The sequence below is a fragment of the Magnolia sinica genome, chromosome 10 (assembly GCF_029962835.1).
Source record: "Magnolia sinica isolate HGM2019 chromosome 10, MsV1, whole genome shotgun sequence".
NCBI classification, from domain to species: Eukaryota; Viridiplantae; Streptophyta; class Magnoliopsida; order Magnoliales; family Magnoliaceae; genus Magnolia; species Magnolia sinica.
In genome coordinates, this window is record NC_080582.1 from 55,983,653 (window position 1) to 56,055,741 (window position 72,089).

A 72,089-nucleotide genomic window follows, 5' to 3' on the forward strand; every position below is an offset into this window, starting at 1 on the left:
TGATGTTGATTGGGCGGTTTATGCTCTTACCCATCGATCCATGACAAGTTATTGTATATTTCTTGGTATATCACTTCTCTTGAAGTACAAGAAACAAATAACTCTCTCAAGTCCAGCACAAAAACTAAGTATCATGCTGTCTTCAGCCTATAGTGAAATCATTTGGCTTCGTGGACTTCTTTCAAATTTTCGAATTGCTCTTTCTAACCCGAATCTTCTTCATGTAGATAATATCAGTGTCATCTAGATTGCTTCTAATCTTGTATTTCACAAGGGGATAAAACGCATTGAGGCAGATTGTCACTTTATTCGAGAAAAGTTTTAATCGGGGATCATTTCACTTCCACACGTGGCCTCATAGGATCAAATTATAGATAATTTCATGATGACTATGATGACTCGCTACGTCAAAATCGCAAGGGAGGAATTTTTTGTTTAGAAACGGTTTTAAGCCGTTCCAAATTTGGAACAGTTATCAACCACCCTAAATGTAATCACACATTCACTCCACGTGAATCGCGTCCTAAAATGATCTTTCAAAATGGATGGATGGTGTGGATTTCTCACAAACATCACGGTGGGCCATAGAAGGGTTTCCAGGGTGGAAATCATTATTCCCACTATTTCCTGTCGTATGGGCCACTTAATCTTTGGATATGTTTCAAATTTGGTTTCAACCATTAAAATGAGATTTTAAAAAATGGATGAACGGCGTGGATAAACAATATGAATTCTTTACACAATAGGTTAAAAGCATACTAACTCAATATGCAATCCGATTTCCAAACCCTTCTCTCTCGTTCCCATTTAGATGCGCCCCAAACCCTCGTCTCTCTCTCAGATCTCTCGATCCCTCTCGATCTTTTTCGCATTTCAGAGCTCCGTATTTTTTAGGGTTCTCTCCCTCAGCTTCAGAAGCTCTTTCGATCCTGATACCTTTGACTCGATTATGAAAATTATTTCTTTTCGACATTGGTTCCAGTATTTCGAGATCCTAGGTGTTCAATCGCAGGAGATACTGTGGAAATTCATTCAATTCGAACGAGCTGTTGTTCACAACCCCAAGTGTAGGGTCGCAATGTAGTAATAATCTCGGTAAGACTGAGGTCAAATCCACAGTCATTGAACCTTGTACATATTCTGAAAGTAATCAGAACTAGAACTAGAAGAAGATGTAATCTAAATTTGATATATTTGAGAGAATAATTGTGAATTATTTAACTAAAACTTGTAAAATTCAAAGGTGGAAAACTAGGGTTTCCAAGGATCCACTTGTAGAGATCAGAGAGATATATGCTTGATTCATAAACACAACTGGATTCAGAGTCTCATCTTCATCCAATTGGAAGATATTCCATTAAAAATCAAATCTGAACTTCCTTTGATCTAGTTTTCAATGAATGATAGGTAAGAGAACTAGAAGTGATTTCATCACAAAACCATGCCCATGAGACAAAGCAAACAACAGAATTTAACCAATCCACAACCAATCTAAAAGAGTTATGAACATTAGGAAGGATTCCATCATCCAACCATGCCCGTGAGATGATGGTGAACAACAGGGCTTCCCAACTTCACAATCTCACTAATGCAAAGCACATACCCGAAGCTATCACAAATCCATTGTAATTTTAAGTCACAATAAACCATTAAAAACTACGAGGATACCTTATACTCAACTAGAATCAAAGGGAGTTCAATAACATGAATCAAACCATGGAAAAACACCCCATCACACTACAAGCTTCTCCTCTTAGCCCTAGCTAAGAGGTTTAGCCAGACATGATCAAGCTAAAGGCTCTTAAAACATCAAAGGAAAGAATATAAACAAAGAAAACCACAGAAAGGAGAGAAGAACTCCAGCCGGCCGTCCACTCTCTCTCCTTCTCTTGCTTTCACTCCACGTCCCCAGATATCCTTCTCCCTCTCCTCTTCTCCTTTTATAGTCAGCATGGAGAGTCGGTGGAGGCGTGAGTGCAAGAGGCGGTGGCTGGGAGAGCTTTCGCAGCAAGCAGTGTGCGGAGCAGGAAAAACGCAAACAACTTGCGTTTGGCTCGAATTTCCGGGACGGTGAATGTCCCACAACCCGATTTTTCTCCACGGTTAGGGTAAAAAAAAAAAAAAAAAAAACCTTTTCAGACTTCTGAACGGTTTGGATCAAAGATCCGATCGTGATCTGGGCCATACAACTCCCCGCAACGTCCGGTTTTCCCAGACGTGCGTAAGTTGCGAAAAAAACCTGCGCTAACGTGTTCGGTGGGCCTCACAGTGATGTTTTCGGAGAAATTCACCCCATTCATTAGATTCCTGGCGAAATTTCGGTTGGAAAGGAGTGGTTTTTGTCAAGTTTTGGTGCGGCCCACTGTATCAAATTACTCCACCGTTCATCTTGCGTTTGATGATAATCTGCGTGTGTACACGTGCATGGGACCAAACAGTCACCATGGGTACGGTCGTGGACACCCCCTGAGCACGTTGGACGGTTCAGATTGTCCAATGGAACGATCACGGTGGCCCACTGAGCGTCGCAGCGTCCAACAGCGAAAACAAAAACGAATTTTTCGTTTTTAAAGAAGAAGATCGGGTCAGCACACGCTAACCCATTTCTTGATTTTCGGTGCACGGCTAGTGCACTTATGCACAGTGCACACACCACTCAAGATGAGGTCCATTGTAATGTTTATGATAAATCCGCTCCGCCCATCCTCCTCATCTAGTTTAAGGGGTTGAGACCAAAATTGAAGCATATCCAGATATCAGGTGGGCCCCAAATCGATGATTTATGGGCTGATCTGTCCGTTGGGCCACTTCCACAGAGATCCAAGGGCTAAATTTCGACGTGTACAGTTAATTTAGGGTCTTCAAGTCAGATATAAAGTTTCGAGCCAAACGAATAGTGGGAACCCTGTGATCTTGCATTCTGGACGATTTTCAGGCCCCTTTAACTCTAATTACTTGATTTTCTCGGATTTTTGGCATGTAAATTCTTCGATCTCAGTCCCTTAAGATCCGTCCCTTGCCTTGGTGATTTGTGAGCATTAAATTCATGTCTTTAGTACCTTTTTTTAGTACAAACTCCTAAATTTACCTTGCAACATAAACACGATTAAAATATGACATTAAACATTATCATGTTTATAAAATCAAGTAATAACTAGGGTCTAATATGCAATATTTAACCCTCAACAGCTGCGATTTCCCTCTCTTTCCGTGCAATTTCTTCAACATCTTGCTCAAAATGCCAACGGATTGAAGCTTGTTGGCCCTTTGCAGGGTTTTCAGCTAGCTCTACTACTCCCGATGCAAGATCTCGTGCAAGAACGGAGGAAAATGATGGATTCTAGAGATCTCTAAGGTTTTGGCAAGTTTCATGTTGGGATAATCGAGAAAATCCGATCTCTTGGAGGTTTCCTTTTAAGATATGCTGAACGGCAGTGACATTACTAGAAAATCGAAGCTCTGTATGAGATTCTAGGGTTTCTGTTGAAAGTCCTGATTCAGGTATTTTGAAGAAATTGTGGTTTTTATTATTTAATTTCTGGTTCATATTATTTCCGTTGGGACAAAGATGTAACAATTCGATGGCATTTCAATAAACAATGCCGAAATTACAGTGCTCCGATTTTTCAGTCCATGGATATCTGAGCTAAGTTCTTTTGAGATTTCTATGTAAAAATGTTGAGGGAAAGGTTTACTCACCGAATGATCTCTTTTCCTTGAAGAAAGATTAGATCTTTTGAATATCCGTTTGTTTTGAAGCATAGATCAATGGAGTTTATATACTGTTTCTCGGTGCATCTTGTATTCGTCATGTGGATTGTTTTTTCGTTGCCAGAAGTTACAACTCAGTCATTGTCAAGTGTCAAATATTGCATATTTTCCCCTATTTATATCTTGGTTTTATGAACATGATAAGACTTAATGGTATATTTTATACATGTTTGTGTTGTAAGGTAAATCTGAGGGCTTGGATTGAAAAGAATGCTAAAAGCATATATTTAATGCTCAAGAATCACCAAGGCAAAAGATAGATCTTATGAGACCAAGAATGAAGAATTCATATGCCAAAGATCCATAGAAATCAAGTACAAAGGATGAAGAAAGGTCATGCAAGAATACAAAATCCACAGCAGAAAACAGGACATTTCGGTCCGACCTGAGCCAATTTCAGTCCGACTGAAATCGCAGAAAACTGTCCAGCAAGAAATCAGGATAATTCGGTCCGACCTAAGCCAACTTCGGTCCGACCGAAGTACTTCGGTTGAAGACTTCAGTTGGAGTCGGTTCGACCTAAATTTGACAGATTTTCTGCACAAGAATTTTCAGCATCAACTTTAGTCCGACCGAAGTCAACTTCGGTCCGACCGAAATCGCGCAAAATTCTCCATTGAGAAAGTGCGATTTTCAATCTTAATTTGGTCTGACCGAAGCGTAACGCGGAAAAGCTGTGGACTACGTAAATTGAGGCGGTTTCGCAATGGATTGCGAAAATTCCAAGTCGGTGCGTAAGGTGGAGCTTCACAACTATAAATAGGAGTCCCTAGGATGTTCTTAGGCATCTTCTAGGGTTCACGGAGTGAAGCAAAATGGTGGAGCCGCCATTCGGGAGTTTTTCTTCTTCTTCCTTAGTTGGTCCTTTTGTTTTCTTTAAGAAATTATAATAATGGTGCCTCTCGTATACTAACAAGAACCAATTTCACCAAGAGATGAATGATATAGTTCTAGAAAAAGGCATTAAGTTACATGAAAAATGTTGAGAAAAGAGATGAGCCCTTGAGATGAGATTTAAGCAAGATCTCACTGTTGAATTAGCTCTTTTAATTCTTCCTACATCTGGACAACAAAAGGTCAAGTCATCTATGTTTTTAGGTCATAGAAACTTTGGCTCTCTAATCGCCCGACAATTTTGAATCCAAAAAAACAAAAATTGGATTTGGGTTTTGAATTTCTGCAGTTGAGGCCCTAGGAATTTAAAAACCTAAAATGAAAGTTACCGTTTTCTAGCATTGGAGAGCCAAATTCAAAGAAACAGAACAACCAAATGCCATTTCAGAGTCTTCCAAAAGAAAGGTTTTAAAAAAGAAAAAGGAAAAGAAAAGAAAAACCCACTTGAGTTGTTTGGAATCCATACCATAAAGCTTGAGTTGTGTTTCAAGATCATGGCTCCCACTCGAATCACCTCCACTACTGCCATCGGGCTGTTTATCAATCAACAGCCTCCTTTTCTTGGTCATCGCTTCTTCAAGAATTCAACTTCACAAATATCAAAATACTATCAAACAGATCCCAAACCAATTTCCAAAGAAACGCAACTTTAATTCAATGAAATCATCAATGAAAATAGAGAATTCTGCATGAAAAAACACAAAAAATAAAAATAAATAAATAAATAACAAAAAAAAAAAAAAAAAAAAACGAACCTTTTTATGTGGCACTCTTTCTTTGCACCAAGGCCACAGCTCTACCGGTAAGCTTTCACGTCAAATTAATGTGTATGATAACCATCAGTAATTTTTCAGCAATGATCCAGAATAAGAAAGAAAGAACAACCAACATACAGAGGTGAAAGAGAAGGAATAAACATGCAAAGTTGTAGGGTCTCTCCAATTACAGCTAGAAAATGTCTTCTTTGCACACACAACACAATTAGATAATGATATTCAGACAATCACTGTAAGAGTCTCTCCAATTACAGCTACAAGAACATTTGTGTCTAGGTCCCATAAAGTGACAATATCTTCTGCAGCAATAGCTAGAACAGAGCCATCACCAGAAAATACAGCAGTTGTCATTGACCATTTCTTGCATGGAAATCAAGTTCTCAATCAGAACGTGGACTAGAACTGTAATGGCAAAAAAATTCTTAAGCGGGATAAGAAAACCAAAGAACTTTTATTCTGATTCAAGACGAGAAATGAGAATGTAAATGCAAGACTAGAAAATATAAATTTATACAGTAAACTATGGATTCTGAAATAGTTTAGAAATCAAACTGGTTTATTTGGCACCAAAAAGTATTATCTACACACAACTACACTTACCAAAATTGAAGAGTATTTTTTTGAAAGAAGTAGAGCACTCGGTAAGGGGAGCAATGACTCACAAATGGAGCAAGGATTGCATCAGAACAATTCTTGAATCCTGACTCAGCCCAATAATAAATTTCTGCACAGACAGTAAAGAATTGAGTGTTAATCTTGAAATCATAACAAGCCTGAAATTTCTTCAATGGTTATATTTGACAATAAAATAATGCAATCAGCTATAAATTCTAAACTAAATAAAATAGAAGCAAATTTAAGAAATGGAAAACAGGATAATATCGGTCTAGATAAACTAAAGCATGTCCCGCATCAATTTGGGGGGAAAAAATATAAGGAAAATAGAGAAAATGCTCAGGCGTGTATGGTGGGCTCACATAATCTGGGTTCAATTGAAACTAGTTTTATAGTGAAAACAAGGCCTTGAGAATCTGATGGAGATCCCAATCATCAGTATGATATCTCTTCCGCAAAGATAACTGTAATTTATTAAGGATTTCACTAAGCAAACTGGAAGTTTAAAACAGCTTGCCTCCCAAATCAAACCAAGAATTTAGCTTTCCACCTGAACATGCCAATCTAGACCTTACCTCTCATAAAAGTGCCAGTTGGTGGAAATCATCAGCAAATACATAATGAAAAGAAAGCTTAGGGCCAACTGGAAAATGATTTCTATTTCAAAAAGAAAAATAATCTGGTATAGATAAATTCTGAAGCCACTTTTCTATGACAAGATCACAACACCTGTACAATATCAAGATCCCGATCTTGAAGACGTTGGCAGGTCACCTTTAACAGATTAGTTATCTGCCTCTCATTTAACCGCTTGGAATATCTCTGGCCTTCCATATTCTTACAAACTGTAACAATTCGTAGCAGACCTGTCAAGAAGATTCATACATAGAAAATGAGGGAAGAGAGCCCAACTCATCCAAATGCAAGCATACGTGCCAATATGGCACACGGGTGTGAGATCCAAGCTTTCAATAGGTGGCCACACTGTTTTGATCCTCTGCCATAACAATATCAAGAACAATCCTAGATGGTGCAGGTCGGCACGTGCAGCAAGCTTGATGACAACCCTGAATTGCCTCTCGCCTGCATTACATAAGCACATATCAGCGAACATTGTTATGAAAGAGAGATTGATGCATAGATATGCCAAATTATATAATCTATATATGGAAATGCTTGTAAAAGGACCTAGGACCACCTTGATCATCATCCTCATCAACAATAGTAATCAGAAAAATCATTACTGATTAAGGGCCCGTTTGGACGGGTGGATTCGAACGGTAACGGACGGCTTAGGATGGATTGCGGAGTCGAATCCCGCCCCATACGAAAGACGACGCGTTTGGGATCGCGATAGGATAGGAATGCAGCCACAGGCGAGGGATTTTTCGTGGGATTAGGTAATCCCTTCGGATTGGCGACTCTGGAGGTGGATTGCGTCTCGAGGCCATCCCAATCCCTCCGCATGCAGTCGGTCGTTGGGACTATGGGATGGGATTGGAGAGCCAGGGCGGGAGTAATGGCGGGAGATAGGGCGGGAGGTGATTTTTCGCGGCCAAACGGGGCTATAAATTCAGGTATAGTGTGGATCGCGATGGCCATGAGTTCCTCCATCATCGTTGCCATCGCTGTCTGATGGTTGGGCTGAGGGCAGAGGTACAGCTTCTTCCTCCCTCTCGAAACCCTCATGTATGTCAAACCCTCATGTGCAGCCCGTAAGATTGCCCTTTGAGATGCATGGCTATTGTCTGCTTTCTGCCATGGCTTCCGGTTAGGGGATTTTTATTGTGCATGTTTGATTTCAGCCAGGGATCTGATAAATACACTATTATATTTACTCTTTTTCTCCTTTAATCTTCCTTTGGTCACTGAATAAATTGGATTATCTCAAATTTCGCTGCTAATATGACTGGATTTTGGGGGTTTTTAACATGTTGCTTTCTCAATCCATTTACTCCCCCAAAAAATGGGGTTGTTGGGTAATTTGCAATCGTTTTCCTGTGTTTACACCGATTCTGCGTTAATCCTGCTATGGTTAGCGCAGAATTTTTGAAAATTTCATTTTGACGCTGCTCATGGCTTAGGGATTTTGGGGGTTTTGGACAATCGATGTCTCAAACCATGAATTACCATGAAAATGGGGGTATTTGGATTTTGGGAGTCTTGTGTTATTTTTTATGTAAAACTTATAGATTTCAACTGAAGCATGGGTAAAGATGATCAACTTCGGATTGCACAGATTTTTCAGTCCATGGAGTCTACGTTATCCTCCATGTCCATCAATGAATTTATCTATAGCCTGTAGTGTTTTCAGTTCTTCAATACTATTGGATTCCAACTACATATACACAGTTGGATTCATTCAACTACATAGTGTCTTTCGACGCCTTATGTTTTCAGTTTTTTTTTTTTTTTTTTTTGTAAATTTGTTGCTAACTTGCAGCCTGGTTTTACTGAATAGAAGGTCATTGATCTCGAACCTTGCATTTGATAAGGATATCTGGTATGTTCCTTTCAACTATCTTACTTTATTTCTGTCCGATTAATTGCATTTGCTATTCATGTCTGATTTTGTCAATGGATATTAATGTAATGGTATTGAGCTGAGCTTTCTATTTAATTTCATTCTGGACTTGTTTGCAATAGTTGGGCTTTGCATATATGTTGGCTATGATCATATATTACCGGTAAAGCCTGTTTTAAATTCTTGAGTAAAGATTCTTCTCTTACATCATGAAATCCACTATTACCTGTGGTAAGAAGTGAAGGACCAATGAAATAGGCCACCGTGTCTTTTACTAGAAGAAATGAAGAATTTCAAGGGATCAATTTACTTGAACAATATAGTTGCAGTCCTTGAAATATTTACTTGAACAATCCAGGGATCAATTTCAAGGACCACTTCCATCATGCACCCTAGAATCATGCTCAAGTGTGTGTGACATTGACGGGGTGGTGGAAACAACCGCTTATAAGAAATTTATGAAAAGACTTACTGATTTGCTTGTTTACAATGGGATATAGGTGCCTGCCATGAATAATTTTGATTTTATTTAATTGTACAAACCAAGGATCTAGTTGAGGACCACTTCCATCATGCACCCTAGAACCATGCTCAAGTGTGTATGTCACAAACAATTTAACAAGCAACATTTGGAAACTTATTATTTCATGGATGGTTGTGTGGAGTTTCATTGACAGTTAATGTACGTAGCAGATATTACACAGAAATCTTCCAAGTATAAAAGCAGATAAATCCTGTATGCAAACCATGCATTTTAGGTTTGCAGATGGGTTCGACACTTGGTACTGTTTGGGTTCCTTGTATGTGGCAAAATCCTATCCATGATCTGGTAAGCTTCTTCACGCAACAAAAAGCAGCTTGGTAATGTGGATTTTTGATGAACGAAAGGGGTTTGGGTCTGTTTGGATGCTTGGAATTTGTTGTTCATCCCATCAATGTTAATTTGAATGGGGGCTTCTAATCACGCGGAGAGAATCTGCATGACCATTGATTTGTTCAGATACAGATTATAGCTATACACAGATGGCCAATAATTGAAGAGTTTGGATGACAATCTCATTTTATTAGGACTGCTCTAGCATAGCTCAATACAATATATTGGGCTAAAATATAGATTAAGTTATTCCTATTTTTAATATAATATACCAGAATTAATCTAAAACAATACAATATATCATAACTATTAGAATTCAAAAACTCAAACCTCACTGGAAAGTCTGTCGAATTGAGTCAATTCGAGTAAACTTGGCTGAGTTTTTCCAAGTCATGAACACTATAACTGGTAATATTTAATCTTAGAAAATGGAGAATCATCCCTAAAAAGCACCTAACCTTTTTTTCATTTGTTCATAGCCTGTATCCTTACCTGATCTAGATGATTGAAGTCTGAAAATGCTTTCAGAAGCCCCAAATTGAGCACCCGTGCAGTCATGAAGAAACATTCACAAATAAATGGGTACTTATTCTTTACACCACAACTAGAAAGTGGCTTGGCTTTAGAAAGAACAGAACTTGTACTATTGCCAGAGCTTGTAGCTTCTTGAGACTGTAATAATCGATTCTCTTCATCACTTCTATGACTAAGTCCATCAATTTTCTCACAATTATCTTTGCCAATCCATGCTGCAACCTCCTCGGATGATGCATGGAGAGCTGTCAACCCTCTAATATACATACATATACATATGAACACTAATCAGGAGGATGCACCTACTTATAATACCAAGGAGAAATGTGAATAGAATATGAACAAAATTGGCAAAAACCTATTTCAGCTAAGAACCCTCACCTTAAATCCAACCGGCTATTATAAAACACATACTTTGGGTCAATTTTGTCTCTTTTTGTTAGATTTGCATCAAGAAAGGGCTCACACAGCTGAAGCATGACTGCACTAAAATTGAAAAACATGCCAGAACTTGCACAAGATAGTGGATCCACCTGTGAATTACATCCTAATCCAAGGTTAAAAAAGCTTGAAAACTTTTATTTCCCACAGAAAAAAAGATTTTGTGCAATATAAAATGTTCATTGCAGTGTATATGGATTTTAACTTGAAAATAGCAAGCTCTGAAAGCAGTCACCTGTATATGAGACCTCGATGCATTCCTCTTGATCAACTCTGCAAGATACTCAAGAACACATTCTCGGGTATCTGTATTTTTCAGAAGAGCAAGCAGGACTTCCCTAAGGCCATCATATAAGTTGTTCATCACAGTCCTTGTATGTGGCAAAATCCTATCCATGATCTGGTAAGCTTCTTCACGCAACAAAAAGCAGCTTGGTAATGTGGATTTTTGATGAACGAATGGGGTTTGGGTCCGTTTGGATGCTTGGAATTTGTTGTTCATCCCATCAATGTTAATTTGAATGGGGGCTTCTAATCACGCAGAAAGAATCTGCATGACCATTGATTTGTTCAGATACAGATTATAGCTATACACAGATGGCCAATAATTGAAGAGTTTGGATGACAATCTCATTTTATTAGGACTGCTCTAGCATAGCTCACATGTGGAAAAATTTCTTGCATGGTTGATTAGGCAGAAAGAGTGCTTTTGACTTTTAATTTTCTTTTTGGTTTTGGTTTGCTTTGCTTTTTGGTTGTTTGAATTCTCTTTCACAGGCACAAATTCATCAACTCAATATTTGCCAATGCATTCATTTTTTTTTTCTTTTGATAGTAGTATGACCAATTAATTAGCAGATCTTGGTTTACACGACTATAACAATGATGTAACCGTTCTATCTATCTAGCTACCTATCTACCTAACTTCAGCAGCAAAACTATTTATGATGACTGCTATTAATGAAATTAGAACTATCTCCTTCATGACACACAAGTCAGGATTTTTCTCATGTTATGGTATTTGTTCCCATAACTATCATCCAAAACTATTTGCTAAGGCTGCATGTGCCTCTGTATGTGGCCATACATACCACCTGGCCTATGGGATATATGAGCTGTTGATCAGGTGAGCTTCACCATGCAGTTGATCGGGCCCATAAATCAGGATAGTCCAGTCATCTGGAGAGCCACATGTGTGCATTCAATGTGGGTCTTTGGCAATTTTCACTAAACCATCCATTGTGTTCCAGCATGTGTGGCCTGCCTGATTTTCAAACCAAATCATCTGAAGGGTAGAACCCTCTTGCATGGCTGAGTTGAGAATGCATTTTCAGATAGAATGTAATTAGTTTTCATGATATCTCTGTTGGTCAATACAGAGTAAATACATCACTAAAATGTTGCTACTTAGTGGGAGAGGTTGTCACATGTATGTGGCTGTTCTATCCTACATGTCTGTAAGTTGCCACTCATGTTTTACTTTAGGATAACTTCACGGCTGTTGAATTACTCATGCTGTACCATGTTAAGCTCTATTGAATTCTATTCATATTTTCATGTAAATGTAGGAAAAAAATATGAGATATGCTAACCTGACATGCAGCATTAAGGTGATTCATGATGTACATGCACACACAACCAGTTGGCAGGTCTGATTTTTGGGCTAGGACTGCTACTGAACGTGATTCATGATGTACATGCACACACACATGTAGGGTTTCAGAACATCATAAAAATCTGTTTACATCTTGGGATGAATACTTGACAGGAGAAATGATCACCTACAACCAGTTACTGCTATCCACCATTTTCTCCTTATTCGAACAGTACTGCAATGCAAGCAGACTTAGTACAAATTTATAAATAAGACAGGTAATGATCACACACTGAAAGGGAAGAAATGGAGATGGATGTAAAAGTAAAATGGGTGTAGGTGAAGTGGGGGCAGTGGTCTAAAGTTTTTATTTTTGGCCTGTTTGATTGTTGTTATGTGAATCTTGCTTGAGATATCTACTTGATATCTTGGAATTTATAGACTTGTGTTTGAATGGTTTCATTGTTTTTATTTTCATTTGCTATAGTCCTCACTTATCCTATAACAATATTTCTCATGTCCTTTTACTTTGATTAACACCAATCTCATGTCCTTTTATATTGCATATTTTAATCATCTCATGCTCTTTTATATTGCATATTTTTATAATCTTCAATAACTATATGCCCGCACTTGTGGCTGGGTGTGGCTGTGGGTGTCTATTGGAAATGCTTACTTCCCATCACAGCCAATCATTGATCAGGACTGTTCATTCCATTTGTTTGTGCCATTATGTGCATGCCATGTCTAAAAAATCATACTGGCTAGAGCGCTTCTTTGATGGTTAGCATCACAAGCTAGAGCGCTTCTTTGACATCATAAGCAATCCATGATGGGGCCTATGGTAGATGTTTCAGATAATGATTGGACCTGTTCCCACTTTGTTTCTCCATCAATCTTGACTCTTCATTTTCAAACCATTGATCTGATGATTAGGATCATTCCTGTATTTGTATACTTGAATGGATGGTCCAAATTGACGATTGGCCATCCCATATATCAGTTTAATGTTTTGGGGGCATTGCTAATGTCCCTGTGAAGGTGGGGATGCTAGCATTCCTATGTATATATATGGGAAATACCAATGTCCCCAGTTTGGCCAGTTGTCAATCCAGAACATCAAAATGTGGGTCAACCATTCTGCTCTGGTTGGCATTTTGTTACAAATGTCCATTTTTTATGAGCAATATACATACATACAAATAGTGGGAGGGGTTTGCTAGGCCCACACACCTGTATAGTGTTGCTCATCATCTACACGCTACAAGTAGGTGCAACATGGTACTGTACCAGATCTGAGCTTTTCATCAGAAGTGACCTTTATGTTTTTCCATGGAAATCACATATGCTAAAACAAAAAGGTTATTTATGATTCTGTTCCACAAATTTGCTCCAACGTGACATTTTTCTTTCCAGATCTACTTTTTGGGATTCCTTCCACTAGTCCAAACAGACTTGACATTTTGAGAACCACCATTACCCATCTTATGCTATGTGCATGTAAGTTCCAAATATTAGTTGTATGATCCTTGTAACTAGGTGGCACTTCCACTCCAAATCATGCTTTAGACTCATGCCCCATTCCTGCTTTCTAACTGTTGATACTTGCTAACATTTTTAAACAGATGTTTCCTCACCTCCAAACCTAAATTTGCACGGACACATATATATAGGAACGGACACCTTGATACTAAATCGCATCAAGCTGGGGATCTTCTTGGAAATAGGAAGATCTAGGATAGGCAGCTGGCTGCTTTGAATTGTGCTTCGTACAATTGCATTCCAAACATATTGGAATTCTCCCTACAAAATATAGGCATCAAACATATGGATTCTTCAGATGAGGATGAGATGAAGAGGGTAATTATGTCTCAAGCGGTGTCAGCTTGTGTACAGGCTGTTGGGGAATATTGTTGCTACTACATGTTCAAACAACCGGCACGTCATAGGGATGATGAGCGAGCGAAGTTCATCAATTCTATTATTCGGGCTAGCGATGGAGATTGTTTAGATCAACTTCGGATGAATCGAGATTCATTTTTTGAACTATGTACGCTGATACGCGAGAAGACAAAACTCCGTGATACTCGTAATGTTAGTCTTGAAGAACAAGTAGTTATTTTTCTACACACATTGGGACACAATGTTCGCAACCGGGTTTTAGGTCACAGATTTATTCGATCAGGAGAGACTGTCAGTCGGCACTTTCACCGTGTTCTAACGGCAATTGTATCACTATACCCCGATTCAGTTAAATCAGCCGGAACAGAGACGCCGTTGGAGATCCAAACAAATCTAAATTGGTCTGCTTACTTTCAGGTAATTTTCCAATAGGTCTGTCATCCAAGTTAGTAATTTTCACTTTAATTCAATGTGTGGTCCTTTCATGATAATTGGTTCGCATGGTTTAGGATTGCCTTGGTGCAATTGATGGAACACACATTCCTGCACATGTTCTAGCGGTTGACCAGGCGAGTTTTCGCAATCGTAAAGGGGTCCTCTCTTAGAATGTCCTGGCAGCGTGTTCATTCGATATGAAATTTACATATGTATTGGCCGGTTGGGAGGGTTCTGCTTCGGATGCGAGGGTGCTACACAACGCAATGACTCGATCAGATGATCTCTTGATTGTCCCAAACGGTACTGCTTATATGTTAAAACAGTGTCACTCTAATTTATAACTATGATTGTATCCGATTTTTCACTTAAGGGAACTATGATTCGAATGTGTAGGAAAATATTACGTTGTCGACGCTGGATACGCTCATTCACCTGGTTTCATGGCTCCATACCGGGGCGTTCGATATCACTTACAGGAGTATCGAACCGGGAGAGCGCCTGCAAACATGAAGGAGCTGTTTAATTATCGACATGCACAATTGCGCAATGCAATCGAGCGTTGTTTTGGTGTTTTGAAAGGCAGATTTCTCATATTGAAGAGCGCTATGCAGTATGAATTTCAAACACAAGTCCAAATTGTGATAGCATGTTGTGTCCTACACAATTATATACGTACCGAAAATGAGTCTCGATTGGACAGCGATTTCGTTGGTATATCTGCAGCCGATGGGGTGGCTATCCCGACACCTGTAGAGGTATCAACTAATGATGAGCGTCAATGGTCCATTCGAGTAACTCGGCGTGAAAAAGATGCTTGGAATCGAGTACGCGATGACATTGTAGCTAGAATGTGGGCAGATGCTCAGCACAATAGTAGGAGTTGATAGTCGATACTTCATGTGTCATTTACATTACATTAGTTGGATGATAGTATATTTCAAGTTTACTTAACTTTAAATTTTCTATAATATAGTCACCCAGTTACGTTAGTTGGATGATAGTATATCGATAATGATCAATGAATTTATCCCTTTTTGGCGTATATGTTAATAGATGTTGTTTTGACGATTATGATTGACATTGGTAAAATATCATACATACTCCGTATTCAGGTGAAATGACAGACTCCTTTAATGTTACATCAACACCGACCCAATCACCCATAAGAACACCGCCGGTTCCCACTCGAAGTTCTCCGCGTGGGAAGACGGTGAAATCTCTAACGAAGCCTCTATCCCAAGCTGTGAAGATCAAATGGACTACTGCTATGGATCAGATTCTGTTCGACACATTTATCGAACAGGTTGCATTAGGGCGTAGAGCTGATAATGGTTTCAAGCGGGAGGCATACCAAATTGCGGCTGAAGAAGTTACGAAGCATACTGACGTAGCCGTCCAGTGGCAAAACGTGTCGAATCGATTGAGATATTATAAAAGAGAGTATAATGCAATGAAAGACATGCTAGCAGCGAGTGGGTTTGGTTGGGACAATGAGAGGATGGTGGTCACGGCTCCAGATGAAGTCTGGGAGGAGTATCTTAGGGTAAGTTTTACTGATTTTTAAAATCCCATCATATATCTCTACGTTGTTTTAGCCCTTAATTACAACTGACTTATTCATATGGCAGTCTCACCCACATGCCGAACGACTCCGAGGGAAACGCATGGAAAGGATGGATGACCTTGCAGTAATTTGCGGATCTGACCAGGCCACCGGACGCTATGTGCAAGGCAGTAGGAGTATGGCTGCATCAGCATCATCTTCTCATCTTCAGCGAGATCTTAATGAATCATGGAGAGAGGTTGATGATATGGATGATACTATTGACCTATCAGAGGATTATGTAACAGACTCCACAGGGACCATTCCATTACCATCGGACAGTCCTGTGATGGGACATCATGACTCCCGCAGTACTCCCACTCACACTTCTGATTTTGATGTTAACCGAGGAGGGACAGGTACACGGAAACGTTCGCGTTTTCCTCGTCCCTGTGATGTATTGGGGACCTCTCTGCAGACCGTAGCCGACTCGATGATGAAATTTGGGCTTGGCGAAGAGGTCAATCGCACAAGCAAGGTTCTTGATGTGCTAGAAGAGGTGAAAGGCCTGACCAGCTCTGAATTTCTTGAAGTTGGTCGGATCCTGAGTAAGGACAAGTCACTTGCGTCGTTCTTTGTCAGTCTCCGACCCGAGCGCCGAATGGAGTGGTTAAAGAAAACACTCCGTGATCACTTTGGTGATGGAGGTGTTGGACCTATCTGACATTGAATGAATGGTTGTCTTAATCTGTTTTTAAAACTGGGCATGTAATAACTTTCTACTGTTGGTGTGTTTGGTTTGTTTTTTTTTTTTTTTTTTTTAACTGCTACTTTGGACTTTGATGTGCTGATTTTCTGGGATTATCATTACCACTATGAATTTTGTGATTATGACTATATCAGATTATTTGTTACTTGTCTTTTCGTATATCTACCAAAATGCATGCATTATGCACGTTAAGCCGGAACGGAGCACACACTTGATTTACTGGAGGATGGTACGTATAACGACCTTTTCAATTCTTGTTCAGGGTAAATAATTCGTATTTGGATTTCTTATGTTTCTCCATAGCATCAAGTTGCTACCATAATCAACAATTTGAAACATTTGTCATCACTAACCCTCACATTTCAATGCAGATGGGTAAAGAGAAGTATTATGTTGTCCTCGTTAGACGTCATCCTGGTATATACGTCACATGGGACGATGCACGAGTAGAAGTGGAGGGATTCAGTGGGGGCAGACACAGGGCCTTCAAGAATTGGAAAGAGGCTGTGGCATGCTGGGAAAGTTATTTCGGAAAGGCTAGGGAACCGTCTAGACCTGTTACAGATTATCCTATTCATCAGGTTGCTGCTTCATCTGCTGAGGTGGACATCCCTCACACGACCACCTCCTCTATTCGACAGACGACACAACCAACCATGGTTGTGGTGGAGGGGGCAACGTCGACTGACGATCTTGGGCTATCGGACAGCGAGAAACTCGTGGCCCTTTTGGTTGGCGTGTTGGTTGTTTTCTTTTCGTTGCTTATAATTTTCAAATTTTAGAAATTATTGGTGTTGTACTATTGAGTATCGCACTTTATGGATTTTTTAGGTTCTACTGGATTTTTTTTAGCATACTGACTTACTCAGTATGCTACCGTACTGAGTTAACTCTGTTTAGACTTACCAACAAATTTTTTGCATCTTATTTTTTGGATGGAAACCATCAAATAGGCGAATCGATGGAATAATGATTTGCACCACTGAAATTTTGATCATATGGACCATAACTTAGTCCGCAACACAGAATAATGATCTCCACCGTTGAAACCATTAATCAGGACTATTCTGATAATTATTTTACTGCCCACAGTGGGGAGGCCGTACGGAATCCCTGCAGGAGTAACAAGGCATGAGGTGATCTTTAACAACTTACTATTATTTTCCGGATCACGGGTCATAATCTCCAGCAAGTAATGGTTTTCTGTTTTCACTTCTGTAGTAGCAAATTGCTAACAGCAAGCATCTCTGATTTTCCTGAATACGTGTCAGCGGTGAAAAGGATCCGAACCGTTCATCCAGTAGGTGCCACCAAACTATCCAAACCTCCCAATCACCACGTGACTTAAATTTTTTAAATTCAAATCGAACGGTCAGGACCATCTGCCAATCCTGAATTTTCTGCCATGGCGGGTCCGGGAAATCCCAACTGTCCGTTCAGAGTTTTTAATTCAAATCTTCAAATCGAACAGTCAGGATCATCTGCCAATCTTGAATTTTCTGCGTTAGTCTGTACTTGGTGGGGTCCAGGAAATCCCAACTGTTCAATCAGAAGTTCTTTGCCATCAAATGGGAACCTATTATGGTGTATTATCCTGGAATGAATGGGATTGAAGCCTAATCCCATGTCTGTCCAAACAGGATGGATTGTTGCAATCCCTGGATTACCTGACCGTCCAAACACGCACAGGTGGATGGATTGTTGCAATCCCTGGATTACCCTGACCGTCCAAACACGCACAGGTAATGGGCGTAGGATCAAGGAAGTCAATGGGATTAGGGACAATCCACTGCCAAGCATTAAAGAGCCTTGGTAAATGTGCAATCCATCCAAAGCCAAGACAATCCCTTTCAATCCACCCGTCCAAACGGGCCCTAATGTACTAGAGTACTAAAAAAACAATAATAGAAACAGTGGAAGACCGGATACTTACATCATACTGATGAAGGTCCATTTGAGTTCCGAATCAGGATGATATCTAGCTGATGGGGCAGATACAAAGTGCAAGTAAGCCAATTCTTATAAATAATCAAGTTATAAATAATTAAATAAATAAATAATGAAAGATATGAAAAAACAGAAAGAAAAATGCCCCAAGCAGATCAAAAGGTTATATACTACATGGAAAGTGATAGAAAAAATAATTATTATAAAAATAAAACATAAAGAAAACATCCATTGCCAATTCTTCTAGATGCCTAAAGCCAAGAAAACGAACTCAAACATGACTCCCTTTCCTGAACTTTTTATCCAACTTGCAGACTTCCTCATTAGCCACATCAAATATCTGTGACCTACAAAAGAAGAATCTTAACATTTTCAGCCTGGGTTGCAACAACAACAACACCAGAAGGATCTTTAAATATGAACCAATCACAAAAAAAAAAAAAAAAAAAAAGAAGAAGAAGAAGAAGAAAGAAAAAGAAAAGAGGCAACACCTTCATCAGTAAATTAAGAAAAGCTAGAGAGGAAATAAATCAAAATTAATACATGATTTGGTATCTAAATTTACGTTTGCAGGTGCATTGGATGCTCAAATGAATTGATCTGCAATAAGCCAATAACTCAATCCAGTGGAGTGTCCATCTAGTTGGTCATCTCCATAGATGGTTAGCTTGTTTAAAAAATTGACTGCACAAACAATCCTAGTCATCAGGGCATTGTGTTGAGTGCTGCTCATAAGCACTTCCTGGAAACATGGAAGATAATGCATTTTTGAGCTAAGAATATTAATAACAAAAGTGAGCGACAGAGGTCGGAGTTACAGGGTTTGCCTCTGTACAGCATAGGCCATATACTGAACTTGGAAGAAGGTTAAAAATGTGGAATAATTAAGTTCTAATCTGATAAAAGAACATGCAATGAAGTAGTTAATAAAGCTTATTACAGTGATGGTTGTCAACCAAAATTTTGAAAAAGAATAAGCATTAAACTCATGCAACAAAAGCAAGGCAATTCATAGCTCAGAAAGAAACTGTTGCTACATAGTGCACTTTTTTTCTTATATCCTTGCCAAACAGTTACTTTGATGGGATCATCTCAACCACTTTATCAATAGCTGGAAAAATGGACAACAAACTACAATAATTCATCAAGAGCTTCCATCATGTGGGGCTGCAACTAACTACCTATTCTTCTAAACTTTGATATGAGGATCCCAACCATCCAGTAAATGGTAAGTAATGGACTGTCTATATCAATTATGTTAAAAAGGTCTAACCATCTCTCTCCCCTCTTCACATGTGCGCCATACCTACTAGTAAAATAAGAACTTCATCAAATCTTAAGTTGTTTTCTTATTGGTCTTTTGGCCTTAATAATATTAATCATCTTTTTAAAAAATAAAAATAAAAAATAAAAAACGAAGTGCCATTTTAAAAAATCCTCATATCCCCAAAATTTAAAAATCCCCAAATCCCTAATTTGTAAAACAGAAAAACCCCAAATCGGGTTCCACATTCAAATCTGTACACCCTAAAATCCCTAAATCCCTAAATGAGGGTCCACATCCAATTAGGAATCCACAAATTACTAAATCCCCAAATTCCTAAATCGGCATTGAGAGACATTGAGAGAGAGAGAGAGAGAGAGAGAGAGAGAGAGAGAGAGAGAGCTACCTCACAGTTGTGAATGAGCTAGCCTTCAACCGAGCTTCAGAGAGAGAGAGAGGGTGCGCGTGCGTAAGGTGCTCGGAAACAGTAAATTGTGGGTGGAGAGAGAGAGAGAGAGAGAGGAAAGGATTAGGGCGCAGCGCCCGTTCCTGCCTAGGGATTGCATACCGAGTAACTAAGTACGCTAAGCGTACTGCGTAAAATCTTGTGGGGCACACTGCGAATGCATATGTTTCATCACTCCGTCCATCCATTTTTCCAGATAATTTTAGAGCATGATGTATAGTATGAGGTAGATCAAAAGTCTGAGTCGACCCCACCACAGAAAACAGTGGGATTGAATGCCTACCATTAAAAATTCTTTGGGCCATATAAGTTTTCTATCAAGCTTATATTTATGTTTTCCCTTATTCCATATCTTTATTAACTTATAAAAATGTCTTTATTAACTTATAAACAGGTTGGATCTCATATAAACATCTTGGTGGGCCTAAGAAGATTTCAACGGTAGGCATTTCTTCCCCAACTTTCCATCTCGTGTGACCAACTTGCGTGTTGTATTCAACTTATTTATGGCTACACTTCCTAAATTATCTTTCAAAACGGATGGACGGAATGGATTTCTCACATACAATTCAGTGGGACCCACCAGCATCCTTGAGCAGGAACTTCGAGCAAAAGGCTTTGCACAAAAACCGCGTCCGACGCGGAAGCGGATTGGCTGGGTACCACAGCCACCGACCTTGCTGGTGTATTGATGTCACTAAGTTCTATGGATCCCAACACGAGGCATGTGTTATATCCAAACCGTCTGTCCATTTGGAGAGCTTGTCGTAAGTATTGAGCAGAAAAATAAGACAAATCCAAAGATCAAGTCTACCACACTATAAAAAGCAGTGGGAGAATGAACGTCTACCATTGAAACCCGTTTGAAGGTCACGGAAGTTTTGGATCAACATGATATTTGTTTTTCGTCCTAGCATGTGTGATATTATTAACAGATTGGATGGAAAGTAAACATTATGATGGGCCCTAGGAATGTTTTAACAGTGAGAATCATTGTCCATAAGAAGGTTTCAATGGTGGGTGTCACTATCCCACTATTTTCTATGGTGGGGTCCACTTGAACTTTAGATCTGCCCCATCAGTCAGATGCAACATTCCATGGTGGGCCACAGGCTTAAAAAATAAAGTCAATCTATGACTTGGGTGGGCCACACCATATACTATAGTTTAGAGGGGTTACCCTCTCATTAAAACATACATAATCATATATTGGGCCCACATAGATGTGATTCATACATCCAGCCCATTATTTATGTGTGTCCTACTTATATGAGAGGTCAGACCAAGTTTCAGCCGCATCCAAAACTCATGTGGGCCCCACCAAGTACTTTTATATATTTTAGGATTTCTTCACATAATTTTAGATGTTATGGCCCACTTTAGTTCCGTATATGGCTAATTTTTGGGATATCCTATGACCCAAAGGGCACACATCAAATGCACGGTGTTGACGTTCTACAAACATCATGATGGGGCCCACACAGCTCAACCTCGTACGAAGTTCCATGAGGTTGACCTTATGGTACAATTTTCCTATTTAGTTAACTCCATGAGTGTTACCCTAATGTGTAGGGCACACCTTTATATATTTTTTGTATATCCATACCATCCTTATGTTTTTTCATCACATTTTAAGATGTCATTGCAAATCATAAGAAGATCTAAATCTCAAGTGGGCCATACCAATCAAAATAATGATGAATAACCATTAAAAACCTTTTGCAAGTCACAAAAGTTTCGATTAATTTGATCTTTGTAATTTCCCTTCATCTATATCTTCTCTACATTATCAACAAGTTGGATTGTAAATAAACACTACTAAAACAGTGGGTTTTTATAATAATGAGTGGAGATGCAGATGCCCTAATGAAGTGATGTGTCCAAGTTATGTTGGACCCACCATGATGTTTGTGTTGTATCCACACCGTCCATCCATTTAGAGAGATCATTTTAGGGTATGGGCTAAAGAATGAGACAGATCCAAATCTCAAGTAGACCGCACCACATAAAACAATAGGGACAGTGACATGCATTGTTAAAACCTTCCTAGTGCCCACTATGATGTTTATATTTAGATCTAATTTGTTCATAAGTTAACAAATACATGGATGAAGGGAAAACACAAATATTAGCTTGATCAAAAACTTCTCGAGCACATAAGAAATTTATAATGGTAGGCGTTCAATCCCCACTTGTTTTTTTTTTTTTCTGATGGGGTCCACTTGACCTTTGGATCCACCTCATTCTTTGGCTCATGCCCTAAAATGATCTCTCTAAATGAATGAACGGTGTGAATAAAACACATACATCATGGTGGGGCTCACATAACTTAGTGATGTCATTTCTTGGGTTCTCACAAGGTCAATAAGTTGTGGCGCAATTTTAACCTAAATATTTGGCCCAATTTAGAAATTTGATCCATTCACTCTATTCTATTAATCAAGAGCTTTGATTTGACTAGTTACTCGCCCCGGTCAGACTTCAGATAAGAAAGATATTAGGTAGACAAGATTGATCAATAATATGATGGGTCATATCTTGTGATCCTACAATTAGATTTGAGTGAAATGTAATCTAAACATTTGAAGTTATATTTTCTCTTTAATCTGGACCGATTAGATTGTCCAAAATCAGTCTAGATCTAAACAAACTGATCATGCCTATTTAAAGAGTGTTTTGGATAGATTTGATTTGTTCGGGTCATATTGAGCCGATTTTTGTTCTATCTTAATTAGCACGTTCCGAACATATCTGACCATTCGGATGAACCTTAGGATGGCCTGATCATAGAATTTGATCAAGTGCATGTTTCCGTGCATAAATGGTTAAAGGTTCAATTAGTAGATATCCCTAGTAATTTAGTAAAAAATCTTCTTTTTTTTTTTCACGGATAAATATCAATTTCTTTTTTAAATTCTTTGTTTTTTTTTTTTTTCAAAATGTCCATTTTTTTATTTTTTTCAAAACTTTTAACAAAATCAAATTTTTGTTATCAAACTTTTCAATATTTTTTTTTTCAAAATACAAATTCCAAATTTTTATTTTCAAAATCTCAAATTTTTTCCCAAAATGTTTTTTTTTTTTTTTTGTTAAACTTAACAATTTTTTCAAACTTCTCAAAAATTTCAAGATGCCAATTTTATTTTTTCATAAGCACCATTTTGTTTTCAACTTTTTAATTTTCGTTTTCAAAATGATATTTTTTAAAAATCAAAATCTCAGTGTTTTTTAAAATCTTTTTTTTTTTTTTTGCAATATGTCAATTTTTCTCGAACATTTTCAATATTTTTTCAAAGCCATAATTTTTTTGAACTTCTCAAATTCCCTTTTCAAAATGTCAGTTTTTTGTCAAAATCTCGATTTTTTAATCTCATTTTTTACATTCAAAATTTCAATTCTTTCGAGCTTCTCCATTTTCTTTTTATTTATTTATTTTTTTTACCGAACTTCTTAATTCTTATTGAACTTCTCATATTTTTTTCAAAACACAATCTCAATTTCTTTTTCAAAATATTTTCTTTTTTCGAAGTTGTCAAAAACTTCACAAATTTTTAAATCTTTTTAATTTTATTTTTCAAAATATCATTTTTTTTCAATATCTTTTTTTTCTCGAAATTATCAAATTTACTCAATTTTCTTCTTCTTCTTTTTTTTTTTTTTCAAAATCATGATTTTTATTAAATAACATTTTTTTTTCAAAAACTCAATTTTTCTCAAACATTGTTAATTGTTATTTATTTATTTATTTAATTTCTCAATGATTTGTTTTTTTCAAAATCATAACTTTTTTTGAACCTCTCATTTTTCTTTTTCAAAATGTCAATTATATATCAAAATATCTATTATTTTTAATGATAATTTTTTTTCAAACTTCATTTCCTACAATACAAAGGATGTATAGTGGGATTTTTTTGTGTGATATTCCTACAATATCAGTTTTGAAGCAAAATAATAATAATAATAGTGTCCACTCAATTGATATAAAAAAAAAAAAAACAAAAACAAAAACAAAAAAGTTTGTTATATTTAATCAATTAATACAAATGAGGCTACATATGAGAAAGATATTGGGCATACAAGATTGATCAACAATTTGAGTGAAATTTGATTTAAACATTTGAAGTTATTTACTCTTCAATCTCGACTGATTAGATTGTCCAAAAACGGTTAAAGGTTCAATTAGTGGACGTGCCTAATAATTTAGTAAAAAATATATTTTTTTTCATAGATAAATCTCAATTTCTATTTAAAAATCACATTTTTTTTTTCAAAATGTAAAATGTATATTTTTTTACTCTTAATTTTTCTTTGAAAACTTTTAACAAAATATCATTTTTATTATCAAATATTTAAAAAATTAAAATACAAAAATCTCAAAAATTTTCTCAAATTTTAATTTTTTTTTTCCTCAAAAATTTCAAAATGGCGATTTTTTTCTTCAAAAGCATCATTTTGTTTTCAACTTTTCAATTTTCTTTTTCAAAATGATATATATATATATATTCAAAATCTCTGTGTTTTTATAAATAAAATTTTCTTTTAATTTCAAATTTTGAACATTTTCAATTATGTTTCAATATCACAAATTTTTTCTAAGTTCTTTATTTTCTGTTTCAAAATGTCTGTTTTTTGTTAAATTATCGATTTTTTAATACCGTTTTATCTTAAAAATTTCAATTCTTTTGAACTTCTCCATTTTTTTAAAAAGCATTTTTTTCAAACTTGTCAATTTTTATCGAACTTCTCAATTTTATTTTAGTTTTCAAAATACAAACTATCATTTTCTTTTTCAAAATATTTTCACTTTTCAACGTTGTCAAAATTTTCACATTTTTAAAATTTTTTTAATTTTCTTTTTCAGGATATTATTTTTTTCTCGAAGTCAATTTCTTTTTTTTCAAAATGATCAACTTTTTTCAATATTTTTTTTTTACCCCCAAAAAATAGATTTTTATTAAATCACGATTTTTTTCCCTCAAAATCTCAATTTTTTTTTATCAAATATTGTTAAATTTTTTTAGACATCTCAATATTCTTTTTCATGTGATATTACAAATCATTTAAATATTAGTTTTAAATTAAAAAATTAATAATAATTTCCACTCATTTGATATAAAAACAAAATAAAATATTCTTTGCATTCAATCAATTGTTGAAAAATAATCTTAGATACAAATATGAACAATTAAACCACTGAAATTCTATTAAAAAACAATTCTTAGACTAGAAAAAAATAATTTTCCACCGTATTCTAAAAAAAAAAATTTTTTTTTTTATAAATGTTTTTAGGCAAAACTCCTTTTATGACGGACCATGATCCATTGCAAAAGCAACTAAAAATCATCGCAAAGTGCTATTTTCGGCGGTAATTTGTAACTGATCATATTCCGTCACAAAATCAAAATCTGCGATGGATTTAATCCGCCACAAATTTACGACGGACCACAATCCATCGTAAATTAGATTTTAGCAATGGATTTAGTCTGTCGCGAAATCCGCTACCTTGAAACTATATTTTCGAGAAAAAGGGGATTGGCGATGGACATTTTTTGTTTACGACCGATTAAATCTGTTATAAGACCAAACGATTTTTTGCGACGGACTTTGTCCGTCGCAAATTCACAATTTTGGCATGGTGATATAAGCCATAACCCAACTAAATGGAGTTAACTAATTCCAATAAAAACAAATGAATTCTAAAAAAGTAGCTGTTACCTTGTACAAGGTAATTTCGATTAAAAAATAATAATAGTAAATTGGTTTTAGCATTATTCCATAAGGCACATGAAAGAGTAGCTAACTTTTGCACGCATGCGTGGCACATGTGCCACATGTGCCAATGTGCCATAAATGAGGCACCCATCTTCAAACACCCCATACGTGCCAAATCCCACTTTCACGCGTGCCACATGTGCCAGTTTCCACATGTACATGTCATGTGACCATGCATCTTCAAGCAATACACGTGCCACCATGCATCTTAAAGCAACCCACGTGCACGCATGCAATATCAATCCACATTTACTCTGCATGTCCACATGCCAATGTGCCAATGTTTAGAAGAGCCACATATGCTTGTCCATCCATCCAGATCCAGGGAGTTTGAAAAACAACAGTTGCTAGGGCAGAATAGTCTATCTATACAAGTCACATCCAGAAATCCCTTGGCTAAACAGATGTGTCCAAAATAGCCTATCGAAACAGAACTTTGATGGTAGCCAAATGGGCCCTAAAATTCCCAAGGAGCTCTAGAATTGGTTTTTTCAAAAATTTTCTAGCAGAGAAACCTAGCAATTGGAGTTGCATATGATGCATTCATTCGACCTTGCAGGCTGATTTAACGTTGTTCCATATGGTGTGGCCTATGGGGTTTTGAATCGGCCCAAATGTATTATGAACAATGAACGGATGAAGTGAAATATATTATTTTTCCAACTTATTTGGAAACAAATCCAAATTTCCTAAGAAAGTTGTCGTTAATGAGCAAAAGTGGGTAATGATGTTTTCTTTGTTGAAAACAGTATCTTTTCCCCACGCTTTCCACAAATCCAAAGTAGGTTTATCAAGAAGCGATATCTTTTCTCCGTATGCTTTTCACAAATCCCAACAGCTCTCCACATTCAACTGAAAATGGTCCTAATATTGGAGGCTGATATCCTTTCCTCACTATAGAAGATTACTGGGGAATTGTCTATCAACGGGGGATAACTAATCAACAGTCTGGTTTATAGAACCATGAACCTCTCTAGTGTTAGAATTGAAAAACCCTGAACCATGAACCTCTCTAGTGTTAGCATTGAAAAACCCTGTACACCCTTGCAAAGTTGAGATGTGCACTTGAACACAAATAGAGAACCTCTCCATCTCTAATTCATTTTCTACATGGAGTGCTTTTTCTTTTCTTCTTCTTCTTTTTAATTTTTAAAATTTTTTAATTAATTTTTTTAATTTTAATTATTATTATTATTATTATTATTTTTTAGGGTCAGAATGTGTTCGTGGACCCTAAAATTACATGCATTTTTTTAAAATGATAATTACAAGCATTAAGATCTCAATTTTCCAGAATTCCAAATCAAATACCAAAATCCCTAAACAACTCCTAAAAACAAAATCTCGACGAAAAAAAGAAAGAAAAGAAGATAGAGAAATTGAGAGGAGATCAAAGAAGCCACCTCACTCTGTCAGGACCTCAACATCCCCATCAACGATCTCCTGCTACGAATCTTTTTAGGGGACAGCCCCAACGACCTGATCTTCGGGGTGAGTGAGCTCGCCGCGCCTACTCCTATAACGCCGACGTACACGTCCACCACCTGAGATGGGTCGAACTTCGGAGGCATCCTTCCTTCGTCGCCGCTGAATCTTATGGTTTTAGGGTTTTTGGAGGGGGAGAAATGTCTAAATGAGAGAGAATGAGATATTGGAGAGGGAAAACGTCCAGAGGGAGTGTCTACGCCGTGAATGCAGGAAATTGAGAGGTTAGGTAGCAAAAACAGTGAGAGTGAGAGAGAGAATGAGGGTTAGGGCGTCTTTGGTGTAAAAAAAGAAAGAAAGAAAATGGATTTGGTGGGCTGGGGTACACAGATATTACTATGCTATTGTGGCCTTGTGGGATCTACAAAAAAAGCTCTTAATCAAATCCACTTCGTCCATCTATTTTAAAATATAACAATAGAACAAATTCCTTAAAATTAAGAAGATCCAAAACTTTGGTGGGACACACCAAAAAAATAGTGAAAATAGCAATGTTGGTTATTAAAGCTGGTACAAATTTGAAAATGGTTTAGAACCGTTCCAAATTAGAAACGGCTTAAAACCGTTTTTAAAGCAAAACCATAGCGGCTCCAATTCCACGATTTTGGTGGTCTCTTCAGATAAGGATGGTGTCTCATAGGTGACATGCCAATGTAAAAAAACATGTATGTTGGTGTACCAAACCAGCTGATGCTTTGGCTGATACAAGGTCAAATTGTAGTTTCCAATGCCAGTTATACTGTGATTGACCGATTTTATGAATTTGAACTGCAGGAATGACCAAGAAGCCATGACTTTATGAATTTGAACTGCAGGAATGACCAAGAAGCTAGAACTTTATGAATTTGAACTGCGGGAATGACCAATCACAAAAACCCAATCCATAAAAACCAACATCTTAAACAGCAAAAATATTAAAAAAGAAGAAAAAGAAACAGCCAACAACCAGATAGCACTTAGAACACAAAAAATCCAACAAAACCCAAAACAATATCAAATCAAATCACTGCATCAACAAAAAACAGTTCAAGATCTATCTCCTTGGAAAAGAAAGAAAACCCATCAAAATCCCAAGAAATTTCAATTTCAAAATCTGCAAAAGATTCAAGACAGTTGGAGTAAGCTAACAAAAACACGAAGTTAAAAACATAGAATGCAAGAACAACCATGCAACAAGCCAATACACCTACACATGGAGTTAGTAAGCAAGATAACATAAATAGTGTGAGTTTGCTACAGGTTACTTGATTATGAGAATTGAGAAGACAAACGTTTGGCCTGTAACCGTGTGCAGGATAAGGCCTTAACGTACGCACCACGCAACTGTATGCGCGAGAGTATATGAAATATAGTAATGACGGTTAGTCTCCTGTGTTAGTTTTACACCCTGTAAATAACCCAACATGTGGATTATTCAAAAATGTTTTCCATAGATCCAAACCTACATCTTCCAAGACAGCAAAAGATTCAAGAAATAGGCAAAGGAATCAAACATACCCCATCAAAAACTTCAGGATCCAGCAAATATTGTGAACATCCAACCCCGAACTTGCGATGATTCTTCACAGTGAATGCACAAAGAAATGAAGGAGAGGGATCAAGAGATTTTTTATTTTTTATTTTTATTCTTGTTATTATTATTATTATTATTATTTTTTGAGCAGATGAATTGATTCTAGCTTTATTGGCAAAGCTCCAGACTGGAATACGACAACATACTAAATATATGAAATCGATTCCAACCTGGAATATAGGAAGAAATTTCCTTCTCTGTGGCGGACACTAATTTCAATTCCCACAAGAAGGAGAGACAATCAACGATGCGAACATGAACAATTTCAAACACATGGAGTGATAGTAACTCTTCCAAAAGAATGTGTGATTCGATGCGACACCCTCGGCTGAACTGAAAGGAGCTGAACAGATGACAGCATTTAGAATCATACCGTCTCACAGAAATCATCTACAAATGACCCGGGCAGAAGGAACAATGCAGTGGCAATCTGTACATATCAAACACTTGGAAGGGGGATCCACAGTTCATTCCTATGATACCAGCCAAGACCAATAAATTACCGGGAGAAAAAAGGAAGTAGGAATTCGCCCACGTCCAACCACTTTCAAGGCACGTATTCATTCTCAAGGGATGGTGGTGTCCGAGTACCCATCTCCACTGGGGCCGGACACGGATTGCATGCTACCCCTGCCCGTCCCTAGCTCCGAACCGTCAGTCCCTTTTCTTGGATTATTTTAAGGCATGAAAACAAAAATGAGGTAGATCCAACGATCAAATGGACCACACCACAGATGACTCTTGCATTTATTGCAACTGACATTTAATGCTTTGTGCATTTTAATGCAACCCAGCTTATTATTTGGTGTGGTCCACTTGAGCACTGGATATGCCTCATTTTTGTGTTCATCCCTTAAAATAATCTGTGAAAAGGGACGGACGGTTTGGATGTACAGAGACATCATGGTGGGCCCACCCACAGAACTGCCCGTTCAGAGCTAGGGACAGGCGGGGGTAGTACGCAATCCGCGTCCATTGGGGACCTTGTACTTCCGATCGACGTCATCTGCAATGCCTCCCCAATGTCCGCCTAACGTTCCATCTCTGCCATCTTCTTATTTTGTCTCTATCTTATCAACCACACCAACAACATAATAAACAGAACCAATAATATGAACCCACCCACCACAAGAACGGCAATCTTCCATGCCTTAAGACTTGGTTTTTCCATGACCTGTTGGGACAGGACTAGACGGAGCCACTGGTGCAGGAGCAGGCGCACTAGACTCAACCACAATAGAGAAATGCCCCTGGTGACACGTTGAACAGACATTGCTCGATACCAAATCACTGAATTGTGGCAAAACATCCAAATCAAACGAAACACACTTCAGAGTTGACCCACTCGGCGATACCGTTATATCTAATTCAGGCAAACCCATAGCAGATAAATTCGTTGCATCATATGCAAGGAGGCCGAGCACGGGCGCTAAAAACCTATAACCTTGTAGACCAAAATAGAAAGAAGACAAATTACCCAAATTCTGGAATACAAGAACGAGCCGCTCGACATAAGGTCGAGCAATGACTCCAGCACAGATTTCAAACTAATTGTAGCCACGAACTCCTCTGCTCCGCAGACTACCGCTGTAGAGTCTCATTGTGGTCAGCTTTATTCCTGATAGATTGGCTAGAACTGGAGCATTGTAGAGTTGTCCTGTCTTTGGGCGGACGAATGCCTTGTAAGCATAGTCCTGAAGAAGCACATCTAACTGACGCACCGAAACTTTAGAAGATTCTAGCAATGACGGTTCACAACCCCAAGTGTAGAGTTGCGATGTAGTAATAATCTCAGTGAGACTGAGGTCGAATCTACGGGGACTAATCTTGTACGTTTCTGAAAATAACTAAAAGTAGAACTGGAAAAAGATGTAATTCTAAAATCTGAAATAAAGGAAGTAATTGTGAATATTGTGTAAACTAAATTGAAAGTGAGAACTAGGGTGCCAAGGATCTACATGTAGTAATTGAGATGCTATCTTACTTGATTCAAGAGATCCAACTGAAGTCAGAGTCCTATATATCTTATCCAGTTGGAGAGAGAGATGGTCAAATCTCTGAACTTGTCATTGATCTAGCCTTAATGGAGGAGAATTGTGAGGATTTGAAAGGGATTTCATCACCCAACCATGCCCAGAGATGATGGCAAACAACAAGATTTACCAATCCCACAATCTCAATTAAGAAAAGAAGATATCTAAAGCTATCGCAGATCTATTATAATGTGAGTCATAACAAACCATTGAAAACTAAAAATATCCCTTAAAATCAATTAGAAATCAATAAAGTTTAACATAAATAAGAATCAAAGCAAAGTAAACATCCTCATCACGCTACAAGTTTTACCTCTTAGCCCTAGCTAAGAGGTTTAACTACCAAAAAATCGAGTAAAGGCTATGGACTTTGGAAGTTTTTAGCTATGGATAAAAACCGTAGCTAAAATACTACGGATTTAATTCGTAGCTAAAACCTCCTTATTCTGTAGCTAAAGCCTAGCTACCACCGGGATATTATTAGAGATGGATGGTGCTTAAGGGGCTCATTGGAATATATGTGTTTTATCTAAGCCGCTCATAAATTTTAATATATAATTTCAGTGGATGAGCCCAAAAAGTAGGTAGATTGAAGGTCTAATTGGACCACATCATAAGAAATAAAAAATAAATAAATTTCTATTGTTAATATTTTATGTGGTCCGCTTACAGCTTCGATATAACTCATTTTTTAGATCTACCCTTAAAATGATTTTTTAAAATGAATGGACGGATTAGATAAATAACATACATCAAGGTGGGCCCCACATGACCTAAAACTAAGCACTTAAAAGTGTTGTCCGTCACCGCCCCCAAAACACAATCCCCAAATCCCTCTCAAATCTCTCTTGCGCGCCCGCCCCTCTCCCAAAACCCAAACCCAAACCCTCTCTCTCTCTCTCTCTCTCTCTCTCTCTCTCTCTCTTGTCACTGTTAGGGTTTTCTAGTTATCCCTCCGTATCTGTCTCTCGCCAGAATACGCAGACGGGTCATCCCTCCGTATCTGTCTCTCGCTGGAATACGCAGATGGCCGCCAGATTTTTCCAGCCATCCCTCTTGGCGTCGATCTCTAACGCATCAACCACTACAGAGGTTGTTCCGGCCAATATACGAGGAGTTTCCCCATCCCTCCTTTCCTATTATGTATCCAGCTCCACTGCAGAAATGAGGTATCATCTCCACTTTCAACCTTTTTTTTAAAAAAAAGAATTTCAGCTGAGATCATGATGACAAGCGGGTTAGTGATTTAATTTTGCTGCTTGAATGCATGATTCGTGCTTTTAGTTGAATTTTTGTCTTTGACAGTGTGAGTTGTATTCAGTTTCCTTCATGCTTGAAAATATTAGATTGCCCATTGCTGTTTCCCGTTTTGCCCTTTTTATTATTATTATATATGATTAGTGCGTTTACTGGGATTTTGTTATTGCTAGTCATGAACTATACCATTTGGTTTTTAAGTTCTCTCTCTTAAAAAAAAACTAGTGTTTGTGGTCATAGGGGCTTTTTTATTATTTTATATTTTGAGTTCTGTTTGCTTTTTTATGAATTTTTGTTTTCCTCTGTTTGTTTAGTAAGGAAGGTTACATTTATATATGATTTTTTTTTTTTTTTGAAATTTATGAAATTTTATCTACCACATTAAAAGATCACTTGGGGATTAGACATTTTTGGCTTTTTTTAATATATATAAAAAAATGGGATTTTTCATTTCTTTGAAAAATAAATAAGAATACCCATTTTCCTACTTGACACATTCAGTCATATATGCTGATGGTATTGTATTTTGTTGTTGTTTTTTCATGAAATGGCGTCTTAATGTAGGACACATTTGGGTTATTTTCCTCTTCAAAGACTGAACTAAAATATCCATTTTCTTGCATCCATTGCATGTATGTATGTATGTATGAATCTGTGGATTTGACACTTTAGGTGGTGTTGGACACATTTGGGTTATTTCTCCCTTCAAAGACTCAACCAATCCCTTTTTGCTGCATACATGCATGCATGTGTCATGTATGCATGTATAGTTGTGGCATTGTATTCTTTTTCCTTTTCATATAGTGATGTCCTAATGTAGGATATTTTGGGTTATTTCTCCCTTGAATGACTGAAGTAAATGCATTTAGCCAGCCTGTATGTATGTATGTATGTTTGTATTGGTATCTTTTGCTTTTTCATACAATGGTGTTCTAATCTAGAATATTTTTGGGTTATTTCTACCTTGGGAAAGGCATTTTGTATGCTCTTTCACAGAGGGTTGCCCTTAATTTAGATCAGTCTGAAGAATCATGGATCTTCTTTTGGAGGGGCCTCTTTTTTCAACACCAATTTCATCTTCTTATATTTCACAAGATTTATAGATGTATGAAATTGTTATCGTTCTTTGATTTCATATGAAAATGACGATCTATACGCTGAGCTTTGGCATGCATCACGGCGGGGCCCAACCTAATGTGTATATTAAAAATTTTCAATTATGGGAGGCAGAAGAATTGACATGTGCTTTATGGGAGGTAGAAGAATTGACAAATATCCATTGTGTGGCATCTGAAGGTGTGTGGAAATTCCTTTTTTAAGGCTCTTCTATTTTTTTTGGTTCTCTTGTCACTTGATTGCTGAATTGCATGCGGTATGGAGGTGTAGCGCTTTTTTTTATTATTATTATTATTATCATGGAGATATGGTCTTGGAAGATGCTTTCTTTTATTGTATTTTGGTGAATCTGGAATGAAAGATGTTGTAGAATCTTTGCAAGCAAGTCTTGGCAGATTGACATGCTGTGTTGGAGAATCCTTTTCATGGCTACAGGATGGGCAATGTCTTCCCTTACTTTTAGGATGTCTCTTTCCTTGAATCCATTCCACCTTGGAGTCCTTTTATGCAGGTTGATCTTTTTTCCCCCCTTCCTTTTTTCCTGGCTTTTTGTCATGTTTTGGCTTTTTCTTGTACTTGTAATGGAGGCCTTCTCATCATCTTCTATTCTTCTTCTTTTTCTTTAATATGAGATCTTTCAAAAAATAATAATAATATAAGTTGAGTAGCCTTCCAGAAAATGCTCCTTGGAGTTGAGATAGTAATTTCTTTTTTTTTTTTTTAATTTAAAAAAAGGTCAAGGATCTAGGACACAATGCTTTTGAGAACTTTAATATCAACTAAGAGTTTTACCTCTTTCTATCTGCATGATGTAGAAGTTGAATGAATTTTGATGTTATTCCTACATTTCCACAGGTATGGGATCAGATTCATCAAGCAGGTTATTATGTTGATGTTGATACAACAGACAGGAGGATCCAAAAGAAGGTACATGTACTATTCTATTAAAGACTGTTTGTGCAATACTTAATTTCTCAGCACGTATTTGAATGGTAACTATATTTTTATTGATAAGCTATGCTTTTGTGGATCAATGAATAAATAAAATACTTCAAAATAATGTACTTTGTTATTTTTCTATTATAAGTGGAAATGATGTTATATAAACTAGTAAATCAGCTTCAGCATGATAATTATGAGGTTCACCCCTCGTTCTTCATGTATGTTGACTGCAGAACATTGGTCATATTTGTCCTATCATCCATTTCTCTCAGGCACATCTGGCCTAAGCTTTGGCCCAAGTCATGCTCATAGTGGAGCCAACCAATATGTTGAAAATGTGGGGCCTACCTGCAATATATGCATGGGCAGATGCACATTCAGGATTTTCAGCGCATGGACCATCCATGTTGAGACCCAGCATTGTATAATTGGATCACTGATGCATGGGCCTCACCTATTCATGCTAAAAACCCAAGCTCACTAGACAAGCTCTTGGCCCAAGCATTTTCCTTGTTGGCCACCATCATTGCCATTGTCATAAATTTCCACCGGCTATTTGAGATTGCCTTCGATCTTTTCCTTGTTCTTCTGAGAAAAAAGGAAACGAAAAGTGAGAAAGGATTAAATTAGTTAGTTGAAATTTGTGAACATATGGATAAAATACATGCATGCTTGTTGGTGCTTCCTGGTGAAAGGGAGACAGTTACATTGCCTTAGCATGTAAGCATTGGCACATGTATCATTCAATTATATGATAATTAACTGGCATTCACCTGCCTCTGTTTAGTAGTTGACTACGATTGGACTATTCCAATTATCTTATCAATTTGATGCCACTGGATGAATTAATCTTTCGATGAGTAGAATGACCTGACTCTAGGACCAAGTCATTTATGTGGTGAGCCCATGTGAAAGATGGCTGGGATTTCATGTCACACAGTTTTCATAGTCATGGTTCAGTTCAGTTTAGTTCAGGTTCAGTTTGCAGTTTGGATTCTTGAGGTGCTTAATGAATCTAATTCTTCTAAAAATGTCAACAGTGGCCAGATTTGGTGTTATCTATTAATACCTTTAAAGTATATGGATCTCTAATAACTTCAACTTCCAAGAAGCATTTAATTTGGCAGGGTGCTATTTGCTTTAAAGTACAGGTATTCATCTCCATATGGTCTGAACAGCTAGTTTCTGAAGACTTTATCCAATCCATATCATCCTGTACTGTTTCAAAATTTCACCAAGCAATTATGAGAGTTCCTGTTTTTGATCTAGGCCTTAGATAGGAATGATTGGTGAAATAGGACTCCAAAAGCCAACAAAAATTGCTGGGACAAGGTGGTGGTTGTGATGATGATGATGACTCTTCACTACTAACTCCCAAAGAACAAAAACAAGAGAATTCAAAGGTGATGATGATGAGGTACATGATATATGTTCTTGTTTGTTTCAGACGCTGCCAGTCTCTGTTGGCTAAGTGGCTGTTTTTTATCCAGAGTTTCGTCTGTCTACATGTTCTAAGGGGATGAGGATATATACTCTGTTTTACCTAACTTTTTTTAAAAAAAATTTGTGATTCTGTTTTGTTTTGAACAAACTTTTTACGGGATTTATGCTTTTTAGGAAGGAATGTTGTTTTTATAAATCCTGCTTATGAAATGTTGCTTTTGTTATTTGCTTTTGAAAATTTCTCCACTTGTTTTAGGCTTACCATAATAGCAGGAAAATACCCTGTGCTTGCGGATACAAGTCTTCTCGTGCTGTGTAGTTGATTTATGCTTGTTTTAAATATAGGTCTTGTCCATCAGGTGGGCCTTGCAGTGAACGTGTGAATTCAGGTTGGTTGTCATTAGCTAAAGGATAACTAGGTTTCTACCTGCCCATAATCTGTATCTGGGTAACTAAAGCTAATGTGGTTGTCGTTATAATGTTAATTGAACATGTGTTGTGTGCATTTTGAAGTAATTTTGAACTTATTGTGTGCATTTTGAACTAATTTTGAACTAATTTGGCACTTGTTTTTTTTTTTATGTTTTTTTAATATTGAATGAATTTTGTACTCTATATTTGAACGTATTTATAGTCTTAGGCTCCATTTGGTCATCACATTAGTATTTATGAAAATATTTTTTTTTGAAAACCAAATGGAGCCTAAGCCATTTTTTAACTCCGCCAATGCAACTCCTTACATTGCCGGTCCTAAGCCCAGGTAAAGGAGGAGGGAGAAGGGTTTTAGAATGAATCGTCAACTATAGAGGAGATCCTAAAAATGCAGTGAGTATCTCTGGTTTTATGGTTTTACTTGTACATTCCTGTATTGATTACTCAAGCATGACAGTTATGCGCATTCTTTCAGGTGGATGTTGCATGTGGGAGGGTTGGAGCTGCATATTTCAGATTCAAGCATCTGGTACGTCTCTTGTCAAGAATGCACATGTGTAGTTCATCAAACAATTCTTTATGTGATATCGTGTGCATGATATCTATGTTGTAATTTTCCTCATGTATTTTGCTTAAAATTCATGTTTATGCATGATTCTCATGCATTGACATGGATTTGGGCCAAAAAAGATCGAAATGGAAAATTTGAGAAAACAAGAAAAATTTTCTTTTATAAAGTAAGTATTTGGGGCCAAGTGGTTATATATTTGTTCCATAAAATTTGCTTGAAATTAATGGAGCAGACCTAGATGTGCGTCGGAGCTATCCAGATGAGCGGGGGTCCCTGAAAGGTGAGAACCGCTGTTATGACTATGATGAAGCTGTCCATTTTCTATGGACAGCATTGGAGGGGCCTAGCCATTTGGACAGACCGTGTTTATGTATTTGCTTGAAATTAATGGAGCAGACCCGGATGTGCGTCGGAGCTATTCGGATGAGCGGGGTCCCTGGAAGGAGGGAACCGTTGTTATGACCATGATGAAGCTGTCCATTTTTTATGGACAGCATTGGAAGGGCCTGGCCATTTGTGCCGGATGGCCGTGTTTATATCTGTATTTTCAGGGACCATACCTTTAACATAAACCAAAACCTATATCCTAAATCCTAAACCCGAACACATTCTCAAATCCTATAACCTATAACCTAAACCTAAAACCTATAACCTAAACCAAAACCTATAACCTAAACCAAAACCAAAACCTATAGCCTAAACCCGAACCCATTCTCAAATCCAAAAACCTACAACCTAAACCTAAACCTTAACCTAAATCGTTAACCTATAACCTAAACCTAAACCAAAATCAAAACCTATAACCTAAACCTGAACCCATTATCAAATCCCAAAACCTATAACCTAAACCTGAACCCATTCTCAAATCCCTAAACCTTAACCTATAACCTAACCTAAACCCACACTTATAACCTAAAACTATTCCCAAATCCCAAAACCTACAACCTAAACCTAACCTTTCCCTAAACCTATAAGCTAAACTCAATTCTCTAAAGCTAAACCTACACCTAATCCTAATCTCAACTTCCTAACCTAAACCTAAAAATAAACTTGAAAACCCAAACTTAAACCCAATCCCAAACCTGAACCCGATTTCCTAAACCTAAACCATAACCCATTCTCAAATCCAAAAACCTATAACCCAACCCTAAACCAAAACTAAAACTTATAACCTAAACTCGAACCCATTCTCAAATTCCAAAACCTATAACCTAAACCATAACCAAAACCTATAACCTAAACCCGAACCCATTCTCAAATCCCAAAACCTTTAACCTAAACCTAAACCTAAACCTAAACCTTAGCCTAAACTTATAACCTATAACCTAAATCAAAACCAAAACCTAAATCTAAAACCTAAACCTATAAACTATAACCTAAATCAAAACCTATTACCTTTCCCTAAACCTTAACCTAAACCTATAACCTATAACCTAAATCAAAACCAAAACCAAAACCTAAAACCTAAACCTAACCTTTCCCTAAACCTTTAACCTAAACTCAATTCTCTAAACCTAAACCATAGACCCAAACCTAAACCTATAGCCTAAACTCAAATCCCTAAACCTTAACCTATAACCTAACCTAAACCTATACTTATAACCTAAAACTATTCCCAAATCCGAAAACCTATAACCTAAACCTAACATTTCCCTAAACCTATAACCTAAACTCAATTCCCTAAAGCTAAACTTACACCTAATCCTAATCTCAACTCCTTAACCTAAACTTAAACATAAACTTGAAAACCCAAACTTAAACCCAATCCCAAATCTGAACCCGATTTCCTAAACCTAAACCATAACCCATTCTCAAATCCAAAAACCTATAACCTAAACCTAAACCAAAACTAAAACTTATAACCTAAACCCAAACCCATTCTCAAATCCCAAAACCTTTAACCTAAACCAAAACCAAAACCTATAACCTAAACCCGAACCCATTCTCAAATCCCAAAACCTATAACTTAAACCTAAACCTTAACCTAAACCTATAACCTATCACCAAAACCTATAACCTATAACCTATAACCTAAACCCGAACCCATTCTCAAATCTCAAAACCTATAACCTAAACCTAAACTTAAACCTAAACCTTAACCTAAACCTATAACTTATAACCTAAATCAAAACCAAAACCAAAACCTAAAACCTAAACCTATAACCTATAACCTAAATCAAAATCAAAACCAAAACCTAAAACCTAAACCTATAACCTATAACCTAAACTAAAACCAAAACCTATATCCTAAACCCGAACCCATTCTCAAATCCTATAACCTAAACCTAAACCTAAAACCTATAACCTAAACCAAAACCTATAACCTAAACCAAAGCCAAAACCTATAGCCTAAACCCGAATCCATTCTCAAATTCAAAAACCTATAACCTAAACCTAAACCGTTAACCTATAACCTAAATCAAAACCTATAACCTAAACCAAAATCAAAACCTATAACTTAAACCCGAACCCATTATCAAATCTTAAAAGATATAACCTAAACCAAAACCAAAACCTATAACCTAAACCCGAACCCATTCTCAAGTCCCTAAACCTAAAACCTAAACCTAAACCTATAACCTAAACTCAAATCCTTAAACCTTAACCTAAACCTAAACCTAATCCCACAACCTAAACTCAAATCCATAAACCTTAACTTATAACCTAACCTAAACTTATACTTATAACCTAAAACTATTCTCAAATCCTAAAACCTATAACCTAAACCTAACCTTTCCCTAAACCTATAACCTAAACTCAATTCCTTAAACCTAAACCTAGACCTAAACCTAAACCTATAGCCTAAACTCAAATCCCTAAACCTTAACCTATAACCTAACCTAAACCCATATTTATAACCTAAAACTATTCCCAAATCCCAAAACCTATAACCTAATCCTAACCTTTCCCTAAACCTATAAGCTAAACTCAATTCCCTAAAGCTAAACCTACACCTAATCCTAATCTCAACTCCCTAACCTAAACCTAAACCTAAACTTGAAAACCCAAACTTAAACCCAATCCCGAACCTGAACCCGATTTCCTAAACCTAAACCATAACCCATTCTCAAATCCAAAAACCTATAACCTAAACCTAAACCAAAACCAAAACTTATAACCTAAACCCGAACCCATTCTCAAATCCCAAAACCAAAACCTATAACCTAAACCCGAACCCATTCTCAAATCCCAAAACCTATAACCTAAACCTAAACCTTAACCTAAACCAATAACCTATCACCAAAACCTATAACTTTTAACCTATAACCAAAACGTATAACCTAAACCCGAACTCATTCTCAAATCCCAAAACCTATAACCTAAACTTAAACTTAAACTTAAACCTTAACCTAAACCTATAACCTAAAACCTAAATCAAAACCAAAACTAAAACCTAAAACCTAAACCTATAACCTATAACTTAAATCAAAACCTATTACCTTTCCCTAAACCTTAACCTAAACCTATAACCTATAACGTAAATCAAAACTAAAACCAAAACCTAAAACCTAAACCTATAACCTATGTAAGACCCGTATCCTGGACTGTACCATTCCATAAGCTTCCGCAGTCTTTTCGGTCTAATTTCAGCAACCTTCGACCCTTAACTGGCATTTGCGAGCGACCCTGATTCACACGCCGTCAACCTGAGTCGACTCACCCTAAGACTTGTACCTTAGCGACCGCGCCGTCGTCGCGATTCCGATGCTATGACTCGCGCGCCGATCCGATACTCTGGCCAAGAGATGTGGGCTAGCGTTCGGTGCGAGAAAAACGGCGCGCGTTGCAAAACCCAAGAGAATCTCTACAACATGTCACCTCAATCCATCAATCAATCCCATCAAGAGTCAAGTACATGTCAAGTACACCATCACTTCACACCCATCCCCAAGCAACCCCTAAAGTCAAAAGTTCTTACACAAGCCCATACCCCTTCTTACACAATCTACCCCAAAGTCAACAAACTCTTACACCACCCATCCCTCTCTCTCCCATCCATCACTCCATCCCATCCTCTCTCTCTCTCTCTCTCTCTCTCTCTCTCTTATTTCTCCCTTCCTTTCCAAGCAACCCAAACCACAAGAAAAATAATCCCACGTCCAAGCATTTCCCAAAACCTTTATGAGAAGATTTTATGTGTGGCCCACTTCTTAATCCTCTTATCTCCCATCTCAACCATCCAAACTCCATCTCTTCCGTTAGGATCGAAGCTAAGGAGCAAAGGAAGCCTAGGGAGCAAGAAGGAGACGGTGGGTGATCTTGGATTTTGTCTTTCATTCATTTGTTTGATTTAAGGGTCTATATATTGGGGACCCACCTTTATGTACGCTTTGTAACAAAGAGGGGCCCATAGTGGCGGGGCCCCTCCATCACCACTGATATCCCTCTCTCCTTCTCTATGATTATGACCCACCTATGATGTGTGTATGTTATCCATGCCACCCGAAGAATGGGCCACCTTGATCCCAATTTGGGGCCTGCATGACCGGACGGTCATACAAGCCCGGATGAGGGAAGAAAATAAACATTAGCTTGATCCAAATTTGGTGGTCCACTTCATGGGACCACCATGATGTATGTGCAAAATCCATCGGACTGGACGTTGGATTTATATATATAAATATATATCTATATATATGGGGTATGTATATATTATAGTATTATATTATATTACATTAATATAATATGATATAGTGGTATATTATATATACATACATATTGATGTATATTCGCACAGATGGATCCTCACCGTCCATTGCTTGGACGGTAGGGCACATGAATGAATGCATTTCATCCAGCGTCCATCTGACTGGACGCTGGTTGAGTCTCATGTATAATATAATATATATATTTATATATGTATGAGATATTCTCATGGATATATATTATTATATTATAATATAATATTATATTAGCATGGATCCGTACGTGTGGGACCATGTGGGACCCACCTGTTTTGGAAAGCAGGTTGGCTGGTGTGTGCTAGCCAGCAGCTAGCCACACGGCTGCTGTATGCAGCAGTTGCGGTGGGCCACCACCCGGCACCCACTTTGGTGATGCGTTGCATCCACCGTCCCCTATCATGATGCAGGTGTAATATCTATGCCGTCCAACTGTTTTGATGGGGACCCACCTGCTGACTGATGTAAACAAGTTGCATGGGTCCCACGTGATGTGTATGTACACCTCAACCATCCTGATGATGGGACCCGTTGCTGGACAGCAGTGGATAACATCCACCGTTGAAACCTTCTGGCCCACTGTGATATTTGTGGGGCTGCTGGCACGTGTGATGGATGTGCCCCATCTAACCGTCCATCCATTTACATAAGGACCACCGTGGCGTGGGGGTCTTAGCTACACTGTCCTCATAGCTGGACGGCGGGATCTATACACCGATGTATTTGTTGCACCTGAACTGTCCATCCATTTGGTGAGTTCGTCTCAAGGCTTGGGACTAAAAATAAGACAGATCTATATCAAGTGGACCACACTGCAAGAAAACAGTGTTGAGTGACGTCCACCATTAAAACCCTTCTTGGGGTCACAGCAGTTCTGGATCAATTTGAAATTTGTTTTTTTCAGGTCTGTGTGACCTTATGAACAGATTATATGAGAAATAAGTGTTATGGTGGGCCTTGAGAAATCTAGTGGTGGGAATCATTATCACCACGGTATTTGGAGTGCAGACCATGAGATTTAAATGTATTTTTAATACTCTAAAATGATCCGTAGGAATAGATGAATGGTGTAGATGGCGCGACCCACTTGATAAAGGTAAGGCCCATTAGTGAGGCCTATTGATGCAGCCCACTTGATGTGTATGAGGCTCATTAGTGTAGCCTATCGATGCAGCCTACTTGATGTGTATGAGGCCCATTAGTGCGGCCCATTGATGCGGCCCACTTGTCGTACATGAGGCTCATATGATGAGGCCCGACTTGATGTACGCGAGGCCCATTATGATGTGTATTAGGCCCTTATCGCGTGGCTCATTCGATGTGTTCGAGACTCAGATACGTGGCCCATTTGATGTGTACGAGACTAATGTGTAGGGCCCACCTATTGTGTATTCGAGGCCCATGGGTCGTGGCCCATTATGATGTATTTGAGGCCCATGGGCGAGGCCTGATGTGATGTATGTGTGGCCGCTACGTTGCGTATGAATCCCTTATGTGGGCCACTCCTTGGGAGCAATGTTGGTTAGATGTCCACATTGATGGACAATGATGGTTAGATGTCCTCATTGTGACCTTTCCTTAGGCCTTATTAAGCCAATTCTTACCGATTCCGATTGACGTGACCGATTTGCCGATTTCGATTATCATGACTGATTGGCGATTCCGATTGATGTGACCGATTTGTCGATTTCAATTATTGACCGATCCCGATTGTCGTGGCCGATTGCTGATTCCAATTGACTTGGCTGATATACAGATTCCAATTGATGAGGCCGATTATAGATGTTGATGCCGATTGTTGATTCCAACTCCGATTGTCGAGGCCGATTCCGATTCTGATTATCGAGGCCGGTTCTGATTTGTCAAGGCCGATTGTATAGGCCGATTCCGATTGTCGAGGCCGAGTATCGAGGCCGATTTCGTTGTTGAGGCCGACCTCAATTGTCGAGGATGATTTCGATTGCCAAGGCCGATTGTCGTGACCTATATGATGTACATGCGACCCGTAGTTGAAGCCCATTGTGACATGTATTAGGCCCATGATGCATGACCCATTTGATGTATTCAAGACCCATGTGTAGGGTCCACATATCGTGTATTTGAGGCCCATAGGTAACGCCCATTGTGATGTATTCATGGCCCATGGGCAATGCCCATTATGATTTATTCATGGCCTATGGACAAGGCCCATTGTGATATGTATTAGGCCCATGAGCAAGGTCCGCCTGTTGTGTATATGTGGCCCTTGAGTAAGGCCCGTTGTGTTGTATATTAGGCCTTTGTGCGAGGCCGTGGGCCCATTATATGTTTGACTCTATGTGGTTATTCTTTGGGGGCAATGTTAGTTAAATGTCCACATTGTCGAGGCCGATTGTTGATCCCGATTATTGATAGCGATTATGAGTATGTGACAGCATAGCATCACAATACATGCCCATACACATCATCTGCATGCTTGATATGAGATGTGATTGACCATTGCATATGCCATAGGGCAGGTTGTTCATGGGGCTCCCTGATAGGCGGAGTTGCCCCACATGAGAGCATGACATGCGCAAGATTGATGCATGATTGGACTGTGTAATTCATGCATCTCACATTTGTGTGACATGACCACCGTACGCCCTAATGACATCAGGGCCGTAGCCTCCACAAGTACTTCGTGGATGGTCAGATGGGACACCAGAAATCTGTTTTACATGAGGTGCTATAGATATCCTTGGGTGAAAGTCCCAGAACCCTCTTGGTTCCAGAGGTTGCTCCAACATCTAGACCGAGTGGATGCATGAGCGCATGAGGGCCGTATACCATTAGGCTGCGTCTCCCACTGTGTCGTGGTCGGTTGGAAGGGGGTCCGACCTTACCTGATTGAGAGGAGGGGGCAATGCTAGACTGAGTCTGACCAGCTCGAGGAATGGGTCTGCTATCGACGAGCTGAGCCCAATATTGGTAGGCGGATAGTGAGGTCTTTTCTACTCACCTTGTTGCGCGCGATCGGACGGTAATTTGGTTTGAAGTGTAATAGACCCCGGTGATTTTTCAGAGAGGAACCGTACTGATATGTGGACTTATTAAGTAGGAGTTGCATACTCGTGCATTTATTTCATTCACTATCCACTCGGGCTGGTGGTGTGCAACTAATTATTGAGTACCTTTCGCATGGCCAGGATTTCGGTTGAGCACGTGACTAACCTGAGATCAGGAGTTCACCACATTGAGTCTGACTATCCAAATTTAGGTATGAGACTGGTTTGGATAGAAGTCCCTTGTGATAGACCCCGTAGCCTACGATACTACGTACTATCATCCCGACTTCACACTCCAGTTTGGTTATTTCATTCGCATTGCATATTGCATTGCATCCTCAGCACATATGATATTGGCTTATTATTTTCTTGCATCGCATAGCCTTGGTACGGATGATAGCATTCATGGACTTACTAGTATGTTTTCGTTTGCTCTGATATCGTATGATTTATGAACTTGCCAGTATTTCTGATTACTCTGATATTGCTTACTTGGCACTTACCTTGTGCACACACTTTCACCACCCACTAAGCTTTCTATAAGCTTATGCACGATAGATGCGTGCAGGTGGCGTTAGGTTGCAGCACCGTTGAGCTGGAGCATGTAGCGGACCTTTAGAGCTTTGATTTTCGACATATATGTATTTCCCTTTCAGCATTGTACTCAAACGATTATATTAGTGGATATGTGATGATGATGTTGCCTTTGTGATTTGGGTAATCTTGTAGTTATGCTCATTACGAGATAAATGTATATTGAAAAATCCTCCTTCTAGAATCCCAGGATCGGAATCTGGCGTATGTACGCTGGGAGCCGAGAATGGGGTACTACGGAGGCTGTCAGCACCGGATTCGGCGATCAGGAATTTTGTGAGCCCGGTTTCTGAGTTTGGAGCGTGACAACCTATAACCTAAATCAAAACATATAACCTAAACCAAAACCAAAACCTATATCCTAAACCCGAACCCATTCTCAAATCCTATAACCTAAACCTAAACTTAAACCTAAACCTAAAACCTATAACCCAAACTAAAACCTATAACCTAAACCAAAGCCAAAACCTATACCCTAAACCCGAATCCATTCTCAAATCCAAAAACCTATAACCTAAAGCTAAACTTTAACCTAAACCGTTAACCTATAACCTAAACCTAAACCAAAACCTATAACCTAAACCCGAACCCATTATCAAATCCTAAAACCTATAACCTAAACCAAAACCAAAACCTATAACCTAAACCCGAACCCATTCTCAAGTCCCTAAACCTAAAACCTAAACCTAAACCTATAACCTAAACTCAAATCCCTAAACCTAAACCTAAACCTAATCCTATAACCTAAACTCAAATCCCTAAACCTTAACTTATAAACTAACCTAAACTTATACTTATAACCTAAAACTATTCTCAAATCCCAAAACCTATAACCTAAACCTAACCTTTCCCTAAACCTATAACCTAAACTCAATTCCCTAAACCTAAACCTAGACCTAAACCTAAACCTATAGCCTAAACTCAAATCCCTAATCCTTAACCTATAACCTAACCTAAACCCATACTTAAAACCTAAAACTATTCCCAAATCCCAAAACCTATAACCTAAACCTAACCTTTCCCTAAACCTATAAGCTAAACCCTAAAGCTAAACCTACACCTAATCCTAATCTCAACTCCCTAACCTAAACCTAAACATAAACTTGAAAACCCAAACTTAAACCTAATCTTGAACCTGAACCCGATTTCCTAAACCTAAACCATAACTCATTCTCAAATCCAAAAACCTATAACCTAAACTTAAACCAAAACCAAAACTTATAACCTATAACCTAAACCAAAACCAAAACCTATAACCTAAACCCGAACCCATTCTCAAATCCCAAAACCTATAACCTAAACCTTAACCTAAACCTATAACCCTATAACCTATAACCTAAATCAAAACTAAAACCTAAACCTAAACCTAAAACCTAAACCTATAACCTATAACATAAATCAAAACCTATTACCTTTCCCTAAACCTTAACCTAAACCTATAACCTATAACCTAAATCAAAACTAAAACCAAAACCTAAAACCTAAACCTATAACCTATAACCAAAATCAAAACATATAACCAAAACCAAAACCAAAACCTATATCCTAAACCCGAACACAGTCTCAAATCCTATAACCTATAACCTAAACCTAAAACCTATAACCTAAACCAAAACCTATAACCTAAACCAAAACCAAAACCTATAGCCTAAACCCGAACCCATTCTCAAATCTAAAAAACCTATAACCTAAACCTAAACCTTAACCTAAACCGTTAACCTATAACCTAAATCAAAACCTATAACCTAAACCAAAACCAAAACCTATAACCTATAACCTAAACCCGAACCCATTATCAAATTCCAAAACCTATAACCTAAACCGAAACCAAAACCTATAACCTAAACCCGAACCCATTCTCAAATCCCAAAACCCAAACCTAAACTTAAACCTAAACCTATAACCTAAACTCAAATCCCTAAACCTAGACCTAAACCTAAACCTATAGCCTAAACTCAAATCCCTAAACCTTAACCTATAACCTAACCTAAACCTATACTTATAACCTAAAACTATTCCCAAATCCCAAAACCTATAACCTAAACCTAACCTTTCCTGAAACCTATAACCTAAACTCAATTCCCTAAACCTAAACCTAGACCTAAACCTAAACCTATAGCCTAAACTTAAATCCCTAAACCTTAACCTATAACCTAACCTAAACCTATATAAAACCTATAATCTAAACCTAACCTTTCCCTAAACCTATAACCTAAACTCAATTCCCTAAAGCTAAACCTACACCTAATCCTAATCTTAACTCCCTAACCTAAACCTAAACCTAAATTTGAAAACCCAAACTTAAATCCAATCCCGAACCTGAACCCGATTTCCTAAACCTAAACCATAACCCATTCTCAAATCCAAAAACCTATAACCTAAACCTAAACCTAAACCAAAACTTATAACCTAAACTTGAACCCATTCTCAAATCCCAAAACCTATAACTAAAACCAAAACCAAAACCTATAACCTAAACCCGAACCCATTCTCAAATCCCAAAACCTATAACCTAAACCTAAACCTATAACCTATCACCTAAACCAAAACTTATAACCTAAACCAAAACCAAAACCTATAACCTAAGCCCGAACCCATTCTCAAATCCCAAAACCAATAACCTAAACCTAAACCTATAACCTAAACCAAAACCTGTAACCTAAACTAAAACTAAAATCTATAACCTAAACTTGAACTCATTCTCAAATCCCAAAACCTAAAACCTAAACCTAAACCTTAACATAAACCTATAACCTATAACCTAAATCAAAACCTATAACCTAGACCAAAACCAAAACCTATAACCTAAACCCGAACCCATTCTCAAATCCAAAAACCTATAACCTAAACCAAAACCTATAATCAAAACCAAAACCAAAACCTATAACCTAAACCCGAACCCATTCTCAAATCCCAAAACCTATAACCTAAACCTAAACCGTAACCTAATCCTATAACCTAAACTCAAATCCCTAAACCTTAACCTATAACCTAACCTAAACCTATACTTATAACCTAAAACTATTCCCAAATCCCAAAACCTATAACCTAAACCTAACCTCTCCCTAAACCTATAACCTAAACTCAATTCCCTAAACCTAAACCTACACCTAATCCTAATCTCAACTCCCTAACCTAAATTTAAACCTAAACTTGAAAATCCAAACTTAAACCCAATCCCGAACCTGAACCCGATTTCCTAAACCTAAACCATAACCCATTCTCAATTCCCTAAAGCTATAACCTATAACCTAAACTTAAACCTAAACCTAAACCTAACCTAAACTTATAACCTTTCCCTAAACCTTTAACTTAAACCTAAACTTAAAACCTAAATGTATTCTCAAATCCTTAAACCCAAACCTACACCTAATCCTAATCTCAACTCCTTAACCTAAACCTAAACCCGATCCCGAACCCGAACCCGATTTCCTAAACCTAAACCTTAACCTATAATCAAGTTCCCAAAAGCTATAACCTATAACCTAAACCTAAACCTAAACCTTAACCTAAACCAAAACCTATAACCTAAACATTAACCTATAACCTAAACTTAATTATAACCTATAACCTAACCTTAACCTAAACCTAAACCTAAACCTAACCCAAAACGTATAATCATATGGTGAGACCATTTCTTTTGTGTCAATTTTATTTCTCTTTGAGTTTTTTTTTTTTTTTTAATTCATTAAGAAAAAAGTGGTTATACGTGATGCACTTCTCTCACTGTCTTTCTTTTCCCCAATGGACATTCTAATTTATGAATGACATGACTATTTGTAGGATGATGGAATATACGAAGCTGTTGAAATTTCAGGGTGAAGTCGAGCACATTTCTCTAATGAAGCCAAAGATTTGTATTTTCAGCATTATTGTAATTGTAACTGTAATTGATTGTAATTGTAATTGATTGAATGAAGGATTGTAATTGTAATTGATTGAATGAAGGATTGTAATTGAATGAATGAATGATGTAATTGATTGAATGAAGGATTGTAATTGAATGAATGAATGATTGTAATTGAATGAATGAATGATTGTATAGGTGGTAATTGAATGAACAAAGGATTTAATTTTTCAGTGTACAATATAGCTATGGATATTGACCGTAACCACTAATCAGACAGGTGTAGCCTTTTCAATTTTGGCATATTGCTACGGACTTTCAGCTACAAATAATATCCGTAGCTGTTTGAAGTTTTCACTACAGATATAATTGCTATGCATTATATCTGTAGCTGTTCAACCTATAGCTACGGATTAAATCCGTAGCCATAGGTTCCAAACCTATTGTTATGACACCTACGACGACAGTCGTGTTACGGACTAAAACCATAACCATAGGTCATGGCTAAGGATTTTATCTGTAGCCTTTGCCCCTTTTTTTGGTAGTGATTTACCCAACCATAGACATGATTGAACTAAGAACTCTTAAACGAAACAAAAGGACTAACTAAGAAGAAGAAAAACTCCCGAGCAGCGGCTTCTCCCTTTTGCTCCACTCCTTGAACCCTAGAAGATGCCTAGGAACGTCCTAGGGACTCCTATTTATAGTTGTGAAGCTCCACCTTACGCACTGACTTGGAATTTCTGCAATCCGTTCGGAAACCGCCTCAATTTACGTAGTCTGTAGCTTTTCCGCGTTACGCTTCGGTCGGACCTAAGTTGGGTTCGGTTAGACCGAATTAAGATTGAAAATTGCACTTGCTCGCTAGACAATTTTATGGGATTTCAGTTGGACCGAAGTTGATGCTGAAAATTCTTGTGCAAAAAATCTGTCAAATTTAGGTCAGATCAACTCCAATCGAAGTACCTTGGTCAGACCAAAGTTGGCTCAGGTCAGACCGAATTATCTTGATTTTTTGCTGGATAATTTTCTACGATTTCGGTCGAACTGAAGTTGGCTCAGGTCGGACCAAAATGTCCTGTTTTCTGCCACGGGTTTTGTATTCTTTCAAGTCATTTCTTCATCCTTTGTACTTGGTTTCTATGGATATTTGGCATGTGAATTCTTCATTCTTAGTCTCCTAAGATCCATCTTTTGCCTTTGTAATTCTTGAGCATTAAATCCATGCTTTTAACATTCTTTTCAATCCAAGCTCTCATATTCACCTTGCAACACAAACATATATAAAATATACTATTAAGCCTTATCATGTTCATAAAACCAAGATATAAATAGGAGAAAATATGCAATATTTGACACTCAATACACTCCCCAACTAGCATTTTGCTAGTCCCGAGCAAAAATATGCGTGAAGCAATTCTCAATTGTCCATGTTCAAAACTATTTCAAAAATCAATCCTTTGTGCAATCAAGTATGAATGGGTAGGATTAAGATGACAAAGCGGGATTTTGAAAACCTAGAGACGAATCACATAAGCAATCAATCAAATAGGTTCTTTATCAATTACATCAGAGTATATGTTTATATATTAAGTTTTTTCAATGTGTTTGGTGAAAATCAACTTACTTCCGATAAGAATACTATTATTTCATAATGTTAGTCATGCTCACCACTTCAAGATTAGTTGAAAACTCAAGTGCTGATTCCGAACTTATCCCCTTTTCTTTCTTTTTCTAGTTTTTAATTTTATATCGACGGTCACTTGTATTCATTCAGTATTTTCAGTCTATTATCTCCATTCTTTTTCAGACTTTACATTCTTTCATTATTTTTCATTCTTTTCTAGTCTTTTCATCATACATGGCCGTTTTGTCGATCTCACTATTTTTTAACTGGTTCTTTTCATCTTTTAAGGTGGATAAAATTCTCCAGACTCAATTCTCAATATCTTTCAATGATGCACTTGCTAACCATTAGAAATTCTAGCATTATTCATAGAAAGCAAATTAAACGTGTCTTCGTGATTTGGATCAACATGATATTCAAACTTCCTCTTAATCAATTGAGTGTAAGAACTTAGGTGATAGTTTACTTAGTTGAACAAACTCCAACAATTCAAAATTCAATTTCTATCTCATCATCATACTCAAAGCATTCTTAATCCATAAATTATCAATTTCCAAACAGGTTTTAACTTAAAAATTTTGAAAATATCCACAATTTTTGCCCAAATACTAAGAAAACACTGATTAGTTTACCTAATCCACACCCCGCAACCTAAAATCTACATTGTCCTTAATGTAAAAAGAGTTTAGCATGCAATGATCATGAGGCAATGAAAAGAAAGGAGTAGTGATGGAAAGATAATACCTGGAGAAGGTGAATTGAAGTTATTCCAAAGATGTTAACGTGAAGATGGGTTAGCACAATGACTAAACAAATGAAAGCAAACTATCCTAGTTCGAAATCCTATGAAAACAATAAACCTAATACAAAATTAGGAAAGTAAGGGAAAGCTACTCAATCATGTAGCAAGGTTCTTCCTCCGGCCAGTATCTTAATAAATTTCTCAATAGGTTTCTCAACAAGATCATCCAAAAGCTCTTTTTGCAATAGGCTTGGATGTCCTGGAGCATAAATGTCTAGAGAAATTTATGGACCTCATCAAAAAATCGCCGTTGAATCGCCTGAGGTAGCCAAAGTATATATGATTCACCTGTGATAGACAAAATTTTGAAGTTAGTAAAATATGGTGAATCAGAGACTACATGTAGGTGAAATTCAAAGAAATTATCAGTAGGTGGTGTAGTCTCAACACATTCTGAAGTTTCAGACTTCGGTTCAATTATCAGCTCCTCCTCCTTTGATATAAACATTTAGGATCTATAAAAGGAGGTTCTTCAGAATAAGAGTTCCCTCGGTCAGTAACAACTATTGAGGTATTGTCTCGCAAGGCATTCACTATGTCTTGTATCATGGCATCGTTAGAATCTGCAAAGTATGCTAAGCAATCTTCAAGAGAGTGGAAAGATTCAGTTGAGAGGGGATCGTTTTTCGCATTGAGGTTTGTGATGATATGCCCAAGGATTCCTTCATCTTCTCTTAGAATAGAGGGAAATATGTTCTCTTTCTCTTCATTTTGGTGAGAATCAATCGGATGCATCTTGCCTTGCCCTGTATAGACAGATTGTGGATCAATAGGCAAAGATTTAAGGATAAGACTTGATTCCTTGATACTAATCAGTAGAGGCTTTGTGTTGTCAAGAGATGACTGTTCACATGATGGCCTCTGCTGGGTAGTTTCGAATACCAGAGTCATATTAAGTGAGTTGTCCCTCTCCCTAATCAAATCATCATTTAAATAAGGGGAGTGGGCCGATCACACCTCAAGAGAATCATGCAGTTCAATTGGAAGGAACTCATCCTCCACATTTAAATCAAACGTGTCAGAGAGATGGAGTAAAGCATTATGGTTAACAACTCCCTAAACCTCTTGATCACTTACCTAGACCAGAATCGATTCTAAGGGAATTTGAGCTGTAAACTCATGATCGTTATCCCAATCCTCATCATTCTCTAATTCAGTACAATTCACAAATGAGTTGGGGCCACCTTCCTTATATTTTGTTTGTAGATTAGGTTGAGGCTCGAATAAACTAACCTCTTCCTCCGTATTGAAGTTAGGTGTGTCATGTGAATGGAGTGTGTCAACATCATTATATTTGAAAGATACCCATGTCTCTTGATCATTCCTTTAGACAGTCATCGAAATTGACTCATCGAGAAATTAAATCGTATGCTCATTAAAAAGATCCAATTCTCATTCTCAATTTCAGTATTCTCCCTACTCCCAGAGCATGCACTTATCTCTTGCATAGCTTTTGAAACTTCTTGCAATGCTTGGATGAGCTTTAGAATTCATGTGGAATTCTGAAGTGAATTCTCTCGGATTGTTTCTGTTTGGATTTCAAGGTAGGGAATCCAAGAGAATAGTTACTATAATCCATTGTTGGTTCATCTCTCCAATCTTGATGTTTCTACTAATCATAGTCATGTGGGTCATAAGTGGGAGAGTTTGATGGTTGTTGGTACACATTATCACCCCAATAATCACGATGACCCCAATAATCACGTACTATTCTCTTAATTAGTGGGGTGTAATTATTCTCCCTCATATGATCACGTATAGACTTCTTAATCAATGGAGCATTATATTCCAGTCGGTTTTCAATCATGGTTTCAGAAAATTTTTGAGACATAGGTAGTTTCCAAGCATAAGCATCTAACACTTCTTCACAGAACAAGAGTGGCTAGAGTGGGCACGTGATTACCATACTCATGTGCCCACTCTAGCCCCTCTTGTTCGTTCATGGTGAAACCTTAATCCTGATTTTATTCCTAAAATAAAAGAAGATCTTACAGCAATATGGAAAAAAGTAGATGAAAGAAGTTAGAAGGAAGTTACCGGATCGAAGTTCTATGTTAGGACCCTACAAAATAGAAAATAATGCTAGCAATGTTAGAAGAATAAATAGAAAAGAAAAAAATAAGATGAATCCTAAAAACAAAATCTAAAAACTGAAAAATCCTAAAAACCCTAATCTTAATCTAATTCTAATACTAATTAATTTTAGAAAAGTGTAGCCGTAGTCCTTGTCAATAGCGCCAAAAACTTGTTCACAACCCCAAGTGTAGGGTCACGATGTAGTAATAATCTCGATGAGACCGAGGTCGAATCCATAGGGACTAATCTTGTACATTTCTAAAAATAACTAGAAATAGAACTAGAAGAAGATGTAAATCTAAAATTTGGAATAAAGGAAGTAATTGTGAATATTGTGTAAACTATTAATTAAAAGTGGGAACTAGGGTGCTAAGGATCCACTTGTAATAATTGAGATACTACCTTGCTTGATTCAAGAGATCCAACTGGAGTCAGAGTCCTAGATTATCCAGTTGGAGAAAGAGATGGTCTTTGAACTTCTCATTGATCTAGCCTCAATGGAGGAGAATTGTGAGGATTTGGAAGGGATTCCATCACCTAACCATTACCAGAGACGATGACAAATAATAGGATTTACCAATCCCATAATCTCAATTAAGGAAAGAAGATATCTAAAGCTATCGCAGATCTATTATAATTTGAGTCATAACAAACCATTGAAAACTGAAAATATTCCTTAAAATTAACTAGAAATCAATGAAGTTCAACATAAATAAGAATCATAGCAAAGTAAACATCCTCATCACGCTACAAGCTTCACCTCTTAGCCCTACCTAAGAGGTTTAGCCAACATAGACATGAGTAAACTAAGAACTCTTAAACAAAAGAAAAAGGACCAACTAAGGAAGAAGAAGAAAAAATCCTTAGTGGTGGCTTCACCCTTTTTCTCCACTCCTTAAACCCTAGAAGATTCCTAGGAACGTCCTAGGGACTCCTATTTATAGTTGTGAAGCTCCATCTTACGCACCGACTTGGAATTTCCGCAATCCGTTATAAAACCGCCTCAATTTACGCAGTCCGCAGCTTTTCCGCGTTACGCTTCGGTCAGACCGAATTAAGATTAAAAATCGCATTTTCTCGCTGGACAATTCTACGTGATTTTGATCGGACCGAAGTTGACTTCGGTCGGACCGAAGTTGATGCTGAAAATTCTTATGCATAAAATTTGTCAACTTTAAGTCGGACTGACTCCAACCGAAGTACTTCAGTCAGATCGAAGTTGGCTCAGGTCGGATTGAATTATCCTGATTTCTTGCTGGACAGTTTTCTACGATTTTGGTCGAACCGAAATTGGCTCAAATTGGACCGAAATGTCCTGTTTTCTGATGCGGATTCTGCATTCTTTCAAGTCCTTTCTTCATCCTTTGTACTTGGTTTCCATGGATATTTGGCATATGAATTATTCATTCTTGGTCTCCTAAGATCCATCTTTTGCCTTGGTGATTCTTAAGCATTAAATCCATGGTTTTAGCATTCTTTTTTATCCAAGCTCTCACATTCACCTTGCAACACAAACATGTATAAAATATACCATTAAGCCTTATCATGTTCATAAAACCAAGATATAACTAGGGAAAAATATGCAATATTTGACACTCGACAATGACTGAGCTATAACTTCTAGTAACGAAAAAACAATCCACATGATGAATACAAGATGCACCAAGAAACAATTTATAAACTCCATTGATCTATGCTTCAAAACAAATGGATATTCAAAAGATCAGATCTTTCTTCAAGGAAAAAGATCATTTGGTGAATAAACCTTTCCCTCAACATTTTTACACAGAAACCTCAAAAGAACTCAGCTCGGATATCTATGGACTGACAAATTAGAGCACCGTAATTTCGGCATTGTTCATCGAAATGCCATCGAATTTTTACCTCTCTGTCCCAACGGAAATAATAAGAACTAGAAAATAAATAATAAAAACCACAATTTCTTCAAAATATAGAGCTTCGATTTTCTAGTAATGTTGTTGCTGTTCAGCATATCTCAAAAGGAAACCTCCAAGAGATTGGATTTTCTTGATTATCCCAACATGAAACTTGTCAAAACCCTAGAGATCTCTAGAATCCATCATTTTCCTCCCTTCTTACACGAGATCTTGCGTCGGGAGCAGCAGAGCTAGCTAAAAACCCTGCAAAGGGCCAAAAAGCTTCAATCCGTTGGCATTTTGAGCAAGATGTTAAGGAAATTGCATGGAAAGAGAGAGAAATCACAACTCATTCGAATTGAATGAATTTCCACAATATTTCCTGAGATTGAACATCGAAGATCTCGAAATACTAGAACCAATGTCGAAAAGAAATAAGATTTTCATAATCGAGTCGAAGGTATCGGAATCAAAAGAGCTTTTCAAGATCGAGGGAGAGAACCCTAAAAAATATGGAGCTCTGAAATGCAGAAAAGATCGAGAGGGATCGAGAGATCTGAGAGAGAAATGAGGGTTTGGGGCTTTGCGGCGCATTTAAATGGGAATGAGAGATGAGGGTTTGGGGCTTTGGGATGCATCTAAATGGGAATGAGAGATGAGGGTTTGGAAATCAGATTGCATATTGAGTTACTCAGTACGCTTTTAACCTATTGCGTAAAGAAGTCATGTTGTTTATCCACATCGTTCATCCATTTTTTTTTTAAATCTCATTTTAATGGTTGAAACCAAATTTGAAACATATCCAAAGATCAAGTGGCCCATACGATAAGAAACAATGGGAATAGTGATTTCCACCCTGGAAACCCTTCTACAGCCCACCGTGATGTTTGTGAGAAATCCACACCGTCCATCCATTTTGAAAGATCATTTTAGGACATGAGACCAGAAATGAGGTGGATCCAAAACTCAAATGGGCCATATGAGAGGTGAGAAATCCACAGTCCTTTTTTTTTTTTTTTTTTACATTTAGAACGGTTGATAACCATTCCAAATTTAGAACGGCTTAAAACCGTTCCTAAAGCAAAAATGTAACCATTCTAAATTTGCAATTTTGATGTAGTGAACCATCATAGTCTTCATGAGAATATCTATAATCTGATCCTATGAGGCCACGTGTGGAAGTGAAATGATCCCTGATTAAAACTTTTCTCGAATAAAGTGACAATCCACCTCAATGCATTTTTTCCCTTTATGAAATACAAGATTAGAAGTAATCTAGATGACACTGATATTATCTACATGAAGAACGTTTGGGTTAGAAAGCACAATTCAAAAATTTGAAAGAAGTCCATGAAGCCAAATAATTTCACTATAGGCTGAAGACATAGCATGATACTCAGTTTTTGTGCTGGACTTAAGATAGTTATTTGTTTCTTGTACTTCAAGAGATAAGTGATATACTAAGAAACGTACAATATCCTATCATGGATCGATGGGTAAGAGCATAACCTGCCCAATCAGCATAAGAATATGCAACAAGCTCAAGAGATTCAAGGAAAAGAATAGGGAACGATCTATGGTACCTCATAGATATTGAAGTATTCGTAAGATAACAGTCATGTGCAAGTTCCGAGGCTTTCCAACAAACTGACTAACCACCTGCATGACATCTGTGATGTAAGGTTTGGTCATTACTAGGTAAACAAGACTGCCGACTAGGCAAAGACTACTCCAATATATCACCATCTTATTTGTCATATTGAACATTCAAATCCATTGGTGTCTTGACTATCCATTCATTAGAAAGATTGATGAGATTAATGAGATTCTAGGTATATTTTCATTGGCTGCAAGTATACCTCTAAGGGTACAAGAAACTTTCAAACTTAGAAAGTATGTAAGATTATCCAGATCTTTCAATGAAAGATAGCTGAAGAACATTATAAAGTTCTAGTATTCCGGCTTGATCATTGCCAGTGAGAAATAAATCATCAACATAAGCTAGCAGGTTAACAATACCACTGGAGGAAGACTATGTAAGGAGGGAGGGATTATAGCCACCCTGCGTAAACCCAGTCATAATCACAACTCCATAGTAACACTGAAACCAAGCTCGAGGAGTCTGCTTTAAGCCTATAATCCTTTGCGAAACTTGCAAACCAAATTTTTTGGACCAGTAAAACTTGGAAGATGGGCCATGTATACAATCTCCTGTAAGTCTCCATAAAGAAATGCATTTTTTACGTCCATCTAGTGAATAGACCAATCATAGATAGAGACAATAGCAAGTAGAGTTCAGTCAGTCTTCATTTTTACAACTAGAGCAAATTTCTCTTCATAGTCAATAACATATTCTTATTTATAGCCTTGTGCGACAAGATGAGCCTTTTACCGATCAATGGATCCATCTAATTTGATCTTAATTGAGTATACCCATTTACTTCCAATCACCTACTGACTAGGGGAACAAGGAACAAGATATTATGTATGATTATCTACAAGAGCTTATAATTCTGCTATTATGGCATCTCTTTAAAACTAGTGTTTAAAAGCTGAGAATAAGATGTAGGAAAAGAGATAGACTCGAGAGTAGAAAAAATTCTTACCTAGTAGGTAATAAAATTTTTTTACCTTTCAAAAAAATAAAAAAGTTGTCTACATTCATGTCACACCCCAAAATTCGGTACTCGAGAACAAAGACTTCAATCCCAAGTTCCTGGGTGTAAACCTAGTGGGCAAGTTCCTATGTGCTTACGCAGTTCGGTTAACACTCACCAATTAGAGTAGTTTTAAATAAGCAGCATCAAGAGTTAATCAGAGATAACTAAGCCCAGAAATAGATGGTTAACATTTAAAATGTACAATTCTAAGAGTAGTGTCTGCCCAAACAAGGATTATACAAGCTACAATATACATACCCAAAATGAGTAAAGTGTAAAGTTTTCAGTTTCAATCCTCCAAAACATAATGGTGGTGGTGCAAGTCAATCTAAGCCTACCTGTTTGAGATCTCGATAGTACTTGAATCGATAATATCACCTGCTTGGTATTTTAAACATTGTCCCATATGGAAGTGAGTAGTTAATTCAGTGGTTCCATTAGTTCTAAGTTACACATATTATTGACTCAATCAACGTAGGTAATGATAAACAACACAAAATGAACAATTCTTAAGTTATTAATTTAATGCATGATGAGATGTTATGCAAAATGGTTGGTTCGCAGTGTAACCCACTAATAATTTCCATGATGATATGCTCAATGGTTGGCCTGAAGCACAACCCACTAGTGTTGTGATGATGTTATGCATGATTAACCAAGTTGTTTTTATTCTTGGTTCAAACAACAGGTTAGTGAAGCTATGATACTGACGTTATATCACAAGTCCTTATCTGGATAACGTGGTTCGTTGCGGCACATTGCGGCTTCTCACCTGTGTCCATTGATCCAAAATTATGTATCACCCGTTATATCTCACAAATCAACTATTCCAAAGGTATGACATGATACCTAAATGTATGAGGATCAACCCAGGATGTGTTGTCACCCAAACATTGAGTACGATCACTCAGTTCATAGGTGCGGGCTTGTTATATAAAACTAAAACACTACAAAGAAAAGGGTTTGTCACCTAATTCCATTTATGCTCGGGTTGTTCAAACGGTACTCTAGCATGGAACCAACGTCTGAGTATTTGAAGGGGGTTGTTCGAACAACAATCTATCATCACCTCCATCAGTGTTCACTAGTCATTATGGGAGGCTCATCACCCAATGTTTTACCAACATGGCAGGCTCGTCACCTAATGTTTTACCTATGTGGCAAGCACGTCACTCCATTATAAACTGACAGCTTGGACATGGTGTCCCTCACCACCATGACCAACTCACGAGTCTTTGTGGGATCGTATCGTACTAATGATTATGAATGAACTCATCCATAAGGAACATGGTATCCTAGATTTAATTTAGTCATGTCATTCATTGTGAACATACATGATCGATTGACTGTTGGACTAATTTGCTTGACCTGAGAAAATCTTGGCTCAACTGACATTAGTTGTAAACATCCCGTGTAGTCCACCTATTGTCGGTCGTCCGTGTTCAACCCAGGTCAATCAAACAAGCCTAAGTGGCTAGCCTAACTTGAGCCACCCCTTGGTTCGGGCGATTTACCGACTAACCTAATATCATAAGCAATCCTAAACATTACTAAGGACTAACCATTCATTAGGCAATCATAATAAGATTTCATATGAAGCATAGATTGATTGATACTACTACTTAGGCATATCATCAAACATGTGAGCATCAATAGAAAAAACACACTTACTAGAGCATTTCATGAAATACGTGAGCATTAATAAAATTACACATTCACCTAAGCATTCCATCAAATATATGAGCATTAATAGAACAATACATTCAATCACTTAGGCATTTTATCAAACATGTGAGCATCCATAAACAAGCAATAATAAATGTTACGATCAAATCAAAATATGAACATATTAGCATACACCGAGTTATCTACAAACAATAAATCATTAACTTGGACTCTCAAGGGTCGATAAACGACAACCTAGGAATAATGGTCTGCATCTTTAAGAAGGAATCTTTGATATTGAGCTCCCAAGGTTAGGAATTTGGAGGAAAACGATTCCTACACTAATTTTAAAGCAACTAGGTGAGATTCATACAATTCCAGTAAGAAAAACCTAGGTTGGGAAGTATGGTTCGTTTCTTACCTCTCGATCGTAAGTGGGATAGATTCAGCAGAGGAGAACAATCAAAGCTAGGGCTTGATCGAAGGGAATCCATCAAGAACACTCTAAGATCTCCCTCTTTCTTTCTTTCTCTCTTTCTTTTAAGGGAAAAATTCGTATGGGGAGAGGGGTTGCCCAAATAAGGGCCTTATATAGTGCTAGAAGTATTGCAAATTGCTCTGAGGGCTAGGTTTTAATTATACTAGCTCTATGGGATGGTGTTTTTACCTTTGGGGCCCACTATGGGGTGTAGGGGTCGATATACACTGTAGGATAGTTGACCTTAATGATGATTTAGTATGGATACGATCGGCCCGTCATTTGAATGTGTCAATTGATGGGTATGATCAGAAGTCAGTTTGACAGTCATTGATGGTCGATTGGGGCCACGGTTATACGTATCTGTGCAAGTCATTAACTTAGGTTGGTGCCCTAAATTTGGTCATGATTTAATGGTCGGAAAACCACAACTTTGGCAAAGACCGGATACATCAACTAACTTAAGTTATTTATTAATTTTGAAAACATCTCATGCACTGATGTAACACCCCGTACTTTCCAGTACTCGAGTGTTACCATGTAACTTAACTTAGTATAAATACAAACCTAGCTTAAGCAAATATTCACATTCATTCTAGCCTAAATCTAACCGTTGAAAACAATCTCCATCTGTATACCAAGTAATCCTTCCATCAATTTCCAAGATGGATCATCATACCACCAGAGAGACTTATTTTTAGGGTTCCAATTTCATTGGTGGACAAATCTAGCCAACCATTTTGGATTTAGAACCCTAAATCACGAGATCTATCGTTCAAAGTGTCCCCGATACCTTATTGGTCAACTTATCATCTAATCACGCAATTCGACCACTTGATTGCTATTGCTTATCTAGTTTTTGAAACTCCATCAGATGATCCAACACTTAACCATTACAATTATGCCATTTGATCACTAAATTTATCGATGATTCTCACCTAAATTGGGCTAGGAACCCTAAAGATCACCAATGACCAGGTTTAGAATTGATCTAACCATCAGAAATTCATAGATCATAAGATAACTACATGTTTAGAAAGCATGGCCCACCTGAGCATTGGACCCACCTCATCTTTGGTCAAATCTTTCATTTGAACCCATAGAACATCTTGGACAATGTGGACCTTAGAAGAACATCATTTGCAGGGTTTGAATCACCAATTACACAATCCATTAACTCCAAAATTAAGCTATAAATGACACACAAGCTAAAATTATAAGACCTTACTACATGATCCTTAAATCCCACAACTCATTGCTAAGTGGGTAGCCTTTGGACCCTAGGACCTTTTGGATAGGGATGGATTAAGATCAGAAAAATTCTAGCCATCAGATTGTTAAAAAGTGTCATCTTACCACACAAATCAAGTCATAGGGCCCACCTAAACTTTGGATCTGCCCGACTTTCAGTTAGATGCCCTGATTGTGATCTCCGAAGTGAATAGCCAGATTGGATTCCCTCGATCATCACTATGGACCCCACTTTTAACTCATGAGTGCATAAGAGGATGTGCACCCACTGTGCATTGAACCGTCGGACTTGGTTAAACGTCTTTGACCCGCACCCGAAGTGGAAACTTCCTCCCCTCTTTTCATCTTTCCCAGCGAATGGACGAGCGTCCGTTCGAGCATCAAGTGGCCCACCAATTGAGAATCAGATAACTGATCCGAACCGTCCATCTGGCAAAGGGTCCATGTTAGACTAAAACCTGATAAATTTCACATGATACAACATGTGTACATGCACACAATCTCACGTGCAAGTCGAGTTGCGTACGGTGGTATTCTGAAAACGGAAACTCGTCCTACACCTTGCCCGATTGGCAATTTGCAGGAGCTCTCCTCCCTCAATCCTAACTGTCTATCTCAAGAAATCCCAGCCCTTCAACTTAGGGCTTCTTTCATAGCAAAATGGAAATCCATGGCCGGTTTTGCAAAACCGGCCGTGTTTAGAAGTGGTTTTAAACAGATCGAATCCCGACTATTTGGGTTCAATCCAACGGTCTAGGAAGAGTTAGGGTAAGCATAAAAGGCGTAAGGATCAAGAAATAGGGGCACCTCCTCCATTTTTGGCAGTCGCACTTGAAAAACGGTTGTTTCTTCCCAAACTCGAACCCACCGACCCAATCTCCTCCAAGCTTCGAAAATACTCATTTGCAAGCTCTCTAAGGTCCCCAAGAACTGCCTATAAGAGTCAGATCAGAGGGAGAGGAGGTGGAGGTGAAAATGACATTAATGACAGCCTTCTTCTTCCTCGTTCGAGCTACACCATTTGCCTCGAGTCGGGGCAAGTTCTGATCAATTTGTAGGCCCTGCTGGCCATGGCTGAGAGAGAGAGAGAGAGAGAGAGAGAGAGAGAGAGAGAGAGAGAGAGAGAGAAGTAAGGAGAAAGGAAGAAAGAAGTGGTGAGGAGAGAGGAAGAGAAATGGAGAGAGTGTGGGTGTGTGCGGCTGCAACTCAGTACAACCAAGTCGTTGGTGCGACTACTGAAGTCACTGGGTGAGTCGGGTTTGTGATCAGTCTGATTTGGATTGAGAGAGAGAGAGAGAGAGAGAGAGAGTTGGGGTGGTGGACTTGCACCATGTTACTATTCAGTGAACCGAGTCGCTGACTCGGTTCAAGTTTGGGGTAGGTCTGGTTCGGTCCAGCTCACCCCAGGGTGGAAAGAGAGAAATCAAGAAGAAGAAGAAGAAGAGAGAGAGAGAGAGAGAGAGAGAGAGAGAGAGAGAGAGAGAGAGAGAGAGAGAGAGAAGGAAGAAAGGAGGAGAATAGAAGGAAAGGAAAAGAGAGACGAGAGAGAGAGGGAGAGTCTAGGTTGGAGTGTGAGCTGACTCACTGCCGAGTCAGCTAGTTCGAGTCAGGGGCTTGCTGGATGTTCCAGCAGGAAAGAAAGGAAGAATAGAAGTAGGAAAAGAGTGAGATAAAAGAGAGAAAGGAAGAAGAGAGAAGAAGAGAAACTAGAGAGAGAGGGGGCCATGTCAACTCGGCTGGGACCGAGTCAACTCGACTGGAACTGAGTCCAGCAGGGTCGGGTCTAGGCTTTACTGAGGTCTACTAGGGAGAGATAGGGATAGAGAGAAATATGGAGAGTGCTTGTAGGGGCTGTTTGCCATGACAACACGACTTGAGTCAGTCATGGACCGAGTTGGGTCCATTCTTATGTGAGTCCAACTTGTTGTCAAGTCATGTAGACTAAACACATTGAGTCTGAGTCGGGTTTGGGTCACCAGCTGGGTAGTTGGACGAGTAGAAAACAAGAGAGAAAAGAATAGAAAGAAGAGTGTGGTGGTGAGGTGTTGCTAAGTTTGGTTCAAGTCAAGAGGCAGGGTTCGTCTGCAAGCCACATTAGATCATGTCGGGTCGAGCTGCTGAATCGACTAGCGTAAGTCAACTTTCCTCCCCAAAGCATATTATTTTCGTTTATTATTATCGCCGATATTACCATAATTATTGCAATTATTAAGCATGATTAACTATTGGCTGATTCTTCATATTAGTATTGGATATTATAAACAAAACTATGATTAATAGAAATTTATATTTTATTTACTATCCTTAAGTATTATCATGAATATATTCAGTATTAATAGCTATTATTATTATCACTAGAAAATATTATCACTTTCATTATGGGATTAGTATAATTATTGTTAATATGAATATTATTATTAGTCATCATCATATTATTGTTAGTAAATATTCTATTTCTATTACCTCTATTATTTAATAGATTATTAGTCATTATAAGAACATTAGATATTGTTGGTATATTTAAATATCAACTTATGAATCATCATTATTAATATTGATGGATTAATACTCCTATTAAGAATATTATTTGATTCATTGTATAATAATAATAATAATAATAATTTAGGATTCAAATCCTAGAATCTAAGTATCAAATTAAACTTTAGGATATGACCCTAACCCTAAGTAATCCAAAACCTATGTTATAATCTTAACCATAAGTGGTTTGTAGAAATTCGATCTAACCGCACAATTTCATAATTCATGGTAGAATTTGACGCTAAGGGCATGCACACTTCCTAATGACATTAGTTGGTGAATCGACTAGTAAGGTGATTGCCATTGAGCTTTCCATTTTTCTATTAGCTTAAGTGATAATTTTTTATTTTAATTTTGGTTGATAATTGATATCTTTATCTTATAATTACATGTGCTAGCTGTTGGAATTGAATTCTAGATCTTGTTCTCAATATTTATCCTGCATGAATATCTATATGTTGCACTTGTATATTGTTTCATGCTTGTAGATTGCTTGTGCAACTTGAATTGGTACATCGTGGAGAAATCCCACTTATAAATGTACATCCAGACTTGGGATGTAACTTGATTGATTGTATTTATAATGGACTTTCGACTTAGTGGTTACTTGAATGGTGGGTTAAATAGAATATTGACAAGGGCCTACCATCCATAGGTTGTTGTGTTTAAGTAGTTTTTGAAGATGATCTTTTATCGTATAGTTTTGATAATTGCCCTATATGACTTAGTTTTGATATTTGCCCTATGTGGGCTCGATGTATTATTTTTGTGTAACCATGCAATGGTAAGCCCCATATACTGAATTATGATTGGCTACTAGTTGATGGGCTTCTATTAGACATCCTAAGGTGGAGGTCTCATGAGTCGGGGATGGTGGAATGTGACACTATGCCCGAGCTGTTGGCGTACGTTGAGTGATGAACCCCCCGTAGTGACCTTTGAGCTTTATTAAACTGGTTAGTTATAAATGGAATAATAATGGTTGGGCTAATCATGCCATAGCATGTGGGCGATGACGGGTGACTAATTCTGGATGTGCAGCACGTGCCCTTAGTCGTGGTATCGTTTCGCTAGCTCCCAGACCATCGACTATCGACCCACCTTCGGTAAGTTTGACACTACGCATGTACGATGTATTTTCACTGGTGACCGACCACATCATGGGTTTCGCCCAAAAGCCAACTGGATGAGCATCCCTAGTTAATGTGCACTCACGCATCCATGCATTTAATAAGACTGCATCATGTATTGTTTTGAATATTTTTTATTATTATTTACAATTATGCTTACTTAATGTGGTGATGTGTAATCTTGAGGAGAATTTACACTGAGCTGGTCACTCATTCATCAAATATATAACCATATAAGTAGTACAGGTAGCTTAAATGATATGCATGTTCAAACTTGATGAAGAGCAGGGTACAAGTGCTAGGGTTGCATGGCTGTATCTGCCAAGAGAAGTTGCGCGATCTTGCGGCTCAAATTTATATGCATTTTATTATTTCTCATGTGTAAATTATGTAATTCTTGTATCTGTTAATATAGAGACATTGGTTTGTATAAGTCATTATGCGCAGCCGCTTGTATATTCTAAATGCAAATAAAATTTTCCATCATGTTTGATTTGTCCATCTTTTGCCAAACTGCTAACTCTGAAAGAAAAAGAAAAGAAAAAAATACCTGAATTTGACTATTTTTAAAGGTTTACACTCGGGTTTTTCGAGAACGAGTCATATACTTGGGTTCCAAAAACACGGGGCGTTACAACTGACCTTGCGAGTCCAAGTTGAGTGATTCGAGGCGTGATCTTGGCTCGATGTCCTGTGATGGAAGTCAAGCCGACTAAGACGAACGTCTTTTTATAGTCTCGAGTTTGGTGGCCTGTTAACGAGCGGTATAGAGCTTGTTCGGAAAATTAGATCATTTTTGGAAGGAATTAGGTGGCGAGATTTCTTTTATGCGACAGTTAGAGTTTATATTATCAGTGTTCATAGTGTGGTCTAATCGCAATTAGTGAAAATTGCGATTCGATCTTAATCACCTAAAACTGTTAGTTCTTAGGCTAAAGGAGTAACTAGGTTAGTTTAGTTTGTTAATTAAGATCTGACCTCTACTTATCTCGACTTTTGGTAGGTCTTTATTTAGTTTTGGTCATCTTGATTAGTCAACGATAGGCCAATTAGGTTTAGGCCCTGGATGAAGAAATCACGAGGCTAGACTGGAGGTTTAAGTGATCGGTCGGATTCATTGGTTTCCTACGGTTGATTAATCAAATATGTGCGGTTCATTACTGGTACCACCCACATATAGGCTTACCTCGAGCATTAAGGGTTAGTAAGTGACAACATAAGCTAATTATAGCAAAAAATTTCAAGGGTTATTTGAAATCCAAATAGCGAAAATATAGGATGTTACAATTCAATTGCTATAGTGTTATTAGGGAGAGGCTAGGATAGTTAATCTTTCAATTTTACCATTGTGTGCACCTACACACCAATCCAATCCAATCATTAGGTGGACCACATTAATTTAGAGATTTTTAGTGGCATACACTATTTTCTATTGTGTGGCCTACCTGATGATCAACCTGATTTTTTTAAGCATCTTATAATCATGGTGCCTATAGTTGTTTCATTAGTGGGATGTCATGGCACGTAACATGTGCATCCTACCATCCTTCTCTCTAGATAATATATATTTTGGTCATTTCATCCGTTCAAAATAGTTTTTTTCTACTCTGGATATTTGAAGAAAAATAAGGGCCTATTTGGATTCCATGAAACTAACTTTTCTATGTTTGACTTGCCTTTCTTTGTGGAATTTATGGGAAACAAATTTTCCCACTCTCTCTGTTGGAAAAACTCCACCCTTAAAAAAGGCATTTCTTACGGTAGAAGAAAAATGAATTTCTCAACTTTTAAACCCAAATGTGTCACTCTCCATCTTCAATGTACTTCACTTGTTAGTGTATGAAATGAGCCATTGTCCATCTTTTGTTATGTCCCGCATGTGCCACCATCCATTTTTTCTTCCTCCCCACATGCACAAAGCATCCCACATGTGCCACCATGCATCTTCTCATATGCCCCACATATGTTAATGTGCCACATGTACGACCATTCATCTTCTTTAGTGTCACACATGTGTAAGGAACCCCACGTGCACTAATGTACTACGTGTGTTATCATCCATCTTCAATCGCTTCATATATGCCACATGTTCTAATGGTACCAATGTACATAAGTTTTGCCACCTAGCTTCTAGTGCCAATGTTTGTCAAATGCGCTAATGTGTCTTGTGCTATATGTGCTGCCATATAGCGTCAATTACCTCATATATGCCACGTGGGCCATAATTCAGCTTCAAGTACCCGCATATACCACATATGGTACATGCATGTTTATTATTATTTTTTAAGCATCCCAAATGTGTCCCATATGCCGCTCTAACACATGTTAGTGACCGCTTCTAATTTTTTCGTCAAGAAAATTTTTTATGCTCCCAAACAATCATTTTGAAAATGGATCCTAAATTTTTCAGAAAATGTTGTTAAAAACAAAACAGGAATACAGTATTTCCTTTCCATAGTTTCTTGAAAAGAAGTTTTCCTAAGAAAATATTATTTTCTTTCCAATGCTTTTCACAAATTCAAGCAGGCCTTGAGTGATTTCTATGAATTTGTCACCCCAGAAAGAATATGCTTTCTTTAAATGTCAACATCTATATTTTGAATATTTCAAGGAGTTTCTTTGCTTTACCACTTTTCAACAAATCCAGGCTATGGTTATTCTGTTTCTGAAAATGACTAAAATTCTCCTAACAAGTGGTTATAACTTTGCATGTGTTGATGGAAATATCAATCCAGATTGCCATCTTGAAATGGTGTTGATTATTGTCCACTTGCTCTTCAACATTTTAGATTGGTATTCACCATCTTGGAATGCTACAGCCGGCCACATAATTTTGAACCATCTAGATTGCCATCCACTTGCTTTTGAACAATCCAAACACCTAATCATCTAAGGTTGAGTAGCTTAGATCTTTGGTTAAATAGCTTAGATCTTTGTTCAATGTCTTAGAAGGGTCTCTAAATCTCCATCCAGATACTTTTAAACGGTCCAGATCTTCTCAGCGGTATTTTTGTCAATTTTAGAAATAGGCTATCATCATTGTTACTTTGATTTGACTGAATGTCATAAAAATGGCAATTATAAATCTTGATTATTTCTGCAATAAAAATCCAGATGCAGTGATATGGTTTGAAAAATAGGCCAATGATATGGTCACTCATTCAAGTTGTGTTGCCATGTGTAACATCCAGGCCTCCCATCTCATGTGCTTTGGCTAAAAACATAGGCTGATCTTACCATCAGGTGGACCGTGTGTGCATGTTGACTGGGATCACCAGCAAAAAATTCCAACCATCAAATTCTCTCAATCACATCTTGCTCACCTAATACCATACCAGCCTGATTTTTCAGCCACTGCACATTCAAATTGGGACCCACCTGATAAATGACCCAGATCTATCACATGTGCCATGGAGGATGATAGGATTTTGATTTTTTATACAAGCTATAGGTTTAACATCTCTCAAGGAAACGTGAAATTTATTTAAAGCCAGCTTATTGAGAAAACTAATTTATTAAAAGATCTTTTCATGCCAAACCCAACCTAAGGGACCCAACGTGGGCCCACTTAATCAGGGGAGCATGAATCTGGGCCATAGATCCAAACTTATAAATTACTACTAAACGCACCCTCTCTCCGAACAACTACACTACATGATCTAAAAATGCCATTATTCTGAACAATCAAACATTGGCCGCATCAATGGCCCGCTTTCCTTGTGAGTAGTATTGATCATAGAGGTCAATGTATTCTTTCACCTTCATCTTCTGGTACAATGTGGACCATCCATTGTCAACCAATCCATCTGCGGGCCCAATCTCTTTCTCCATTTCCGGCGCATAGAACATGGCCACAGACATCCTCTCCTTCTCCGAATTCGTGACAGCTCGATGCACCGGGCTCTTGAATATTCCATTGCTCATTATCTGCACACGTACAAAAACCGCCAGAGTCATGGTACCGTTAGGATCCAAAACTTACTATGTTGCTCTTCTTATAAGAATTGTCTAGTCAGCCAAACAGTCTCTGGTTTTGTTGCGATAAGATATCCAAAACTCCTCACGACTTTCACTGGGATCGCCGCGAGTTGTGCTAAGTCTACTATGTCATTGAACTGGGAATTGCTCACTAAACTAAGTTTCTCATCGACTTGGTTGGAAATCTCACCAATTCAAATTGACTCAGATGAGTTTTGAGTAGAGTCAGCGAGTTTTAGAAACCATAAGGGTTAGCCACAAAACAAAAATGTTTCAGTGATATGTTGGGGCACACCCAGTGTTTTATACATCGCTGTCGCGTAATGTATCACATCCTTAGTATACAGATAAATAATGATTATTGCATGGGATATATCGGTTGCATCATGTAATGTATTGTTGTTGTTGGGAAATGTGGGAATATTGGGAAATTTGTCAAATGTTTCGATGAAATTTCAGGGATTATTGAAAAAGACATCAAAACACACTTAGAAATCAAAAAATTGCAAAAAGAAAAAAGAAAAAAAGTGCAGATAATCGGGTTTCCTTTGTATGGGGTCATAATATATGTGCTTACCGACTGAACTGATGGAAGTATATTCAAAGTCTATTCATATAATTTATAAGTGTAAAAAAATATGTATGGAAACACAAGTAATACATTCAAAAGCAAAAGAAGAATCACCAGATCAGGTAACATACATATTTAATTTTGTGTTTGGATACAAAGATTACGACTGATTTGTGAGAAATTAAGAAATTTTGTTTTTTCTCAAGTTTCTGCAACTTGATCCATCTCCCCCATATCTCAAAATCGGAGTTCAAAATTCATAATTTTTCATGGAAAACATAAACAATCATAGATTTGTAACCATTTGATACTGATTTAACATGATTTACAACAAAAACATGTATTGAAAATTGAAAATGACTACTGAATTGAATAGGTAGGATATATCGGCATTACCTATGTTGCGTATAGCACGGGTGGAAAACAATATATATTGTGAGATATATAGGCTGATGTCGTCAATATTTAAAACAATGGGCACACCTAGGGTGTAAAATGGCCTGAATTTTAGACCAGAAGATCTAAAAGTGTAGCTACCTGATGAAAAGATCTAACATAATCATGTTGGATCATGAGCTAACCGCTATTACAACACTGTGAAATCAAAATGTGTCCCACCAAACCACTCCAGTCCTCCCTAAGATGGTGGGGCCCAACATTCTTATAGCAGTCAAGAGTACATTTGATCAAAACGCATGCTCTATGAACCTAATCATACCTCCAACTGATCGCCTATGTTGACTAGAAAAGCATGAGGAATGGCGGGAATCTTGATCCATTTTCCATCTTTGAGGACCTCAAGACCGTCCACCGAGTTGTTAAAAACAAAACAGGAATACAGTATTTCCTTTCCATAGTTTCTTGAAAATAAGTTATATTATTTTCTTTAGAAAATATTATTTTCTTTCCAATGCTTTTCACAAATTCAAGCAGGCCTTGAGTGATTTCTATGAATTTGTCACCCCAGAAAGAAAATGCTTTCTTTAAATGTCAACATCTATATTTTGAATATTTCAAGGAGTTTCTTTATTTTACTTTCATCAAATCCAGGCTATGGTTATTTTGTTCCTGAAAATGACTAAAATTCTCCTAACAAGTGGTTATAACTTTGCATGTGTTGATAGAAATATCAATCCAGATTGCCATCTTGAAATGGTGTTGATTATTGTCCACTTGCTCTTCAACATTTTAGATTGGTATTCACCATCTTGGAATGCTACAGCCGCCCACGTAATTTTGAACCATCTAGATTGCCATCCACGTGCTTTTGAACAATCCAAACACCTAATCATCTAAGGTTGAGTAGCTTAGATCTTTGGTTGAATAGCTTAGATCTTTGTTCAATCTCTTAGAAGGGTCTCTAAATCTCCATCCAGATACTTTTAAACGGTCCAGATCTTCTCAGCGGTATTTTTGTCAATTTTAGAAATAGGCTATCATCATTGTTACTTTGATTTGACTGAATGTCATAAAAATGGCAATTATAAATCTTGATTATTTCTGCAATAAAAATCCAGATGCAGTGATATGGTTTGAAAAATAGGCCAATGATATGATCACTCATTTAAGTTGTGTTGCCATGTGTAACATCCAGGCCACCCTTCTTCATGTGCTTTGGCTAAAAACATAGGCTGATCTGACCATTAGGTGGACCGTGTGTGCATGTTGACTGGGACCACCAGCAAAAAATTCCAACCATCAAATTCTCTCAATCACATCTTGCTCACCTAATACCATACCAGCCTGATTTTTCAGCCACTGCACATTCAAATTGGGACCCACTTGATGAATGACCCAGATCTATCACATGTGCCATGGAGGACGATAGGATTTTGATTTTTTATACAAGCTATAGGTATAACATCTCTCAAGGAAACGTGAAATTTATTTAAAGCCAGCTTATTGAGAAAACAACAAGGGACATGAGGCCCTACCCACTTATTTATTAACAGATCTTTTCATGCCAAACCCAACCTAAGGGACCCAAAGTGGGTCCACTTAATCAGGGGAGCATGAATCTGGGCCATAGATCTAAACTTATAAATTACTACTAAAACCACCCTCTCTCCGAACAACTACACTACATGATCTAAAAATGCCATTGCTCTGAACAATCAAACTTTGGCCACATCAATGGCCCGCTTTCCTTGTGAGTAGTATTGATCATAGAGGTCAATGTATTCTTTCACCTTCATCTTCTGGTATAATGTGGATCGTCCATTGTCAACCAATCCATCTGCGGGCCCAATCTCTTTCTCCATTTCCGGCGCATAGAACATGGCCACAGACATCCTCTCCTTCTCCGAATTCG

General features: G+C 37.7%; 6 protein-coding genes, 1 long non-coding RNA gene and 1 pseudogene across 7 annotated transcripts in view; 4 read left to right on the plus strand and 4 right to left on the minus strand.

Annotated features, from left to right (window-relative positions):
* Positions 1-9,782: 9,782 nt before the first annotated feature.
* Positions 9,783-10,796, minus strand: LOC131258398 (probable ubiquitin conjugation factor E4). Its single transcript, XM_058259713.1, has 3 exons — positions 10,665-10,796; positions 10,370-10,521; positions 9,783-10,244 (listed from the first exon to the last, which is right to left on the minus strand). Exons 1-3 carry the CDS (start codon positions 10,791-10,793, stop codon positions 9,920-9,922), a joined length of 606 nt encoding a protein of 201 aa, XP_058115696.1. The 5' UTR covers positions 10,794-10,796; the 3' UTR covers positions 9,783-9,919.
* A 3,708-nt stretch (positions 10,797-14,504) lies between these two features.
* LOC131217531 (protein ALP1-like) lies at positions 14,505-15,247 on the plus strand. Its single transcript, XM_058212465.1, has 2 exons — positions 14,505-14,663; positions 14,757-15,247. Exons 1-2 carry the CDS (start codon positions 14,558-14,560, stop codon positions 15,245-15,247), a joined length of 597 nt encoding a protein of 198 aa, XP_058068448.1. The 5' UTR covers positions 14,505-14,557.
* A 233-nt stretch (positions 15,248-15,480) lies between these two features.
* LOC131217532 (uncharacterized protein At2g29880-like) lies at positions 15,481-16,630 on the plus strand. The gene is made up of 2 exons (XM_058212466.1): positions 15,481-15,906; positions 15,992-16,630. The coding sequence occupies exons 1-2, from the start codon at positions 15,481-15,483 to the stop codon at positions 16,628-16,630; spliced, it is 1,065 nt and encodes a 354-aa protein (XP_058068449.1).
* A 416-nt stretch (positions 16,631-17,046) lies between these two features.
* LOC131217533 (ribonuclease H-like) lies at positions 17,047-28,411 on the plus strand. Its single transcript, XM_058212467.1, has 2 exons — positions 17,047-17,414; positions 28,384-28,411. Exons 1-2 carry the CDS (start codon positions 17,047-17,049, stop codon positions 28,409-28,411), a joined length of 396 nt encoding a protein of 131 aa, XP_058068450.1.
* Positions 28,412-28,446: 35 nt separating this feature from the next.
* On the minus strand, positions 28,447-55,513 carry LOC131217534 (uncharacterized; annotated as a pseudogene).
* On the plus strand, positions 36,672-49,237 carry LOC131258399 (uncharacterized). Its single transcript, XR_009178084.1, has 3 exons — positions 36,672-36,720; positions 36,800-36,934; positions 49,062-49,237. It is a non-coding gene; the product is annotated as an uncharacterized LOC131258399 (long non-coding RNA).
* Positions 55,514-68,768: 13,255 nt separating the features above from the next.
* Positions 68,769-70,591, minus strand: LOC131257480 (protein SRG1-like). The gene is made up of 2 exons (XM_058258307.1): positions 70,497-70,591; positions 68,769-69,156 (listed from the first exon to the last, which is right to left on the minus strand). The coding sequence occupies exon 2, from the start codon at positions 69,151-69,153 to the stop codon at positions 68,914-68,916; it is 240 nt and encodes a 79-aa protein (XP_058114290.1). The 5' UTR covers positions 69,154-69,156; positions 70,497-70,591; the 3' UTR covers positions 68,769-68,913.
* Positions 70,592-71,625: 1,034 nt separating this feature from the next.
* Positions 71,626-72,089, minus strand: part of LOC131257481 (protein SRG1-like) — a 3,163-nt gene continuing 2,699 nt past the window's right edge. Inside the window, exon 4 of the mRNA XM_058258308.1 lies at positions 71,626-72,089. This exon is cut by the window's right edge and continues 46 nt beyond it. Coding sequence (XP_058114291.1) covers positions 71,893-72,089 — 197 coding nt within the window. The 3' untranslated portion in view covers positions 71,626-71,892.

What these genes read in the sequence shown, in the direction of transcription:
- LOC131258398 (XM_058259713.1), bottom strand. Translation starts at nt 10,793, where the DNA reads ATGAACAACTTATATGATGGCCTTAGGGAAGTCCTGCTTGCTCTTCTG. An exon ending in CATCGAGGTCTCATATACAG is followed by an intron (nt 10,522 to 10,664) that starts GTGACTGCTTTC and finishes TGTAATTCACAG; the next exon opens with GTGGATCCACTATCTTGTGC. An exon ending in AATAGCCGGTTGGATTTAAG is followed by an intron (nt 10,245 to 10,369) that starts GTGAGGGTTCTT and finishes TATGTATATTAG; the next exon opens with AGGGTTGACAGCTCTCCATG.
- LOC131217531 (XM_058212465.1), top strand. Translation starts at nt 14,558, where the DNA reads ATGAAATTTACATATGTATTGGCCGGTTGGGAGGGTTCTGCTTCGGAT. An exon ending in TCTCTTGATTGTCCCAAACG is followed by an intron (nt 14,664 to 14,756) that starts GTACTGCTTATA and finishes TCGAATGTGTAG; the next exon opens with GAAAATATTACGTTGTCGAC.
- LOC131217532 (XM_058212466.1), top strand. Translation starts at nt 15,481, where the DNA reads ATGACAGACTCCTTTAATGTTACATCAACACCGACCCAATCACCCATA. An exon ending in TCTGGGAGGAGTATCTTAGG is followed by an intron (nt 15,907 to 15,991) that starts GTAAGTTTTACT and finishes TTCATATGGCAG; the next exon opens with TCTCACCCACATGCCGAACG.
- LOC131217533 (XM_058212467.1), top strand. Translation starts at nt 17,047, where the DNA reads ATGGGTAAAGAGAAGTATTATGTTGTCCTCGTTAGACGTCATCCTGGT. An exon ending in GTGGCCCTTTTGGTTGGCGT is followed by an intron (nt 17,415 to 28,383) that starts GTTGGTTGTTTT and finishes TTTGAACTGCAG; the next exon opens with GAATGACCAAGAAGCCATGA.
- LOC131257480 (XM_058258307.1), bottom strand. Translation starts at nt 69,153, where the DNA reads ATGAGCAATGGAATATTCAAGAGCCCGGTGCATCGAGCTGTCACGAAT.